The sequence below is a fragment of the Gymnoscopelus braueri genome, assembly GCF_963280865.1.
Source record: "Gymnoscopelus braueri genome assembly, chromosome: 22".
NCBI lineage: Eukaryota > Metazoa > Chordata > Actinopteri > Myctophiformes > Myctophidae > Gymnoscopelus > Gymnoscopelus braueri.
Genome location: NC_137624.1, coordinates 6,411,601 through 6,483,689, shown reverse-complemented (window position 1 = coordinate 6,483,689; position 72,089 = coordinate 6,411,601). Strand labels below are relative to the sequence as shown.

The window sequence follows — 72,089 nt, the reverse complement described above, 5'->3', positions numbered from 1 at the left end:
GTGTGTGTGTGTGTGTGTGTGTGTGTGTGTGTGTGTGTGTGTGATTCAGAGAGTATAGAATTAGACCATTCATTTTGAGAATCGAATGGTTACTTTTTGGACCATCAAGGGTCCAATTGAACACTCTCACAAAGGATTTTGCTGTGAAAACGTGTGTGAACACTCACTGGAAGTAATTAACAAAATCCCTGCAACCAACAAATGCGCCCCCTTGCAGGAATGACAGCATGCCATTCCAACGATGATGCCAAGGAAGCTTATCCCAGTCGACATAACGATGAAGATGGCATCATTGTCTGGATTTGCTGTTGGGGGAGACAGACAGGGGAGAACATGGAACAAATCATCAATGATCATGTGAAATGCGACATTTCATTACTTACTTACTCACTTACTTACTTACTTACTTACTTACTTACTTGCTTACCTGTTTGTTTGCTCTCTGAGCTCAATAAATAATTGAGCTCAGAGAGTTTATTGTCACTTTGTAATATGTACACTCACTGTGAAATCCTTAGAATAGGCGGGCTCCATACAAATAGAAAAATAAATAAGTGAGTATAAAACAACACATACTGTACAAGGCAAAAATCAATAGTCTAGTATTAGTTTAAGCAACAATGTGTAAGTGCCTACTGTATATAAGAGAATAATATTGCACAAGTATTGTAGTTCTTGAATTCTGTGCTTGTTTGTGGGTGTTATTCACTGCATGAAAAGTGACAATTATGGTCATTTATTCAGCATGTATATCCCAGTGTATGTCCTCTCTAGTGGTCAAGGAAAGCATTACCTCCTGACCACAGCATGACCGTAATTATCTCGTTATGATGTTTTCGCCCCTGTCCGTCTGTGTGTGTGTGAGACTGTCAACAACTAATGTTGGACCTTTTTAAGATAGTGGTCCTGCCATTCATTATCTGGCAAGTTGCACTGCAGCAGGTGTCGCGCTGGTCCTTCTTTGGATGATAAAGACCCAAGTCCACTTAAACACCTGCCTTCATTATGGCCTCAGCATCTTCTCCTCAACTGCATGATGGTGCACTTTATGCAGTTCAGTCATGGACTGAAAGACAGGCTCCAGGTAGTGTTTTGATGTTGATGACCAACAGAAGTGGGAGGGCACCCTAGGGAGATCCTGTAGAATATTCCTCACAAACTCAAGAGCCTCACCTCTGTCCTGTGATGCCACATTCGTCTGTGTCTTGCCCCCACTTAAAGGCAGACCATTCCCTTTATCCAAGTGTGGCCAAAAACAAACTCCTTCACACCCTCCTTCTCTGTCCACTAACATTTAAACAGAAAACACGAGTAGATGATCTTCGTGACGTTTCAGACCCCCTTCTCCTCTGTACTGGTGTGACATCTAGCATACCACGCCGTACGTTGTTTCTCTTCCCGGTCCATGTTCTCCCAAAAGCATTTAAAAATCCTTTCCCTCTCAGCATCTCCAATTTCACTGCAGTGATGCTTGGAGGACTTGACAAATGCAGGTGACTGGCATCTTGGCCCCATCACCCGAGGCTTGTTGTTAAGCTATTCTCCCTTGCTCTCTTCTCTTATTCTGCTCTTTATCCATTCCTCCAGTTGTGTCATCCTCAGTCCCATCATGGGAATCTAAAAGAAACAACAACAAAAAAGGAAACATTTTCATGGGTGTGTGTACACACACTCACACACGTATTATACATTGTGATTTCAATTCCTATACAAGTCATCAATCATTATGTTCTGAGTGGATGTCCTCATGTCAATCGCACAAAATAAACACTCCCGGAGTATGATTCAAAAACAATGTGAGTTTACCTCAGACGAAGTCAGACGAAATCAGCTCCTTAATGTTTGTTTATCTTCCGTGCGCCACACAGAGAGGGGGTGTAGGAATGAGGTTTTGGCAGCAGTTTGAGGATCGAATGAAGTGACGAGGTTTCGTCACAAACGCTTTTGTAAAACCCACAGACAGACGTAAAAGGGTGTTCAATAGCATTGGTTTAGAAAAAAATAAAGATTCAAGGTTTCTGCTCAATTTTGCAAATGATGTAATGCATTCCTCCCATCACTGTGTATCCTGAATGAGAGGCACTAGCATCATGTAACTTAATGGTGGGTCTAAACTATGTTGTGTACATGCGTGTGAATTACTTACGGATTCGACTGAAAGCCACGGGGAGAATCAGGATGGCTCCTGTGATGGCACAGAGTAGACCACCCAACATGAGTTTGTACATCTTGGGTTGAGAGAGCACCTGTCACTGCATCCCCATAAGAAGAGGTACAGGAGATAATATTCATATTACAAATATGAGATGAAGTACACACAGTTGTTGAACACATGCAGTCATTGTGATCTATCCAACAGCAACCATTACTTACAAAACAAGACAACCATGTAATGAGGAGCTTAATGTGGCTCTACATGTATGTGCAGTCAATGTCATACACTAGTAAACAAACACAAAACAATTACTTTTCAAGTGTATTTGTATAGTGTTTATACTGTACATAGTATGTCTACTAATCTTGCCATGACATGTTTTGACAGAACACCAAGGTGTCATGATACCAAAGACTAAACACTGACATATTGATTGTATTGTCAACTTTCATAATTGATCTTATCATAAATCTCTGTAAAGATGTTTTTGAATCAAACATACAGAGCCAGCTAATAAGACAACATTAAATATCAAACACATATTAAAAATGGCACCAGAAGCATCACCCGGTATGAACATTCAGCAAAAACACATTCAAGTTAGAATGTTAGTTATTACAGCAGGCTGGCTGCTGTAATACATTTGAACCAAGCAACCAATATAGATAAGGGTAAGTAACTCTATCCAATTACACATTATTACAACTGTACCGTTATAACACAGGAGCCTGGGCCTTGACTTGTTTCTTCTGCACCCTCTTCATCAGGCCCTATTTCTAATGTTCATGGAAAAGATGGATACAAGGGAAACGCAGGGAAAGGGAGAGAGAGAGAGAGAGAGAGAGAGAGAGAGAGAGAGAGAGAGAGAGAGAGAGAGAGAGAGAGAGAGAGAGGGAGAGAGAGAGGGAGAGAGAGAGATCCCTTGTCAAACAAAGCTTCAGTTGTTACAAAAAACAAAAGAGGCTGTCAGGCAGGGACAGACATGACATTATCACTGGAATACACTCTGACGCTGGCTATGTTGTTTACTGTATTTATTTATTTTATCATTTTAGGGTTAGATAAGGTTTAGTGCATTTGTGTTACATTATTTAATGTCAGTTTAGTGCATGTTACAAAACACAGGCTTTATAGTACTTAAATTTGGATTGTTTTTTATTTTATTTTCATTTTACTGTGGCTATTCTGAATACAATTTATTGCAGGACGCATTTCTTAGTCGCACTAAACCATTATAGAATTCTAAGGAATCTGTGCGACGTTGACTCAACTCAACTGTCTTACCCCCCCCCCCCCGTAACACACACACACACACACACACACACACACACACACACACACACACACACACACACACACACACACACACACACACACACACACACACACACAGGACCAACTATATTGTATATACAGTGAGTAACTGACATTATGTCCTTGTGTATGTACAGTGAAAAGTCATGCTTGTCATCCTGCAAGACTTTCTTTCTTTCTTTCTTTCTTTCTTTCTTTCTTTCTTTCTTTCTTTAGAAGCACATTACTTTGAACATTTTCAAATATTGTACTTTTGATTCCACTACTGTACATCTCTAGGAAGGGACTCCTGGGAACCATACTTCAAATAATATATTGTGAATTAACCACAATCTACAACACACTTATTTATTTATAAATATATATGTATTTTTTGTTATGTTGGTGGCATTGAGTATTCAGTGAATACAAAATAATAACATCACAGTAACAGCCTATTTGTAGAGAAACTTTATTGAAAACTGTGCAATATTAACATCATATATTAATTAATATCATAATGTTTTAATTATACAGTCATTTTAAGGTGAACATTAAAGCCTGACCATGTCAGTTTTTCGGGTCTATAAAAAGCAAGTCTCTTGCACATCTAAGGTAGGCTGCACCAACACTCCTGATTTCGTGTATAGAGGGGCGGGTGTATAGAGGCGCAGAGAGACTGCGCCTGATCCCATTGGTTCACCGATCTGTCCGTCAACCCCCGACCCGTTAACACAGCATTACGAGCGACGCCCACTGCACTCTGGTTGGTTGGGGAAATGAAACTTCCTATACCGGGTACACCGACGCGTTCCTCCAGGCTTTTATTTTTTAGCAAAACTAAACAATAAAAGTCTGGAGATCGAGGCTACTACAAAGGTGACAGGTGCGTATAGGAGAAGACCAAACGAGGGCCCAGTGAACTGAACAAGAAAGCCTTTTGGGTCTGACATTGATCCTGATTTTGGAGAGTCCTAGACCACCAATTGCCGATGTTTTGACCAATATTTGATACAAAACATATTCTATAAAACAACTATAAATTGATTGTTTGATTAATTGATTGATTGATTGATTGATTGATTGATTGATTGATTGATTGATTGATTGATTGATTGATTGATTGATTGATTCAAGCTTTTATTTGTGGGGGGCACCCACTAAGTGGTTAGGATACCTAACACATAGGTTCTGAATCAGCGAGTCCCCAGTTTGCTGCATGTCACTCCGTCTCTCCATGTAACTATCAATAAAGGCAGAAAAAGTTCAATATCTACAAAGACAGAGAAGCATTTTAATTTGAAAACATATAACTTATGAGTTTAAGTTCCTGGTGGCAAAACAAAACACAAAACATTTAAAACCGGTTAAAAATGTGTTGACACGTTGGCTGTGTAATTGCTACTATTAAAAAAAGTCATACCACTATGTATGATAAAAAATCTTATTCATCACAAATATGCCTTAATCTTGAGACAGTCCAAGCCAACTAAAAGCCCAAGAAGTCTTTCTGGATCCGTCCCTGGCTTCCATGTCAGTGGAGCGCTGTCCTCTTTAACTTAAGAGAAGAAATTCTTGGGTTGTTATCTCCCTCTAGCGTGGGCCTGTCTTTCTCTTTGTGAAGGCGCAAACGTAAAGGATAGCTGCAACAGACAGAACAGTGTCGTTCAGTCATGGAGTACCCAAAAAGGAGTATTCTATAATGTTATATTTACAGTAGTATACTGTAGAACATGTGGCTTTCACAGTCTATAGCTTTGAGGAAAGTTCTATAGCTGAAGAGAGAACAGGCAGCAAATAGCCTACCATTCTAAAAATATTCTTTCATAGAATGATGTTGCGTCAACTAATATATTTCTTCTTGATTTATAATCACAATATGCTAATCGGTGCTTTACTCTCATAAAGTATAGAGTCAAACTTAAATCAGCAACATAATGTAATTACATTTTAAGAACAACCATGTATACATGCCCAGGTTCAGATTATCATGTTGTGTGTCCATGGGTTTTCTACATCCTTACCTGCAAGCCAGGTTGTGAGCACAGCAAACCAGCCTAGTCCGCAAACTACAGGGAAGTAATTTCCGACATCATAGATGGAATAAATGATCATGGCCACCGCACCAAAGACAGCTGAAAAAGGTGAGAGATCGGGAGTTACAAAATGAGTATTCATAGTGTGCATTCATGCGTGCGTGTGTGTGTGTGCGAGTGTCCATGCGTGTGTCCAAACAAACGTGCGCGTGCGTGTGTTCACGAGAGCGTGCATGTGTGTGTGCGTGCGTGTGTGTGTAACTCAGAGTATAGAATTGTTGGAACGGCCCCTTTTTGGACACTCTCACTGAGGATGTTGCTGTGAATATGTGTGTGTGTGAAGACTCACTGGAAACAATGAACAAAATCCCTGCAGCCAACAAATTGATCCCCTTGCAGGAACGGCAGCACGACACTCCGACGATGATGGCAAACAAGTTTATCCCAGTCGATAATGGGATGATGAAGGTGGCATCGTGCTCTGTCGTTGCTGGTGGAGGAGACAGACGGGGGATAACATGGAACAAACCATCAGTGATCATGTGGAATGAGACCTTCATGGCATCTTTGGTTAAATACTGATCAGGTGTCTGCACAGCAAAATCCTCAGAGAGTGGTGTACAAATGTGGATTTGGTTCCATATACACTCCCAGAGTTACGAATAGATAACTTAATGTAACGCCTGGGTATCGAACCCTGGTCGATACACTCACCCCCCTTTGCCCCCCGTAGGCATTAAGCAGTTCATGACACTGCTTACGGCCTACTATAACAAGCAGGACATTACAATGTACAAGAACGTCTGCAAAGAGGAACTCAATAACTGTGAGATTATTAATTAATACTTAAATGTTTTGTCACATTGATCTTCCACAGATTTTCGAAATATAAATCATTGTTTTCCACAATGATAGCAACAGGGCTACGTTTTGATAAACAGGTATACTGCATCATTTTAACTGACTTGTTAAAAAACATTATGAACAAAATTGATGGCAAAATTGATTCGTTAATGGAGTTATGAGGTTTTGACGACAGTTCGAGGTTTTGTCACAAGTGCTTTTCCCATCACTGCTTATCCTGATAGGAACTAGCAACATGTAACTTAATGGTGGGTCTAAACTATGTTGTGTACAGTACTTACGTATTTGACTGAAAGCCACGGGGAGAATCAGGATTGCTCCGGCAATGGCACAGAGTAGACCACCCACCATGAATTTGTACATCTTGGGTTGAGAGCACCTGTCACTGCTCCTCGACAGGAAGAGCCACTGTACAGAAGATAGGGTGGATTAACAAATATGAAATGCATGAATTTACACACAGTTTTTGAACACATGAAGTCATTGTGATCTATCCAACAGCAACCATTACATACAAAACAAGACTCTAATAAAGAGCTCAACGTGGCTCCACATGACAACTGTACAGTATATGCAGTCAATGTCATACACTAGTAAATTAATCTAGTACTAAGTATACTTGTAGTGTTTATAATATACAGTATATGTATGTTTGCAGCTCTTGCCTCAGAACACAAAGGCACCAAACAATTGTACTACAACTGAACACTGACATATTGATTTTATTGTCAACTTACGTAATTGATCTTCAAATACATCTCTGTAGAGATGTTTTTGAAACCAACATACAGCCAGCCAATAAGACAACATTACATATCAAACACATAAAAAATGGCATCAGTATGGACATTCTGCAAAAACATTCAAGTTAAAGAGACATAGAGGCATGGCTGCTGAAATACATATGAGCGAAGCAACCAATGGGGAAGGGTCAGCAACTCATTGTATCCATTTACACATTATTACAACTGTACCGTCACAACACTGGAGCCTTGCCCTTGCCTTGTTTCTTCTGCACCCTCTGCACTCCCACCGGGCCCTGACGTTCTGACGTTAAAGGAAGAGAGGGACGCAAGATAAAAGGCTGAGAGAGAGAGAGAGAGAGAGAGAGAGAGAGAGAGAGAGAGAGAGAGAGAGAGAGAGAAGCCTCGTCAAACAAAGCTTAAATTGTTGTAACGACAAAAGAGGCAGTCAGGCAGAGACAGACATGTCATTATCTTGGAAAACACCCTGATGCTGGATGGGAGGGAGTGGAGGACAGCGATCCAGGAGTCCCGAGTTGGTGTCGACTAGTCCAGCCCACATCGCATCGGCCATCACTTGTATGTCATCGTCTCTGTCAAATCAGATTCCTCAAAGAGATTTTAAAATGTCCCGCAAAAGGGAGTTGAATCATGATTCCAGACCAACATATTCTCACTCTCAAGTAGTACTATAGAGACTTCATGAGGCAGAGTATGCCGAAAAGTCAAATATTTTACATAATGGGGGTCCCCTGCACGTCATTTGACGCCGTTCCGATCCACATCATTTGACGCTGTTCCGATCATTTCTGTGTTCCTGGAATGTGGCAGTTTTCAAACCCAAGACGTGAAAGGGTGACAGCTCCGCTAAAAGCTGTTAAAACCACAGAGCTGCACTGTCTGAAGAGGACTTGAGGTGCCTCTCAATAGTAGGCTAATAGGCTGCTTATAAATCTATCTAAATGAAATGATCAATAGATCGTTCCCTGCACTTGTGATTTTTGATCCAGCGCGTCCTTTAGTCTTTTGAGTTCAAAACAATAAAATAACCAAATCAAAATATAGGCTACATTTCATATGGCTTTTCCAACAGTCGAAAACTAAAGCCACTGTTCTTGGTCAGGGGTTGTAGGCCATAGTAGGCCTAGGCTATTACTCCTACATGTGTATCTCTTTGTTTACAAATAATCGCGGAGATAGCATCAATCAGTCATATAACATTTTCAGCGTCACATAAGAATATGAACAAATCAAACAGAACCATGATATTCAGCACCATACAGGTTCCGTTAAGCTCAGGATAGACAATTCATATTTTTCCTGTCCTTTATAATTGTGTAGGCTACATGAGAGAACATTAAACGATAACGTAGATAAATACAGTGAGTGGCCTACTACAACATTACAAGGGACATTCAAATATAAAGTTGACATGCAGCGAGGATATCATTAGAGACAGCTGTGCATAATTGATCAAAGAAGCAGCACATTGAACACATTGAAGCTCAGATGAGATGGGAGAGGAGGAGAGAGGAAGTGAGAGACAAAATGTGATGTCAGTTTAATGCAGTATAGTGCAATATACAGGCTTTATCCATGTTAGTAACTGAAGTAGTTTTTGTTGTACTTTGATTTTACTGTGGGAGAGAGAGAGAGAGAGAGAGAGAGAGAGAGAGAGAGAGAGAGAGAGAGAGACCAACTATATTTATACTGTATACAGTGACTAACACAACTACAAAACATAATTGGCTTCTGTAATGTGTAGATGTACAACAAAATAAGTCATGCTTGTATTTTCCCTGTATTTTTGCATTCTACAATACTTATTTGGAGTCAATGACATGAAGTTCACGTTTCAGTGGAAGTTTTCCGTTGTTAAATTGCCGTTCTATATTTTACAGTTGTTGGGCTAAGTGTGCATGTTTGAGGACAGACAAGGAACTGCAGAGCTGATGTCTGATGGGATCAATAAACTAACCCATGGGTCTTTAGCAAGGGGTCCGGGCCCCCTAGGGGGTCCTAAGAGCTACTAAATAGGGACCGACAAATCTTTGTGTGATAGGAACTTTATTATATATATTCTTTTACATTAACCACTTGAACCCTAGCATCTTTATTTGGGGGGGAATATTTGCTGAAAATAGCAGATCTACAATCTCACAACGCGTTACACTGCTACACGTTGTGAGCTTGAGTTTTTGGTGGCAATAAACACACAAACAAGAAAAAAACAAAACAATGTGACACGCCAGCTACATAATTGCCAATACACTGTATATACAGTATATACCTGAATAAAAAGTCATACCACTATGCATGATTAAAATGATCAAATTCATCACAAATATGCCTTGAAATATCCTTGAGAATGCAGTCACAAGACTTCCAAGCCAAGAAGTCTCTCTGGATCCGTCTCTCCATTTCAGTGGAGCGCTGTCCTCTTTGTCCTAAAAGCAGAAAGTCTTGGGTGGTTGTCTCCCTCTAGCGTGGGCTTGTCTTTCTCCTTTTGTAGGCATTCATGTAAAAGATAGCTGCAACAGACAGAAAGAGGTGTCGTTCAGTCATGGATGCACACAGGGACCCAAAAAAGAAAATTATATATGATATCTGTTAATATCATACAGTATATAATTCTATACTCTAGAACATGTGGCTTTTATAGTCTAGCTTCGCCGCAAGTTCTAGCTGAAGAGAAATTTCTACTGCATGAACAGGCAGCATTTGGCTGCAAATAGTAATACCCCACCGTTCTAAAAGGAATCTTTCATAGAATAATATCGATTAAATACTTTAATCATGTCTACAAAATTTTAAAAGCCAACATGTTTCGACCAGCAACTGGTCTTCGTCACGGCAAGTATGAGGATTATGTATAATATTATGTTTTTTTTCCTGAATTCATTATAATCACAATATGCTGATAGATGCTTTACTCTCAGAAATTCAACACAAATCAGCAATGTAATGTAGATAAACTATAAGAACAACCACGTATGTCAGCCCAGGTTCAGATTATCACCAGAGCAGTGTGTCCATGGGTTTTCTCCATCCGTACCTGAAAGCGAGGTTATGAGCACAGACGCCCAGCCTAGTCCGCAAATGAAAGTGAAGTTGTGGCCGACATCTTTGACGTTGTAAATGAGCATGGCCACCACACCAAAGAAAGCTGAGAAAGGTGAGAGATGGGGAGTAATACGATTATTTTTAATAGTATAGGTTCATGAGTATATGAACATGTAGTGTGTGCGTCCGTCTGTCCGTTCGTGTGTGCATGCCAGTGGTGGAAAAAGTACTCAGATATTTTACTTAAGTAAAAGTAGCAATACCACAGAGTAGAAATACAACTAATACAACTAAAAGGCCTGTGTTCAAAATGTTACTTCAGTAAAAGTACAAAAGTATTGGCATCAAAATGTACTTAAAGTACAAAAAGTAGAAGTACTAAAATGTTTCAGAATAGCAGATCTACAAACTCACAACGCGTCGCGATGTGACGGGTTGTGAGCTTGTAGATTGGTTAATGTATGTTTTATAATATAATAATTTATATCTGCAAAGTAACTAGTAAATAAAGTTTTCAAATTATTGTAGTGGAGTAAAAGTACAATATTTGCCTCTGAGATGTAGTGGAGTAGAAGTAAAAGTATTGAAAATTGGAAATACTCCAGTAAAGTAAAAAAATACCTCAACATTTTACTTAAGTACAGTACTTGAGTAAATTAGTTACTTTACACCACTGGTGCATGCACGTGTGTGTGTGTGTGTGTGTGTGTGTGTGTGTGTGTGTGTGTGTGTGTGTGTGTGTGTGTGTGTGTGTGTGTGTGTGTGTGTGTGTGTGTGTGTGTGTGTGAAAGAATTGGACCCTTAAAGGCCTTTGCAGACAGGGTGCGATTTTTCGCACAGAAAAAATTGACAATATAATTTTTAAAATGAACACATGGTTCTCAATGACCTCATGCACACCATCTCCGAATTTACCGTGCGGCGATGTGATGCGGCAATGCGTTTTTTTCCCAATCGAACCCATGCAGTTCGATTCGTACGTCTTTTCGCATGCGGTAAAAACTGATTGACTAATCGCACCCTGTCTGCAAAGGCCTTTAACTCTGAGAGTCTATGGTCCTTTTTTGGGCCATCAAGGTAACGTTTGTACATTCTCAAAGAGGATTTTGCTGTGAATACATTTGATTGATTGATTGAATATTTTATTAGACAGAAATGTAAAAACAGCACGAGTACAGTCAAACACTTTGTCTAAAAGGATAACACCAAAACATTCAATTCATCAACCTACAGGTGGGGGGAAAAAAATGGGGGTCGCCTGTCTAAGGGAGAAGTGATAACTACCTCCCCCTTTGACCTCCTGAAAGGTGAATTTTCAGGGCAGTTTTAAAGGAAGCCAGTGATCGAATTTTTTTTGAGGGATGGGGTCAGGGCATTCCACACCTGGGTGGCAGTGCTGTAGAAGGAGAATTTACCCATGTTTGTTTTATGTGTGTGTATGTGAGAGAGAGAGAGAGAGAGAGAGAGAGAGAGAGAGAGAGAGAGAGAGAGAGAGAGAGAGAGAGAGAGAGAGAGAGAGAGAGAGAGAGAGAGAGTGTGTGTGTGTGTGTGTGTGTGTGTGTGTGTGTGTGTGTGTGTGTGTGTGTGTGTGTGTGTGTGTGTGTGTGTGTGTGTGTGTGTGTGTGTGTGTGCGTGCGTGCGTGCGTGCATGGGGAAGACTCACTGGAAGCAAATGCCAAAATCCCTGCAGCCAGCAAATTCATCCCCTTGCAGGCATGACAGCACGAAACGCCAAAGACGATGGTAAGGATGCTCATCCCTGTCGAAAACACTATGAAGGTGGTATTGCTGTCTGGTGGGGGAGACAGACAGGGGAGAACAAGAAATCATCAGTGATCATGTGGATTGAGACCTTCATGGTGTCTTTGGTTAAATACTGATCAGGTGTCTACGCAGCTAAATCCTCAGTGCTAATTTGGAGACGCCGGAGATTAGGTTTTCACCCCTGTCCGTGTGTGTGTGTGTGTGTGTGTGTGTGTGTGTGTGTGTGTGTGTGTGTGTGTGTGTGTGTGTGTGTGTGTGTGTGTGTGTGTGTGTCACTGGTCGTGTTAGTCCAGTTTCGCCAGTTTTTTTTTTTCTGCCCATTTTTATGCCATTTTTATGGCAAAGACCGAAAAAAAAATATTCCCTCCGGACATCCTGACCAGTTGTGACGTTTTGCAGACAGTTTGAGGATCCAGTTAGGATTCAGTTGGAGTTACGAGGTTTACTCACAAGTTCTTGTTAAAACCTTTCAAGTTGAAAACAAGGTTTATGCCCAACAGCGACAAATTAGGCTATATAATGCATTCCTCCAATCACTGCTCTTCCTGAGAGGAATTCCTTGGTAACATCATGTAACCGAACGGTGGCTCTTAACCACCAACTATGTTGTGTGCACATTGAGTGTAAAGTACTTGCAGTTTTGATTGATAGCCACGGGGAGCATCAGGATGACTCCTGTGATAGCACAGAGTAGACCACACACCATTAATCTGTCCATCTTGCGTTGAGAGCACCTGTCACTGCACCCCAACAGGAAGAGGTAAAGGAGATAAATTATGCATGACAAATATGAAATGCAAGAGCCACACACACAGTTTTTGAACACATTAAGTCATTGGGCCTCATTCACTAACCTGGTCGTAAATTCCAGATTTTATTTGGGCATACATGGGTTGTGTATATTGGATACGTAAAACATCATCACTCTTCAAAATGGACAGATCTACAAGATTGCAACGCGTCTCGATGCACCCACTTGACAATTTGTATAAGCGCAAGCAAGTCCCTCACGCAATGGTGAGAGATACAATAATTTTGTATACGATTTTTTTCTTTATCAGAGCTTTATTGATTCCTTAGGGGAATCGGTCCTTCGGACGAACATACTGTATCCTCCACATTCCTACATCGGAATTGGAAATGGAGTAATGGACACAGCTAGATTTCATCCATACTGTATCCTCATCAGATGGTAAGACTGTGTTCATGTGATTTGGTCAATATTATAGAATAATGCAACATTGGAGTTGGCATGAAAGCCCAATAGGCAAAACTGTGCCAAACTTGCAGAAACGAAAACATGCAGAGTGACCTAATTATTCATCTCTAAATGTGTCAACTGAAAATAAAAATAAATTGGTTGAATTTGCATCATGTCTATAATATGCATGCAAATGCAATAGCTCATTTGACATATTTTGTTGGGCACATAAATATTTTGTAAGCCTGCCTCCGAGCAGATGTGAGTTTGAGCGGACATCCGTCAAAATTCACGGACAAAAAAAGATTGATGAATCAGACTAACGTGGGAAGTTGCATAGATGTGCATACGTACAAAATATGAGCGGAAACAAGCTTAGTGAATGAGGCCCATTGTGATCTATCCAACAGCAACCATTACATACAAAACAAGGCAACCATCTAATGAAGAGCCCAATGTGGTCATGCGCTAGTAAATACAAAACTACTTCAAGTATAGGCTATATAGTACATGTATGTATACTGCTCTTGCCTTGACATGTTATGACAGAACACAAAGCCAAATACTGTACCAAAGAATTGTACTACAACACTAAACACTGATATATTGATTGTATTGTCAACTTACATATTAACAAATATTTATTTTGAAACAAACATACAGAGCCAGCCAATAAGACAACATTAAATATCAAGTTAGACACATAAAGAGGCTGCTGTAATACATTTGAGCCAAGCAACCAATAGATAAGGGTCAGTAACACTTATATCCAATTACACATTATTACAACTGTACCGTTATAACACAGGAGCCTGGGCCTTCACTTGTTTCCTCTGCACCCTCTTCACCATGTTCAAGGAATATATGGATGGATGCTAGGGAAAACACAGGGGGAGAGAGAGAGAGAGAGAGAGAGAGAGGGAGAGAGAGAGAGAGAGAGAGAGAGAGAGAGAGAGAGAGAGAGAGAGAGAGATATCCCTTGTCAAACAAAGCTTTAGTCTCAACAAAAGAGACAGTCAGGCAGAGACAGACGCGTCATTATCACCGGAACACACCCTGATGCTGGGCAGTGGTGGAACGAGTGCTCACATTTTTTTACTTAAGTAAAAGTACTCAATACCGCAATGTAGACATACCCTGTTACAAGTAAAAGTCCGGAATTCAAAATGTACTTCAGTAAAAGTACAAACGTATTGGTATCAAAATGTACTTAAAGTACCAAAAGTAGAAAGCACACATTATGCAGGATGTCTCATTTCAAGTTTTCATATGTATAAAATGTATACAAATATTTAGAAAATAGCAGATCTACAAGCTCATCGCGACGCATTGGAAGCTTTTAGATCGGTTATTTTCAAATGGCCGAAATGTATATTGGGCTGAAGTGGTTAATGTAGTTTTGTAATAATAATCAATGTAACTAGTAACTTTAATTTCAAATAATTATAGTGGAGTAAAAGTATAATATTTGTCTCTGAAACCCAACGTTTCGACCAACCAAGGTCTTCTTCAGGGAATCAATCCCTGTTTAAGACCTTAGAGTTTAGATGAGAATGTTGGGTTGTCAAAAAATGTATTGCATTGTGTCTACGAGTCGTGCGGCCTCTTCCTTCGCCTCCAAGCTGCTACATTACATCATTATAGTGAGCTATATCAGTTCTCTTTGATCTGTTAGACCTATAGGCTATCGTGCTTCTTTATTTTATCCTATTGCCTTGTTAGGCTTGTTTTAAAACTGTAGTCTAGTTCTGTGGTTCTCCGGGGACCCCCAGGAGTCCTTGGGGGGGTTCCAGGGGGTCCCCAGCAAAATGTGTTAATAAAGCATCACACAGATTTTAACCACTTTATCCATTTATACATTGGCTATTCGAAAAAGCAGATCTATGAGCTTGAACATCTGCTATTTTTGAAAAAAAGAAAATAAATATTTTTAACACAAATCTGCTATTTTGGGGGTCCCTGGCACAAAATATTTTCAGACAGGGGTCCGCGTCAAAATCCATATAAATTTGAGGGTCCTTGACATGAAAAAGTTTGAGAACCACTGGTCTAGCCGAGTGGCATATAGTGAATTCATATTCCAATATTAAATATGTCAGTGTCCTGGAGCGCTTCCATATTGGATGCCTACAGCGCATCCTGGGCCTCACCTGGCGTGATCGTGTGCCTCATACTGAGTTACTGGCGAAAACAAACTGCCGAAGTATCGAGGCCACAATTACCCAGCACCAACTGCGCTGGCTTGGACATGTGATACGGATGCCTCAAGACCGACTGCCCCGCAGAGTGCTGTATGGCCAGTTACACCACGGCCGGCGCTTGGCAGGGGGGCCGAAGAAGAGGTATAAGGACCAGCTAAAAACCTCACTGAAGAAGTGCAAGATCAGGCCTGAGGACCTTGAGACTGCAGCTGCTGACCGTGACTCGTGGCGGCAGCGCTGCCACGAAGGAACTCACAGGCTGGAGGAGGACAGGACTGCCAGAAGGCAACAACAGAGACACAGGAGGAACACACCCATGACTGCCATCACCACATACCGCCACTACAACCTACACATGCCCTACCTGCGATAGAACATGTGGTTCCAGGATAGGACTTTTTAGCCACCTGCGAACCCACCGCTAAGGACATAAGTGGTCGTCATCATCGGATTCGATGGACAACCATAAGCAATACTACAATATACAGGCTTTATCCATGTTAATACCTAAAGTTGAATTTTTATATATTTGTTTTACTTTGATTTTACTGTGGCTACTTTGAATTCAATTTATTGCAGGAATTTTTTTTTGGTCACACTAGCCCCTTAAATCATTCTGTTTTCAGGAATCTATGACACATCGACACAACACAACACAACAACAGGTAACAGGCTGCATCTCTATCTCAGTTAAGGGGTACTTGGCCTGAAAACATTTTGAAGACTCCTGTTAAAAAATAACCCGAAAATGTGTCATTGCGTGCTTAATGTCCAAAGTCACGCATCCAACAAGCTTTGAACTGAGCAGATTGGACCTTCTGTTCCAGAGATAATGACCAAAACCTATTGAAAACGGCCACTTTCGCCAGTTTTCTGGGTATTGAAAACCTGAAGGGATGCGTCCGTAACGCGACCACTTAAACTCTGGATCTCCGATGCTAGCGGTTTTGACATACTGATGGAGTATATTATAGTATATTGTGGGTAGTATATCGAGATGAAAGATATGGGACATTAAAAAGGACAAATTAAACAAATGGGACAGATAATTAGAACACAAAAAAAATCGCTACAGCCTCAGTAGTTAACCAGTGAAATGACGGTATTTTACAATGCCTCTCATAGAGAATGCATTGAGAGCTGCAGTTCATCGTTCTAACGGACCCCGAGTGTCAAAAGTGGGCGTGGATTTGTAGGCCTTCCGCTTCCGGCCGTGTGTCTCTATGGAATGCCGTAAATCAGAAATATAGAGTGGTGCCAGCCTGTGTAATGCTTTATTGGTCAGTAGAAGGATTTTTATTTATTCTGTATACAATAGAAAGCCTGGAAAGTGCTGGTGTTATTATGTGACCTACGACCAATGGTGGAAAAAGTACTCAAATGTTTTACTTAAGTAAAAGTATCAATACTGAAATGTACTTAAAGTACCAAAGGTAAAAGTAGGCCTACTAAATTGGCCTATGACCAGGATCTCAGTTTTGTCTGGGTTAACTTTAGCTGATATATCTAAACATCAATCTCATAGGTCTAAACATCAACCCCCCCTCTCCTCTATTTGTCTAAGTTTTGTGGAAAGTTTCTGTTATCTAACTAAGATGCATGATTATAATAACAGGCTGCTGTACTGTACAGGGCTTTACATAACTGCAATAATTACTTTGTCCACTTGAGGGTGACACAGACAGTGGAATAAAAACAGAGGCACCCTGAGGCAAGAATTTCAGCTCGACCTGGACCAATATCTGTCTTTATTCACATTCAGCAGTTTGCAAAATAGTACAGTGGTACAATTATGCAATCATGCTAAAAGGATAACACAAACAAGTCCTAAGGTTATGTTTCCATTGTGGTCCTATGTATTCAGTTCCATGATACTGATACTGACCATGATACTGACCTACTATGATCTGACATGATACTGTCACCCCCCAGTCCTTCAGGTTTACTGAGCAATCAATAATGGATTATCGGTATGTTTTTTGGGGGTCAAGCAGCACCATACCACATAAATTCCCTTTGTCAATCTTTTAGTATCTGTTGAGTACGATGTCGACTTTCTAAAACTTGACTGAAATTTGTACATGAGGTTATTCTAGTTTAAATACTCATTTAGTACTATACTAATTTGAGCGTTATATCTTTTAAAACATATTACATTTGTACCCAGAATAGAAACAGATCCATAGTTACCTGGGTGATTCTCGTTCCCTTGTTTATACAAGAGAATAATTTTAGACCTTTTCATATCGGGAGGAAATATACCGAAATCCACAGAAAGGTCCACAATGTTATTGATGCAAGGGTCCATCTGAGATGCAGCGTCTCTTAAGAGAGGCAATGTTCCAGCTAGGCCAGTGGCCTCAGAGCATTTTTGTACTGTGCATATTTAATTGGATAATTAGCCTATTTGACACATGGGCGGAATACATTTGTGTGGATAATTTGGCAATAGGCAGACAGAATGTTTAGGCCACAGAACATTTACACTTGATCAAAATAATCTTATTTGTATATAAAATGAAGTTTAGATTAGATTTGCAGAGCAAATATGCAAACTAGGCAATGAAGTGTATTATATATTCCGACTTAAAGCAAACACATTTGTGAAAAAATGAAGGAGAAAAAAAACAAAGAAAGCACCAAGAGTTAACATACTGAAACATACTGAAAGAGGAACATACTGAAAGAGGAAAAGCAGACATTTGGCAGTCTAGTGGGCAAATCTACCAGTGCAAGGGAAGCTCAATATGATCACGGAGGCTGGGGCAGTTACTGAACAAGCACCCATCAGGGCAGAGTGGGTAATTGATGGCATGGCTGCTGTTCAGTCCGTTTCCCCAAAGAAGACATGGGGGGAATATGCTGATAGTCTGCTTTGATTTTGCATGCCACCAAAGCTGTTGAATCCAACAAAACTAGTGATAGTCATGGATACTATAAGATAGAGTTCTGGTTCACAGGTTATTTGAACATCAGCAAAGTGTGTAAAGCTTATGGGAAGGAAGTATGTGAGGTATTGCCTGCCTATCATAGTGTTACAGGGTGTGATACAACCTCGTATCCCTACAAAGTAGGAAAAGTCAAACCACTCAAGAAAATGGTGACACAGAGCAAGTTCACCCTGCTGACTTCATTAGGAATTCTTCCGGTCTCATTTCAGGTTGAGAAAATGCTCATCTTCATGCAGATGTATCCAGGAAAAGAGAGTGAAGACTATGTGGAAACACAAGTCAGAATGTATGAGCAACAGAGGATCAAATCAAGTTTGGGTCTTCTTCCTGACAAAAATAGCTCACAGGAACATCTGAAGAGATCTAACTTACAAACATACATCTGGAGACAGTGTACTGAGCAAGATATTGTTTATCCCACACCAGATAACAATGGCTGGCAAGAGACAGACAATGGTCTTGTCCCAGTTTGGTTCACTTGCAAACAGTCTCCACCAAGCCTGAGCAGAAAACCTCCCAGGAAATCAAAGTGCGGAGAGGAAGCTGATGATGAGAGTGATGATGAGAGACCGGAAAGTCAAAGAAAGAAACCAAATTAGAGTCAACCTGCTAAAAAGAGGCGGAAAACGAAAGATGCTACATCCACTGAACATGATCATACATCTGCTTCAGAAATGCCTTCTTCCTCATCAGAGATGACAGTGATTTTGTACCCAGTAGTGATCCAGATACTTCAGACAGAGAGAGTGATACTCAGATGACTTTTAATAAGACGTAACTATTATCTCACAAATGTGTTTGCTTTAAGTCGGAATATATAATACACTTCATTGCCTAGTTTGCATATTTGCTCTGCAAATCTTCATTTTATATACAAATAAGACTATTTTGATCAAGTGTAAATGTTCTGTGGCCTAAAAACATAATTCTGTTTGCCTATTGCCAAATTATCCACACAAATGTATTGTACAACTATATCCGCCCATGTGTCAAATAGGCTAATTATCCAATTAAATATGCACAATACAAAAAATGTATATTGCAGAAATGGATTCTACAGGAAAAATGCATTAGGATCAACCGAGAAAGGTTTGGTAAACCCTTTTATCAAATTGCTATAGGGTTTGCCCTGTTAATTATCCACACAAATGTATTGTACAACTATATCCGCCCATGTGTCAAATATGCTAATTATCTAATTAATTATGCACAATACAAACATGTACATGGCAGAAATGGATTCTACAGGAAAAAAAGTTAACTGTGGAAAAAAAAACATAAAATGAAGAGCCCACGAGTCTTTGAGGGGCGAGTCCGAGTCAAGTCTAGAGTCTCATTTGTGGCGACTCGAGTACGAGTCTCTGACTCGAGTCCCCATCTCTGATATATATATATATATATACACACACACACGCACGCACACACACGCACACGCACACACACACACACACACACACACACACACACACACACACACACAGAAAATGTATTATTATTTATTTCTGCTTCTACATATTGGTGGCACCTCTACCCATGATGGACTTCTTAGTGTTTCTCTCAGGTTTCAAAAGCATTATATAACACTTTGGAACGAACAATGCTACTAAAATGCCAAAACTAGATGCTAAAATAGCAAATACCTCCACTACATCTGCATATTTGCCTGGAGAGCTGATATATGCTGGGATGAAGGCTATCCACACGGCACAGAAGATCAACATGCTGAAAGTGATTAACTTGGCTTCATTGAAGTTATCTGGAAGATTCCTTGCCATGAATGCTAGAACAAAGCTGAGGAGTGCCAGTAAACCAATATAACCTAGTAACACTGCAAAACCAACTATCGATCCAACATCACACTCATAGACTATCTTATCACTGTGGTATTGTGTGTTTTTATAAGGAGTTGGTGAGGCAGACACAAGCCAGGCTGTGCAGATTGTTGCCTGGATTAAAGTAAGAACCAGAACTGTTCCCCTCTGCTGCATGGAACCAAACCACTTCATAATGTCTGCACCCCCAGGCTTGGAGGCCTGGAACACAGCCAACACCACCATAGTCTTTACCAGGATACACGAGACACACAGCACAAAGCTGATCCCAAATACTGCATGCCTCAGCTGACAAGTCCAGAGCCTGGGACGGCCAATGAACAGAAGTGTGCACAAGAAACATAGTATGAGTGACAGCAAAAGTTGGAAGCTGAGTTCTGAGTTGTTGGCGCGCACCATGGGTGTGGCTCGATGATAGATGAAGATTCCCAGGACAATGGCACAGATAATTGTGCCTAGCAGCGAGATTGTTGTCAAGGAGATACCCAGGGCCTCATGGAAGGAGAGGAACTCTATGCTCTTAGAAACGCAGTGGTCACGCCGGGGACTGGACCAGAAGTCCTCTGGACAACTGGTGCACTCTGTGGAGTCTAACAAAGAGGGCAGGAGGGCAAGATTAAAGGGATAGACACGTACATTGTCACCCTAACCTACTGTTTACATTGATACATGATTTAGACCTACAGTACCAGTGTCATTGCTGATCTCTCCCTCCGAACAAGCAATGCAGTCAAAGCAGCAGACTGGTTCTCCTTTCCTTCTGGCCACACGGGTTCCAGGGGAACAGCTCTCACTGCACACTGACCGAGGAGGCTGCCGAGGAAAGTAACAATGATCAATTTCAGTCTGAACTAAATTCCCATTATTTGGTATTTTAGAAAGCCAAAGTCACCTTTGTGGATTCATAGTTCCAGACGATTCGGTCTTCATCCAGACTGAGTTCTTCACCACCGGAGGCAGTTTTCTTGACCACACCTACATTTTGAACCTTTGTGCTTCCATCAGGGAGCCACACCCAGTTCATGACATCATAGATTTGTAAAGAATCACCATTCTCATCAAATGATACATGATCATCAAATGATGTGGTGAAGTTGATCTTTTCCAAGTAGTGTACAAGCTAGAAATAGTGATGAGCAAAATTTTGGAACAGCTAAATACTTTAAAAGGTTTTGGAGAATCAAAGGCATGGACTTGTGCACTAAAATGCAAATATCTCCACATAGTAAGTATTCCCCCAAAGGATCTTAACTGTGTTACTGCTCCAAACACTGTACTGACATACACTTAATATTGCATAACTATAAGAACTTTAATGTTTTATTTTTATTTTTTACTCATTATTATTATAAATTTGAATCCAATTTATTTAACATGTAAAATGTGGCCCTGGCCTCCCTAGGTTGGCAGAGGGAAGGTAGTGCCCAGGATTACATAGACAATTGGCATTGGGTGTAAAAAATAGGGTTACAAAATCGTGGGATTTTTTTTTGAAAAAACATGTAAAATGTGAATTAATACTTTACCTGCCATGGCTGTATGGTCTGCAAACTGGCACAGCTGTGCCCAATGAAATGCCCTCTTCCTGGCACACATTGCAACATGTCATGGAGGGCATGGGCCAGAGCATACACGGCCTTATACACATTATAATCAACCCTGAGGTCAGACACATCCAAAAGTGCATTTTCTGATGTTCCTAGGTCCTCTTGTCCAGTACACACCCTTCCACCAGCATCCACCCACTCTGACGGAAGGGGTGCAAATTTACACTGAAATGTGTGCTCCCAAAACTGCTTAACCTGAAGAAACACAATAAAGACTTAAGCATAAATACAATAACTGTCTGTTTGAAATTGCAGCTTAAATGTGTAGTCTTAACATTTAACACTTTAAAAAATGGCGTCTATTTGAAAGTCCCCCATACCCCGCGACACTGCCGGGCTTCCTCCCAACTGTACCGATCACCTCTGAGTATAATCTATGATGACCATGTGTATTGTGTAGATGTAGTCAGCAATGTAGTTGTAATTGTGAAAAGCAGAAGTTAGATCATTTATTTTGTCACACACTCCCTGGATGCCTGAGCAGAACCTCATCCCCGAAATGTTCAGATCGGCCTGTTATAGAGCCACCAGGAGGCAGATCCAGTTGAAAGTGAAGCAAGGCATTGTTTTCATGGTTTGATGCTGCTGCCAGCAACATAATAGGATATTAAGATTGGTGTGTGCCCCTATTACACTAGTTGATGTTTTATGCTGTAGTTACATTATAACTGATGGATTATTATAGAATAGTTAATACAATATTACGCTGCCCCTAGTGTAGCGGTTGGAGCATATGCATTTGATGCAGAAGGTTGTGGGTGCGAACCCTACTCGAGGTCGATGTCAGCATGGGGCATGTGGTCACAACATGTCAAATGTGTTCAGAAGTCTCCTGCAGGAGGCGCGTCTGAAGCCTGTCGTGGACGGGAGTCTCCAGACGTAAAAACAAATAAGCTGATATTATATTACACATAATTATGGATTTAGATTGATTGTCAATTATAATGTAATAGCTTCTCGGGGCACTTTAGAAAAAACTAAACTGACACAGTTGTGTGTGTCATTACAAGTTTAAATTTAAGTAGTTTGATATTTAAACAAAGCACTTTGTAACTTTGTTCAAAAAAGTGCTATACAAATAAAGTTTTATTATTATTATTATTATTATTATTATTATTATTATTATTATTATTATTATTATTATTATTATTATTGTATGTAGTTCATGTACTTTAGTACCATTTAGCTGTTTATGTATAGTAACATTTTAAGTACTTTTATTTTCATGAGCTTAATTATTTTGAACAAACTGTAATCTATTACATCAGGGTGCAATCTTTGCACCCTGATGGTGTACACGTACAGCTTTCATGTCTCACTCTTTCAAAGCACTCTTTGAAAAGTCATCATAATCAAGTAAAAAAGAAAAAAGAAAAGAAAAAAAATCATTTAGTGGGTTTCTCTGCTAAACTCTGTTGAACATTACTGGCGGGCTATGTTTGATCCGAAGACAACGCAAATGTTAAACACAATACTCACTATGGTATCTCCATGGCGATTGTCAGGATCATTATCAGGATGTATTTTTAACAAGAAGTCCTTCAGACCTGGTATCTCTCCACGACGGATGGAAACACCCAGGGTGCCTCTCAGGAACGGCATGAAGTGAGGAGTCTGGAGATTAGTATCTATTATCCAACTCAACCCTGTTATCCATTGCAGACCTGTCACATTCTGCCTTACCACCTGTTGTTGGACAAAACATAATATGAGTGTGTGTGTGTGTGTGTGTGTGTGTGTGTGTGTGTGTGTGTGTGTGTGTGTGTGTGTGTGTGTGTGTGTGTGTGTGTCAGTAGAGATGTCCGATAATATCGATATAGATATTATGGGCCCATCGGCCCATAATATCTATATCGATATTATGGACCGATATTAACATACAAATAAAAAATTGGGAAAATATCTGTATTTATACAGAAAATGTTTACATTTGGAAAGCCTTGTTGCATTAATGAATGCATTCAGTGGGGCATCACAATAAAATTTGGCATAATGTGATGTTTTTAACTGACATTTAGTTTTGGTGAAAAAAAAAGCCTGCATATATCGGTATCAAAATCGGATATCAATAGCGGACATCACTAATTTTAAGATAACACAAGTCAGATTCTTTATAATTATGAAATCCTGAATTAGCGTGCATCATAACTCCAAACCTCATCCATTAGATTAAGCACACGGATCCCATATACGAATACAATGGCCACACGAGCTGTGGATGTCTTCATCACAGTGACAATCCTCTGAAGTTCAGCTGGGTCCTTGTCCCAGGGCAGAACCTCAAAATAAGCCAGACAGCCCAAACCAGAGTGGGCCAGTTCAGATTGTATGATTCGGGCAGCATCGTGGCCATAGGCATCATCATCTATCAGCAGTCCTACCCAAGTCCACTGGAACCGCCTCAAAATCTGGAGCATAGCTCGAACCTGATTGCATAAAGAATGGAGGGATAAGCGCTTAGGTTAGATTTGGCTAGACATAGTGGTAAATCCATGAATTCTCATTTGAGGCTGTCCACAAAGACCTTCAGCTCCAGCAGTAATACACACAATCAAATGAGAGGTGATATGCAATATCAATTACACTCACAAGAAAGCATTTTTGTCAAGGGTGTGAAACATGAACTACTTGATACCAACAGATCTATTGATGTACCTCAAAGGCATTACTTGGGACAGTTCTAAAGAAGGACGGGAACTGACTCCGGTCACTCAGACAGGAGCAGGTGGAATAGTAGCTTACCTGAAAAAGGCACAAAATATAAATTCTGAAGTTTTATACTATTTTTATTACACTATTTATATTTTTATATATTATACTTTTATTTTTTGACTTTGCATATTTTTAAGCAGAGCATGTGAGCGGAGCAGAATGTGGAGAAACCCAATCCTACTCCCCACTCACAAAGCAATTTTCACACTCAGGTCTAATGCTCAAAATCTTTCACGGATCATTGAGGAAAAATAAAAGTAGTAGAGGGGAAACAAGCTATATTGTAAATAAGTTGCACTTCATAGGTCTAATATTGTAGCCTAATCATACAAGCGCACTCTGATTTGTATTCTTGAAAATCACATCATGATCATGCAGTGCTTGTTCTGTGGAAAGGTCTTTAAAAAGGAGTAGAACATTTGATTTTTGTCTTGCAATGACCATATAGGCTACATTATAGAAGGTATATTATAGGTATATCGTGTTTCATATATCATTTATTTATTTAAAAACTTACCAGGGGCACTCTGTACAAACCTAATATTCTAGAGATAGCGATAGAATGTCTCGAGGATGAATCGCCCACAATTCCGAGCACTGGAGGGGACCCAACACAGCTCTCATCCAAATGAATCTGCTCCTCTCTGCCACTGATCAATGACAATGCTGCACGGAATCCAATTCCAAGCGAGTAACAGGTATCATAGAGACTATATCCTAGAGTCACATTGGGTAGTAGGCTGGGGTTTCTGTTGATCTCAGTAATGGCAAAAGCTGTGGTCTGGGCCCATCTGAACGCTTCAATGTTAAAGCTAAAACAACAAATGCCACTGTAACCTTGAATGTATATCAACTAATAATATGGTACTATCTATCAAAGAAAGTTCCCTGTTCTCTTGTTTGCTATAGTAGTTTTGATACTCACCCATAGCAAGTGGGATCCATTTGCTTGGAGGTGAAAGACAGCTCACGGAAGTCAGAGGAGAGATGGATCTCAAACAAGCCACCGAGCACAATGTCCCCTGCCTTGTAAACTCTGTTGAGATTAAACTGTGCCTGTAACTCACAAGAAGAGGAAGGTGAGGAAGACAAAACAGAGAATGAAGAGAACAATATCAAGGTCAAGTACAGGTATGAAAGCAGGTGTATGTGAAGAGAAGCCCTCATGACTGTCCTCCTCTGTCTAACCCCTTTCCCAAATCCTTTGTCCATTTGCTACATTTTATGCACAGTGCTATGCCATCCCTTGTGCCACCTTATGCCACTACGTAATCTTTAACAACACCCATCCGGGCAGAGGCAATAGTAGAGACAGTTTTCTGCAATGTGTCAATGATATTATCTCACCTGCCAACTATTTACCCACTATACATCATGAATGACATTATATGTTAAAAAAAGATTAATACATGAATGTTTGTGTGTGTGTGTGTGTGTGTGTGTGTGTGTGTGTGTGTGTGTGTGTGTGTGTGTGTGTGTGTGCGAGTGCGTGCGTGTGTGCGTGCGTGCGTGCGTGTGTGTGTACTATTAGATATGTGGCTTAAATTAGAAGTTGCTTTGCTGAAACAAGGAAGTGCGAGAAACAATATGTGCTTGCAACGTACCTGTTGATTAATTGTATCAACCCCAGTTGATAGCATCATGTAATAAACTATGAATATTATCCATAACACCTGAACAAGTCCCTCAGAAGGGCCACTGAATAAGAACCTAATGTAGTGTATTTTGTCATATGAAGAAAACCAAAACACTTGACAATGCAAATATGGTTATATCAGTTTTATTATATAGAGTTAAAGAAACTATGAGTCAAAGATAACTAGAACGTATGCATGGGACTCTATCCACAACAATATGTAAACATATTGTTATTGTAATGATTTATATTAACTCCTTGTCCATTCTTGAATCATAATTAGCATAACTCAAAATGTAAACTATATAGGCTAAATAAATAAATGCTTTCATACAGTTGACTAGGAACATGTCAGCACCACTGGTGTTCCTTGAAATTAAACTATTCCGCTTTTAATAGAGATACAGTTTGACATTAATTAAAACAAAAAACAACAACAAAAAACATTAATTTGTCACATTGCCCCTCGAAGTGCAACAGGGAAGATGTCAGTGCAAATCTTAATCCAAATATTATTTAAAACCAGATGTAGTAGTCATGAGTTTTGCTTTTTTTGTGGCAAATCTCATGTTGAATAATGTTATGCCTAATTGGATGTCTTTTGAAAAACCCAATGTGGGAGCTTGACACTTGAACCACGGATAGATAAATAATTCATAGAAATTAGAAAGACAGTGAGTTAAAGAAGTCATGGAATTTGTAGAATATGCCTCGAGCTTGTCCTGAACCCCTAAGGAACACGAGCGTTACAATAGGTCACTAGCCTCGATCTCCAGGCTTTTTTTTTTTAGTTTTGCTAAAAAATAAAAGCCTAGACCAGCCTGTTGACGTTCCTGGTATAGGAAGTGGGTGATTTCCCCGACCAACCAGAGTGCAGTGGGCGTCGCTCCAAATGTTGTGACGTCAGGGCTCTCAATGCTGCACATTGGGGAGGAGGAGGGGCGCGGGGGTGACGGACAGATGGGTGAACCAATGGGAGCCCCCGGTTGTTTTCACCAGAGATTTAGAACCCGCCCCTCTAGACAAGATATCAGACACGCTGGGGCAGCCTAATAGGTCACTGACTGAAGAGTCAATATGTATTTCTCTTTCTCATCTAGGCCTACTGGTGCAAGTTTTATTTTGTGGTGATTAAATTAAGAGGATTATTATTTTTTTGTTTTGTTTTTATTCATATTGTAATACTGTTGCTAAGTTTTAGGGGTGCCTCGACCCATGATGGACTTCTTAGTGTTTCTCTCAGGTCTCAGCAGGATGGTATAACACTTTGGGCCAAATAGTGACACCAAAAGACCAAAACTAGATGCTAAAATAGCAAATACCTCCACTACATCTGCATATTTGCCTGGAGAACTGATATATGCTGGGATGAAGGCTATCCACACGGCACAGAAGATCAACATGCTGAATGTGATTAACTTGGCTTCATTGAAGTTATCTGGCAGATTCCTTGCCATGAATGCTAGGAGGAAGCTGAGGAGTGCCAGTAAACCAATATAACCTAACAACACTGCAAAACCAACTGTTGAACCCACTGCACACTCATATACTATCTTATTGTGGTGGTATTGTGTGTTTTTATGAGGAGTTGGTGAGGCAGACACAAGCCAGGCTGTGCAGATTGTTGCCTGGAAGAAAGTAAGAACCAGAACGGTTCCTCTCTGCTGCATGGCACCAAAAAACCTCAGAATGTCTGCAGCCCCAGGCTTGGAGGCTCTGAACACAGCCAACACCACCATAGTCTTTACCAGGATACACGAGACACACAGCACAAAGCTGATCCCAAATGCTGCATGCCTCAGCTGACAAGTCCAGAGCATGGGACGGCCAATGAACAGAAGTGAACACAAAAAACACAGTTTGAGTGACAGCAAGAGAAAGTAGCTGAGTTCTGAGTTGTTGGCACGCACCATGGGTGTTTCTCGATGATAGATGAAAATTCCCAGGACAATGGCACAGATAAGTGTGCCTAGCAATGAAAGGGTTGTCAAGGAGATACCCAGGGCCTCATGGAAGGAGAGGAACTCCTTGCTCTTAGGGACACAGTTGTCACGCTGGGGATTGGACCAGAAGTCCTCTGGACAACTGGTGCACTCTGTAGAGTCTAACAAAGAAGAGAAGATTAAATGGACATCCAAGTACAGTATCATTCTAAATATAGCCTACTATACCTAGCTACATTTAAACCTACCAGTGTCATTGCTGATCTCTCCCTCAGAACAAGCAATGCAGTCAAAGCAGCAGACAGGTTCTCCTTTCCTTCTGGCCACACGGGTTCCAGGGGGACAGCTCTCACTGCACACTGACCGAGGAGGCTAAGAAATTAACAGTGATCAATCTCAGGCTAAACTAAATTACATTCACATCATGATCTTTACATCAGGTCTTTTAGAAAGCCCACTGATAGCTTTATTTTTCTCTAGTAAATACCGGTCCATAACTATCTGTCAGATATGTATTAATTACATCAATAAACAGAGAAAACTTCTTATTAAAATTTATATTTGGGTTTAATCCAGAGAAGAGATCTAAGTGCTTAGAGCAAGGATCCAGATATATTCTTCTGATGTTTAAACAGAGATACAGAGTTTTATACACATGGCATGGGTTTACGCCTTGCATTATCACGCCAGCCGTCAGCTTTGGCTCCATCTTGCTCTGTTTCCTTGGCAACCAGGTTCACGCCGACCTCAATACTGTAACAATTCCGAGGTTAACCTACCTAATATTGTTGACATACTAGGAGGCCACCTACACATAATAATCAGACACAGGCACCGTCTGAGAGGCACAAGCACTTTTGACCAGATCGACACATAAGGGGCATGTGAATACATACAACTGAAAAATTGTACAACATCAGATCTTTCACCCACCTTTTTGTATTCAAAATTCCAGAAGATCTTTTCTTCCTCAAGGATGAGTTCTTCACCTGCAGAGGCAGATTTCTTGACCACACCTACATTGCGAACCTTTGTGCTTCCATCAGGGAGCCACAACCAGTTCATGACATCACAGATTGGTAGAGGATCCCCATTATCATCAAATGATACATGGTCACCAAATGCCGTAGTGAAGTTGACCTTTTCCAGGTAGTACACAAGCTAGAAATGGTGAGTAAAATTATGAAGATCAACCTACTTCATACAATATGTACAAATAGTTACATTCCTATGACTAAGAATGGTTGAAGAAGACCCCATGGAAGATCGATGCAGAAGAAACATGACCCGGCCCAGAGAAAGTCCGTGCCCCCTTCTGGAGCCAGGCCCAAAGGAAGGGCTTCTTAGCAAACCGTCTGGTGGTCGTGCTAACCACAGAACCCAGTCGGGCTTAGCAAAAAAAAAAACGTTGTGGACACTATGTTTCGGTGTATGTTATCCCGGGTGACTCCTGAGGCATTTGAAGGTACCAAAGGGTCCAAAAGGCAGCAGCTGCAGCCGTGACAGAGGCAAAACAGAGGGTGTAGGAGAAGTTTGGAGACACCATGAAAAAATATTTCAAGCGGCACCAAGGTGCTTCTGGAAAACCATTCTGCAACCAGAGCCGCCACAACGGCGGTGCGAACGATGCGGTCGCACAGGGCCTCACAAATCGATCATGTGTGCATTGGGAAAAAGTTCAGAAGATCTCTTCAAGATGTGCGCGTCAGAAGAGGAGCAGATGTTGCTTCGGACCACCATCTCCTGGTCGCACGCATAAAAATAAAACTTATGAGAAATTGGACTGGGGAAACCAATAAACACCAGAGGTACAACACCATTCCTCTGAAAGAAACAGCCGGGCTAGAAGTGTCTAAGGGCGCTTTCACACTATGGTCCCGGGTGCGCACCCCGGACCACATGGCAGATGTTGTGTAGTGTGAACGTAGCGAACCGTTCCCTGTAACGCATCACCGTACCGTACCCGAAACCACCTTGGGAGGTAGTCTCGGGTCCGATTGCTGCGGAGTCGGGAACGGAACGCGGCAGTGTGAATCCCTCCGTACCAAGAGAAGGAAGTGGACTGCTAATCATATATCATTTATATATTTTTTATAATGACGCATTATTTTAGCTGGGTTATACCTTCTCATAGTTCTACTTGAATGTTGACAAGAAATAATAATCCCGCTAGTGTTTGAGTAGCGCGAGCTGTGAAAAATAATAAACAAAAAACACATGTGTGGCGAACGTATTTATAAGGATAAATACACCAAGGATTAGTCCGTGACGTCATACCAAGGATGCGTCCGTGACGAAGACCAGTTCACACACTGCTTTGGTTGTGTATTGTTGATCTGTTGTTATTATAACTCAAGACAACGTCAGGAACACAGTCAAACTTTATTATTCACTCTAGAGTGACTTTTCTTCTGTGAATGACATTCTATCTCCCAAAGCCCCATAGTCCACAGCGCCCCCATGAGGCACATATTTACCATTACTGTTAAATGAAATGGTCTCGAGTCTTGGCCAGTGTGAATGCTGGCCAGCCAAGCGTACTCGGAAACGGTTTGATTCAAACGGATCCAGTGTGAAGCCGCCCTAAGATCACACTCAAAAACAAGTTCCAGGTCCTACAAGAGCAGAGAGAGGTAGAGACCATTGAAGAGAAGTGGCAGAGTATAAAAATAGCAGCACGGGGGAAAAAAACGCTTCACGGGTACGTTTCACCGTTTTAGCGCTCCTTCAGCAGCTGCTGCTTCTAAATGTTGGCGCTTTTCGGCAATAGTTTTGTCCTCTTTCACTTTCTCCACTCCGTTTGGTGCCCCCCCAAGGTTGTTGCCCTGTGCTTCAGCACCTAAAGCCCTTCCGTTAAGCTGGCACTGGAGACAAGGCTGCTTATTGTCACCTTTTTTGTTCCTGTTGGCCATCGATTGGGTCATGAAGACAACTACAACACAGAAAATAAATGGCATCCAGTGGACTGATGACCTGGCCCTTCTTTCCCACACTCAACAACAAATGCAAGAGAAAACCTACACAGTTTCACCAAACTCAACACGCCTTGGCCTCACCATTCACAGAGGAAAGAGCAAGGTCCTCCAAATAAACGCAGACAGCGTTAACCCCATCACACTAGAAGGTGAAGCACTAGAGGAGGTGGAGAGCTTCACCTATCTAGGCAGTATTGTTGATAAGCTGGGCGGGGCAGATGCCGATGCAAAAGTTCGGATTGGCAAGGCAAGAGCAGCTTTCCATCAGCTGAAAAATCTCGGAGGATCCTCAGATCTGCCCATAAACACCAAGATCAGAATATTTAATTCCATGGTGAAGCCTGTTCTGCTGTAGGCCTATGTAGCGGAAACCTGGAGATCAACTGTTAACACTATGAAAATAATCCAGGCATTCAACAACACCTGCCTTAGAAGAATCCTCCGAATTTGCTGGCCAAACACAATCAGTGACCTGGAACTGTGGCTGCGAACAGGACAGCACCCTGTAGAGGAAGAAATCCTCCAAAGACGCTGGCGATGGATTGGCCACAATCTTCGCGAACCTGCATCTAATATCGCGAGATATGCCCTGTTCTGGAACCCGAAGGGGAGAAGGAAGAGGGGCAGACCTGGCGGCATGACCTGGATGCAGATGTGAAGAGATCTGGCCACACATTGGGACAGCTTGAGAAATTGGCCCAGGACCGGGATGCCTGGAGAGCTCTTGTTCGTGGCCTATGCCCAAAGTTGGGCTATAGGCATAAGTAAGTAAGTAAGCAAGTAAGTACTGGCCTCTAGGATAGGAGCAGATCCAGATGATGATGGGGGAATAACGTCATTTTCCTGGGAGGAAGTCACTAAGGTAGTCAAACAACTCCACAGTGGCAAAGCCCCGGGGATTGATGAGATTTGTCCCGAAATGCTGAAGGCTTGTGGTGTTGAGCACTGTATGGAAGTCGGGGACAGTACCAAAGGAGTGGCATACCAGGGTTATAGTGCCCCCTTTCAAAAAGGAGGGACTATAGTTTGTTTTTTGCCAATTATAGAGGTGTCACACTCCTCAGCCTCCCTGGGAATGTCTGCGTGAACGTGCTGGAAAGGACGATCCGGCCGATAGTTGAACGTCAGCTCCAGGAAGAACAATGTGTATCCCATCCTGGTTGTAAAACAACGGACCAACTCTTCTTTACATTTGCATTAATCCTGGAGAGGGCCTGGGATATGGCTATCCGGTCTACATGTGTCTACATGTGTTTTGTGGATTTGGAGAAGGTATATGACCAGGTCCTCCTGGAGATACTGTGGGAGGTGCTGCGAGAGCATGGTGAGGGGAACACTGTTTGAGGGCCATCCGATCCTTGTACTCCCAAAGTGAGAGCTGTGTCCGGGCCCTCCGGGTAAGTTGGACATTCTCGGTGGGGGTTGGCCTGAGCCGGGGCTGTCCATTGTCACTTATCTTGTTTGTGATATTCATGAACAGGATCACAGGACCGAGTCATGGAGGACACAGTATCTAGACAGACATGGCAAACCCAAGCATGTCGTTTGGGTGAACTGGGAACGCCTCTGGGAGGCCTCTGTCCGGAAGCAGACTAATTGAGTTTTCTCAGACCGGTGGCTGCTGGGATTCTTCTTGTAATTTCGTAGAAAATAGAAACATTAACTCATTCATATCCCACCTGCCATGGCTGTATTGTCTGCAAACTGGCACAGCTGTGCCCAATGAAAGGCCCTCTTCCTGGCACACATTGCAACATGTCATGGAGGGCATGGGCCAGAGCATACACAGCCTTGTATATATTATACTCTGGCCTGAGGTCAGACACATCCAGAAGTGTAGTTTCTGATATTCCTAGGTCCTCTTGTCCAGTACACACCCTTCCACCAGCATCCACCCACTCTGACGGAAGGGGTGAAAATTTACACTGAAACGTGTGCTCCCAAAACTGTCTCACCTAAGAAACACAATGAAGACTTCAGCATAAATGAAACAACTTTATAAAAAATAATTTACAAATGGCAACTTAAATACTAAATTAACGATAACACTCACTAAGTTATTTTCATGGCTGTTGTCAGGATCATTGTCAGGGTGTATTTTTAACAAGAAGTCCTTCAGACCTGATATCTCTCCACGACGGATGGCAACACCCAGGGTGCCTCTCAGGTATGGCATGAAGTGAGGAGTCTGAGGATTAGAATCTATTGTCCAGCCCGCACTGGCTATCCATTGCAGACCTGTCACCCTCTGCTTTACTACCTGTTGAGATATATATATATATATATATATATATATATATATATATATATATATATATATATATATATTGGACCCGATCAGACAGGCACCACCACCGAGGTGAGCAGCATCAAGGACAGTGCTTGGTTCAGTTGGTTGAAGGGATGTATGTGCCTCTTCACATTGGCAGTGGAAGACACTCAATCGGGTAGGAAGCGATACACACTACAACTTTATTGTTAAATAGCTTGTTACTGTGATTTTCTTTATTTATTTATTGTCTCCGCCAGGCCGAAAGGCATGGCGAGAGAGTATGTTTTACCCCCTGTCTGTCTGTCCGTCCGTCCGTCCGTGTGTGTGTCCGTTCGTCCGTCCGTCCGTCTGTGACCAGCTAATCTCCGCCACCGTTGCCTTAATAGCAGCGAAACTGTGCACACACACTCCCTGGATGCCAATTCCGAACTTCTGCCCCAAGTGTTTCATATATAACATAATAGCGCCACCAGGAGGCCAATTTGTGCAAAACATATTTTTTTAGAGTACTCCTACAGATTTTGTCCAAAAATCCCGCAAATCGGTACACATTATCAATAGTCATTAAACAAAACTGGTCTTTCAGATTTTTCATATTCCATCCTGATTGGCTCATTTTCAAATCAGCCTCATGGTGGCGCTAGAACAGGCCGATTCATGTTTGTACCTACAACTGCACCGATCTGTGTAAAACTTTGTATGCGCACTCCCTAGAGGTCAAGGAAAAAACCTTTGCCCTGCATTTTTCACATCTGCCTTTTATAGCGCCACCAGGAGGCTGACTTACTGTACGTAAAACACATTTCTTTATATTACTACTTCCGATTTTATCCAAATTTCACACAAATCGGTACACAGTATCTCTATAGTCATTAAACAAAACGGGTCTTTCAGATTTTTCATATTCCATCCTGATTGGCTCATAATGTATTCCAAAGTTTGCAGGAGTACTCCGTTATGAACAAAATGCCTCAAATCATGAACACAGCATGCAATTTCCGTGAAATTTTGCTCGCATATTTCCACTATGCCGAGGAAGAAATGGCACTTGAACATGTTCAAATCAGCCTCATGGTGGCGCTATAACAGGCCGATTCATGTTTGTAACTATAACTGCACCGATCTGTGTAAAACTTTGTATGCGCACTCCCTAGAGGTCAAGGAAAAACCTTTGCCCTGAATTTTTAACATCTGCCTTTTATAGCGCCACCAGGAGGCCGACTTACTGTACGTAAAACAATTTTCTTTATATATTACTCCTTCCGATTTTATCCAAATTTCACGCAAATTGGTACACATGATCTCCATAGTCATGTGATCAAGACGGATGTGTTTGATTTTTCATATTCCATTCTCATTGGCTAAGATTGACATCTAAAGTTTGCAGTAGTGGCTTGTTATGAACAAAATGCCTCAAATCATGAACACAGCATGCAATTTCCGCGAAATTTTGCTCGCATATTTCCACTATGCCGAGGAAGAAATGGCACTTGAACATTTTCAAATCAGCCTCATGGTGGCGCTATAACAGGCCGATTCATGTTTGTAACTATAACTGCGCCGATCTGTGTAAAACTTTGTATGCTCACTCCCTAGAGGTCAAGGAAAAACCTTTGCCCTGCATTTTTAACATCTGCCTTTTATAGCGCCACCAGGAGGCTGACTTACTGTACGTAAAACACTATATTACTCCTTCCGATTTTATCCAAATTTCACGCAAATTGGTACACATGATCTCCATAGTCATGTGATCAAGACGGATGTGTTTGATCATATTCCATTCTCATTGGCTAAGATTGACATCTAAAGTTTGCAGTAGTGGCTTGTTCGATTGCGGTCAAACTGTGCACACACCTTCACACTATGTTGAGGAACAAATGCCACCCTTTTAACATTGGCCTGTTATAGCACCACCAGAAGGTCTAATTTGCACAAAATGCCCCAAGCCATGAATGCAGTGTCCGATTGCCGTGCAAGGCCTAATAAGAAATGGCACCCTTTTCACATTGGCCTATTATAGCGCCACCAGTAGGCCACAATAACTTACCTGACCTGGCGGAGACCTGTGCTGTGTGCTCCGAGGAGCACTTTTTCTAGTTGTTGCTCTTTTGTAGGCAAAGAGGCTTGTGCTGAACTGAAATAATATGTTGGAAATATCCAAGATCGTGATTTTTTTTTTTTGTGACTGTTTAAACTGCCTTCCCCTCCCTGTTTTTGTTACCTTTCCCCAATTAACTTTGCTTGTTCTTGAAACAAAAAAACCTGCCTCTGCACGCACGCACTCATGCACATACAGTATAGCATTCCAGAATTGCGTGTACATTTCTCCAAGATAAATCAATTTGTATTTAAAAAAATATAAATAAATTACGTAATAATACTATTTATGTTGAAATTTCAATAATAATTAAGCTTGGTGTATATTTTAAGCAAATATATGTTATTATGTTATGTTATGTTATGTTATATATTATGTTATATGTTAATTAGTTTTCTTTCGATCCTCAAAATGTACCCGTAATTGACTTTGGCATTGACAATGAATACAAATACATAGGAGATATGAAGGATGTCTTCACTCCAATATAACTAATTCCAGATTCCTTATACTTGAATCTCTGAATTAACATGTATCATCATAACACAAACCTCCTCCATGAGCTTAACCATGTAGCTTCCATTGGTAAATACAATGACCACACGAGCTGTGGATTTCTTCATCCCAGAGACAATCCTCTGAAGTTCAGCTGTGTCATGGTCCCAGGGCAGAGCCTCTAGATAAGCCAGACAACCCAAACCAGACTGATCCAGGTCAGACTGGAAGATTCGAGCAGCATCGTGGCCATAGTCATCATCAATAAACAGCACTCCAACCCAAGTCCACTCAAACCGCCTCATAATCTGGAGCATAGCTCGAACCTGATTGCATAAAGCATGGATAAGTGCTTAGGTTAGATCAGTGGTGGAAAAAGTACTCGGTTGCTTTACTTAAAGTTGTACAATGCAGAATCACAAATAACGATTTTTAGCAACCTCTGCTGGTCACTACCGTCACTGCATACAATTTCCCTAGTCCTCGATTACCCAGAATTCCATTCGTTTTCACCGGAAGCCGGAAGCGTTTCAAAAAGCGATCTTTTAATTGTTTTATACTATCTACGGATCGTTTCTCTTAGCCAGTGGAGCATTAGTTACCATGAGCTGTGCTTTCTTTTTCTGTTCTTTTTCGATCTTCCAATCCTACATTATCTTAAAATCAGCGTGAGGTTCCTTTTTGTTAATAGCGCGGTAGTTCCTGGCCAAACAGGAAACCGTTGCGGTAGTTCCTGAGGACGTCGGCCACGACGTCATGACGTTGGCCAGGAACGTCATTTTCCCGGGAAAGTCCCCCCCGTACACGTTCAATAGAAAATATATAAATAAAAGGCTTCCGGGGGTGAAATTCACGGAGTGGGTGTTGTGAAACTTTTGCCACTCGCAAAAGATATACAATTTAACTTTAGTTTTGTTGAAAACGTTACCTAGTATTACTTTAAGTAAAAGTATCAATACTGCAAAGTAGAAATACTCTGTTACAAGTAAAAGTCCGGAATTTTAAATTTACTTGAGTACAAAAGTATTGGCATCAAAATGTACTTGAAGTACCAAAAGTAAAAGCACTCATTATGCAGAATGTCCCAAGTTTTCAAATGTATAAAACTCGAAATGTATACAGAGCTGAAGTGGTTAATGTAGGTTTTGTAATAACAATCAATATATACAAAGTAACTAGTAACTAAAGGTTTTGAAATAAATGTAGAGGAGTAAAAGTACAATATATGCTGTCAATAAAGACCTTCAGCTCCAGCAGTTCTACAAGCAAATGAGAGGTGATATACAATATATAACCATATTACACTCACTAGAGGACGTTTTTGTAAAGTCTGTGGAACATACAGTATATTACTTAATACCAACAGATCTACTGTATAGCATGTAGAAGTTCACCTGGAAGGCACTACTTGGGATTGTTCTAAAGAAGGATGGGAACTGATTCCGGTCACTCAGATAGGAGTACATGGCATAGTAAGCTACCTGAAAAAGGCACAAAACATAATGTTGTAATGTACTTATTTTGTTCTTCTTTATTTTTTTACAAATTTCCTCTGCAAGCAGAGCATGTGAGCCGAGCGAGAGGACCAAAAAGAATGAAATACAGGAGAAAGAAAGAAAGAAAGAAAGAAACAAACAAACAAACAAACAAACAAACAAACAAACAAAGTCACAATGTAGACTGAATACCTTTGCATCATTAAGGACCATGGACACAGCAGAGCATGTGAGCCGAGCGAGAGGACCAAAAAGAATGAAATACAGGAGAAAGAAAGAAAGAAAGAAACAAACAAACAAACAAACAAACAAACAAACAAAGTCACAATGTAGACTGAATACCTTTGCATCATTAAGGACCATGGACAGCGACACTGCCCCAAAACATCATGTTTTGAACATAACAGATACCATTACATAACAGACACATTACCAATCACTCCTTAAGGGAGAAATTAAAATGAAATAAATCTTCTCAGAAAGATGTGCAGTAGTATACTAGACTGGGGACATGTGTCATGCCCACATGTATTTGTTACATACATTTTACATTCTGAATATCACAGTATGTTTTTTACTCACAAAAAAAAAAAAAAAAAGTCTTTACATCTGACCATGAGACCGCCCGACTAGAGGGCATAAGATTCCTGCTCTCAGGTCAGATAATCTCATTTCTAGTACAGATGCATTAAAATCGTGCTTCATCACCCTACATTCACAATCTGCCCTCTCTGCCCACACGCTCTGCCTGCAAGTAAATATGTTTGATGTCTCTCAAGTGGTAAAAAGACCAAATTCATTATTCATCATGTTATATTTGCAAATAACTTACTTACCCAAACTAAGTCAATATAAAATATGTCATGGTAAAATGGTATTCAAGTAGTAAACTTACCAGGGGCACTCTGTACAACCCTAATATTCTAGAGATAGCGATAGAATTTGTTGAGGTAGTAGGACCCACGATTCCTAGCACTGGAGGGGACCCAACACAGCTCTCATCCAACTGAAACTGCTCCTCTCTGCCACTGACCAATGACAATGCTGCACGGAATCCAACTCCAAGCATGATACAGGTATCATAGAGACTATATCCTAGAGTCACATTGGGTAGTAGGCTGGGGTTTCTGTTGATCTCAGTAACGGCAAAAGCCATGGTGTGGGCCCATCTGAACCCTTCAATGTGAAAACTAACACACAAAATGACACTGTAACCAATGCATATTTATCTTAGTAAAAATATACAACATCAACTAATCCTGTGGTCTAATATCAAAACCCGATCCCTATTCTCTTGCTTACTTTTGTATTTGTGATACTCACCCATAGCAAGTGGGATCCCGTGGCTTGGAGGTGAAGGACAGCTCAGAGTGGACAGGATACAGGTTAATATAAAACAAGCCACCCAGAATAAAGTCCCCAGCCTGGTACATTCTGTTAAGATGAAATGGTGCCTGTAACTCACAAGAAGAGGAAGGTGAGGAAGACAAAACAGAGAATGAGGAGAACAATATCAAGGTCAAGTACAGGTATGAAAGCAGGTGTATGTGTAGAGAAGCCCTCATGACTGTCCTCCTCTGTTTAACTCCTTTCCCAAACCCTTTGTGCAGTTGCTACATTATATACACAGTGTTATGCCATCCCCTGTGACACCCTATGCCACTACGTAATCTTTAACGACACCCATCTGGGCAGAGCCATAAGTAGGGGCAGGGCTAAATGTATCATTAGCAATCCTGTCATATTAAAAAAATAACGTCCTGTAATGTGTCAATCTTACCAGGGCTACACTGACAACTATTCGCCCACTTGTCATGTGTCCTTTCTACGCATTCAGCTACAACAGCCCTGTCTATCAGAAAAGCATAAAGTTTCCCCCTGTATCGCAAGGACATACGTCACACAATTGAAAATTGCTATAGCGCCCCCCCCCCCTTGGCCAATTGGAGTAAGATGTGTTTCATTTGGCGTGACCGTCTACCATACTGCAAAGTTTCGTAAAAATGTGACTCTGCATTTACAGTAGTTAGGGGAGAGCCTCAGGGCGCATGCGCACGCAGCGACCAGCAGCGCGAGTGTAGTTTGGTTTGTTATTGTGTGTTTTTCTGTCGTTCTACGTCTTTTTTGTCCAGGCTGACAACGGAGCCTGTGGTGCATCATTAAGTGCATCATTGAGTCAACATTCTTACAAACTTCCCCCCAGTGTGGCTCGTATTTAGCCTAGATCTGGGGGACACGGTCGCCGACAGGAGATACAGAGACCTGCTAACGGCTAACGGCTAGTTAGCTAGGCTAACAGAGGGAACTTTCTTCTCACAGAGCCTGAACTCTCTAGCCCTAGAGCAGGAACACTCTGTCGGATCGGACCTGGCCTGGATAGAGCCATGGATCTACTCGCCCTGCTTTCGGCGTTACTGGTGTTTCAGCTTACATGGAGCCTGGGACACTCACTGCTGTCTCCCAATCGGCCAGCTCGAACCCAATACACCACAGAACAGCTACTTCGCTGGAGCAACATTCAGGAGTCACCCGTGGACCTGATCCGGCCGAACCCTGCGGAACTACTGACACCCTGCGACCCTTCCGGAGCCCGTTGGACGGGAAAACGGGTCAGAAAGCGTGGGAGAAGAGGAGGCACTCGCCTGAGGAAGACACAGCCCCTTTCACGCATTCCGCTACCTTCCATCATCCTCTCCAACGCGCAGTTCCTCCGGAATAAAACCGATGAACTGCACGCCCTAACCCCCTGCAACCACGACTTCAGGGATTCCTGCATTCTAGCCTTCACGGAATCTTGGCTATCCGAACGTGACTTGGCCACCGATCTGGAGATCGATGGCTTCGGAACACCCTTTCGTACAGACCGGGACGCCTCAGTTACGGGCAAGTCAACTGGTGGGGGGGTATGTTTGTATGTTAATGAGCGTTGGTGCAATGTTAAATCTGTCATTGTTAGAGAGAGTTTGTGTACCCCTGACGTTGAACTGCTCTCTGTCTCTCTGCGGCCAGTGTATCTGCCGAGGGAGTTCCCACAGATATTTATAACAGTCGTTTATATACATCCAAAAGCTAATGAGGCTAGCGCCTGTGAGCAGATTCTCAGGGTTGTACAGAAACTACAACTAATCTCCCCTGACGCACCAAATCTCATCCTTGGTGACATGAACCATGTGTCCCTGAAAAAGACTCTCAGAGACTTCCATCAATATGTAACATGTCCGACTAGGTCCAACAAAACCTTAGACATGTGTTTTGGTAATGTCAAGGACACATAAAAATCTGTACCCCTCCCGCCCCTGGGGGCTTCCGATCATAACTGTGTGCACCTTTTTCCCGTTTACCGCACTGCTCTAAAACGTGGTAAAGTGCAGAGCATCCGCATTAAGAACTGGAATGATAACAACGCCTGTGAGACCCTCCGGGGCCTCTTTGAGAGCACAGACTGGGACATGTTCTCTGAGTCCTCTGCCGACATCAATGAACTGACGGATGTTGTTACTAGCTGGTCTTTGTATTGTGAGAACATTGTTATTCCTGAGAAAACCATCAAAGTGTACCCAAACTCTAAACCATGGGTATCTAACTCCCTTGGATCTCTTTTGCAGGAGAAGAATAAGGCCTTTAAGGAGGGAAACACAGTAGAACTGAGAAGTATACAAAAATAAATTAAAAGAGAGGTATGGGCTAGTAAAAAGATCTACAAGGAAAAAATCGAGAGCCAACTTAGAGCAAATAACCTGGGCTCTGCCTGGGTTGGTATGAAAACCATAATAGGGCTGAAAGAAAATGGCAGGAAAAAGGTCATATTAGCCAATTACAACTGTGACCAGCAACTGGCTCAGAGCCTCAATGATTTCTATGTTAGATTCGACACCTATGATTTCAGCGGAAATCACTCTGAGATCAGGAATAGACTTCTGTCTGCCCCCCCCCCTCAAGATCTTTCTTTGACGAGCAGGATGTGATCAACTGCTTCAAAAAATGCAACCCTCGTAAAAGTTCAGGCCCGGACCACATCGGTGGCCGCTTACTAAATACCTGTGCTGAACAATTAGGTCCCATTTTTTATTATATTTTTAAACTATCTCTTAGCCAGCAGAGAGTACCCTCCCTTTGGAAACGGTCCACTGTTGTACCCGTAGCCAAGAACAGCAAACCTAAAACACTTAACGATTTCAGACCCGTGGCTCTTACTTCCCTGGTCATGAAACAGTTCGAGAGGCTCATCAAGTCAGAGCTTGTGGCTAAAACTGAGAGCCTTCTAGACCCTTTTCAGTTTGCTTTTAGGGAAAGCCAGGACGCAACTGCCACTCTTCTCAACCTAGTTCTTAAGCATCTCGAGGGCAGTAAAAAGCATGCCAGGTTGCTTTTTGTTGATTTCTCTTCAGCGTTCAATACGATCCAGCCCCATGTTCTGGCTGAGAAATTAATGAACACCTTCAGGGTAGACCCATGCCTGGTGGGCTGGATCCTTGACTTCCTAACTAACAGATCCCAATGTGTAAGAGTGAATGAGACAATGTCTAGCCTTTTGTCCACTTCCACTGGTTCGCCACACACTGTGTTCTTTCCGCTTTCTTGTTTATTTTGTACACGGATGACTGTCGCAGTAATCACGACAACCGTTTTATCATAAAATACGCGGATGACTCAGTCATTGTCAGCCTTCTAGACAATGACGAGGTCGGACATGGTCAGGTCACAAAGGACTTCTTGTCCTGCTGTAGTGACGCGTTCCTTGAATTGAACATCTCAAAAACAAAAGAGCTCTGTATTGACTTCAGACGTGGTCCCCATCCCACCCAGAACACTGATATCTGTGGCCAGCCGGTGGAAATCGTACCCAGTTACAAATACCTGGGCACGATTATTGACAGCAAACTGAAATTTGATGTAAACACTGACATGCTGTGTAAGAAGGGACAGCAACGCCCTTTCTGCCTAAGGAAATTAGCCAGATTTAATGTTAACAGAAACTTGATGAAACTGTTTTACAGTGCCTATGTACACTCTGTTATCTCCTTCTCTATCATCTGTTGGTATGGTAACCTCGCCATTAAGGATAAAAATTCTTTAGGAAGGATAGTGAAAACTGCCTCCAAAATCACTGGCATCCAACTGGAGAGCCTCGACCCCTTCTATAGCAGACAACTGCTCTTGAAGACCATGTCCATTCGACAAGATAGTGCACACCCACTCGAGCCAGAGTATAGGCTGTTGCCATCTGGCCGTCGTCTGAGTGCCCCTGGTGTCAAAAACAATAGATACAAGCACTCATTTGTTCCTGCCTCAATTCGGGCAATCAATGTTGCCAGGGACCGATAGAGGATAATGTTACTGATGGTGATGGTGATGATGAAACAAGCACTTTATGCAGGCACCTTGTATTTCTGAATGTAGCCCTTTATTTATCTTATCTCTTGCACTTTACTGTGATGATGATGATGATGATGATGATGATGAAACAAGCACTTTATCTCTTTATCTCTGGCACTTTACTGTGATGATGATGATGATGATGAAACAAGCACTTTATGCCGGCACTTTATAATTCCTTTTTTATCTCTTGTGATGATGATGATGATGATGATGAAACAAGCACTTTATCTCTTTATCTCTTGCACTTTACTGTGATGATGATGATGATGATGATGATGAAACAAGCACTTTATGCCGGCACTTTATAATTCCTTTTTTATCTCTTGCACTAGATGCGCCCAGACCTATGTTTTTATGCTATGGTGTTTCATGTCTGCTGTTGTCCTGTACTGTCTGAATGTTTTAAACCCAATTGCCCTTCTGGGACATTAATAAACTTGAACCTTGAAGAATAATTTTCATAAAACTGAAATATTAATTGGCTCATGGAGGCTTATTTTTTCACGTACAAACTTCTCTCCAAAATGGATTTTAGATATTGGTCCATGCGTAAAACGTTTTGTGCAGATTGCTCAAAAACAAATTGGAGGAGTTTGAATAGAACAGTTTTTTATATAATTAAAAATGGCAGAAGATCTAAGGGTCAGAGGTCATAGATTACAGTGGCAAATGTGTTCCTCATAAGGAGACGCATACATGTAATGAGGTTTCATGGCTGTATGTCAACATAACACTTCACGAGCTATGCCTGTTCAAAGTTTGTGTTTTTCAATTGATTGCTATAGAGCCACTCTTTGGCCAATGGTTGTGAGTGTCATGTTTTCGGCGTTTGGCATAGCCCTCTACCATATTGACAAGTTTCGTAAAAACCTACTGCACTTTAAAACCAGAACAGCAAAAAACGGCAGAAGAAAAACAAAACAAAAGGATGCCTACGCTCTGCTTGCTTGGCCCTCTAATAATAAAATAAGAATAAATAGCAACAAAAAATATAATAATAATGGCCATAGCTGAGTCTGACGCTCCTTTTGTCTTCTGGCTAACAGTTTCACCAAATGTCCAACCCCACTGTAAGGAGGACTAGAGAATAAGTCTCTGAAAAGTGAGTAGGGAGAACAAAGAAGGACACCGAGGGGAGAGGTGTGAGGCCTGCTAGGCCGACCTGCTAGACCGGCATGTTGGTATGCTCTAATCTTATAATAAGACCCTTGCACTGGCGCACAGATTCAGTAGTGAAAATAGCTGTATATCTATAAACTCACGTGTCGCAATGCGCCGCGTTGTGAGCTTGTAGATCTGCTACTTTCACTATTTCTTAGTTTGTCCCTTTATTATTGTTATAATTATAATTATTTTTTTTTGCATTTAAAAAATATATATATATTTCTAAATATTAATATTAATGTCTTAAGAGAATTATAATGCAACATACCTAAAAGTCAGGTTCAGAACCGAGACAGAAAACATTGAAGTGTGGAGGATTAGGATTGTTGTTAGCTCGTTAAAGTGGCTGAGGTGTGAGGGAAAAAAAGAGTGAAGCCTAAGGCATCTTCATCTCAACAGATGTGTTTCTGCAGCGAGCTTCGCTCCCAAATGACCAAATGTGGCAGCTCCACAAACTTACAAACTAAACCAATTACCCCAGGCATAAGATACTTATCAACAGGCCATTTAAGCCACAAGGTTTATGAATTACGCTATACAATAACACAAACGAAATCACATCACTTATTCAGCCATTCTGTTTTGGTCCAGACAGATGCTCATTTCCCCTACAATGATGTGACATGTACAGTAAAATAATACATACTGGATAGAGCATTTGATGACTATTGAATTGAATAGTTTATTGCACAGCTTTATTGATAGAATCTGTCAATTCAAATGGTAAACATGTGCCATGTACAGCTCAGACAAACATGAACTGGCCTTTTGCATGGGAGTCATCCAACATCACATCATATTCTGTGCAAATACATCATGCTTTAATATCACAGGCCTGTGGGCCGTGAGAGATGACAGAATGAGCTTCATGGAATAGTGTATAGATGGAGATGAATGAGATTTGATAAAACAGGTCAAAATAGATCCACCAGTATGTATAAGAGCAGAGAAACCCCCAAATAATCTTTTTTTTAAAGTTTTTTTTTAAACTTATATAAGATGACTTTTCGTCAAGTGAGATTATCTTAGGGTCATTTTTTGACCTGGTAGTTATGTAAATCACAGTCACAGAGTCAGTTACACACGTACAAAAAACATGCATGCACGCACACGCACAAATGTATAAATATTGAATCAAACAACTTGTTACATTTCTGGGGGTGTACACAAAAGTCAATGTAGATGTGAAATTGACCCCAGAAGTGTTTTATAGTGCAATTGCCCTTTAATGAGAGTCAATTCATGTGAAACTGCTGCCCCTTAACTGCATAGGGTCCAGTCACAGACCCCCTGCTACTGTCATTTGTTCGTGGAGACAAAGCAACAGCTGATTCTATGCAACAATGGTTCTTCAAAGTGGGGTCCGGGGGTTCTTATGGGTGTTCCAGGGGGTCGCGGGCAAAATGTGTTAATATAGCATAAAAATCTGTTTGACCACTTTATGGGTGTTTGAAAACAACTGATCTACAAGCTTTGCGTGTTGTGAGCTTGTAGATCGGCTATGTTTAGAGAATCTTGAAAGGATGAGAGAAATGTTGAATATTGTAAACATTTTAACAACAAAAATATTGTAAGGGTCTTACTGGCACATGTGGGTCAGCGGTCAAATACATTTTAATTTGGGGGTCCTTGACATGAAAATGTTTGAGAACCACTTCTGTACAAGGACTACAGTCCAAACCTCTGCCTAATAGTGTATAATGTGCTTGAGGTTATGAGTATAAATGTTTAAATTTGATGTTTGGTTTCATACAAAAATGGTTCTTAATATTGGAATCAAGTAGGTCTAACTCTGTTCTGTTCTGTTCTTGCCCTGCCTTCCTCCAAAGCATTGTCATTGTCCCAGACGGACAAGAAGGAAACCGGTTTATTCAGTTTACCTAACCCTGTCATCTCCAGGGGCTGCCCAATGCGACAGCCTATTATTCTGAGGTTCCGATAATCCGTTTTTTTTAAAAGGTTTGTGTGAGGTTAGGGTTGGGTTGGGTTGGGCTCAGTTACAATGCACACTGTAGGACCAATGGCGCTTCGGAACAATGGCTGTCGGAGTAATGGCATGGGAACTCCTCCCCTCCTCCCTCTCCTGTGAGAGGAAGACAAAACACATACTCTTTATTTTAAAGAGTATGTCTAGGGGGGGCATGTGCAACATGGATGGTCGGCATGTGCACATATCAGCTAGTAGTGTTTTGAAAGGGTAGGTTTGTCAATTTCAACCATACAATCAGGGCGTACCCATTTGTCTGACAGCCCATTTTTCTGAGACTCCTATAGTCCGAAAAATGAGTGTAAGGTTAGAGTTAGGGTTGGGGTTATAGGCTTACAGTAGTAATAATGTGTGCGGTCCAACCAGTGGTGGTTTGGAATAAAGAGCTGCCGGTCATATAGGTCGCCTATTACTGTACATGCCTGTAGTACTTAACTTAACTTAAGGGAAGGTAAGCAACTTTTTGCTATATGATAGATATAGATAATACACATTTACATCTCTGACTAGATTATTGCTTTTAGTTTAAGCTGGTAGAAAACAAAATCTACTTCTAGCAAGGTTATCAACAAAATAACAAATTGTATACTTATTGTTGTAAAATACTCAGAAACTGTTCTGTCACTGGATTTATGTTTCTATGACTTGGTGGTGTTTCTACCCATGATGGACTTCTTTGTGTTTTTCTCAGGCTTCAAAAGGATTATATAACACTTTGGTCCAAACAATGCCACCAAAATGCCAAAACTAGACGCTAAGATAGCAAATATCTCCACTGCATCTGCATATTTTCCTGGAGAGCTGATATATGCTGGGATGAAGGCTATCCACACGGCACAGAAGATCAACATGCTGAAAGTGATTAACTTTGCTTCATTGAAGTTGTCAGGAAGATTCCTAGCCATGAATGCTAGGAGGAAGCTAAGGAGTGCGAGTAAACCAATATAACCTAACAACACTGCAAAACCAACTGTTGATCCCACTTCACATTCATATACTATCTTATCACTGTGGTATTGTGTGTTTTTATGAGGAGTTGGTGAGGCAGACAGGAGCCAGGCTGCGCAGATAATTGCCTGGATGAAAGTAAGAACCAGAACTGTTCCTCTCTGCTGCATGGAACCAAACCACTTCAGAATGTCTGCACCTCCAGGCTTGGATGCCCTGAACACAGCCAACACCACCATAGTCTTTACCAGGATACACGAGATACACAGCACAAAGCTGATCCCAAATGCTGCATGCCTCAGCTGACAAGTCCAGAGCCTGGGACGGCCAATGAACAGAAGTGAACACAAAAAACATAGTTTGAGTGATAACAAGAGAAGGAAACTGAGTTCTGAATTGTTGGCGCGTACCATGGGTGTGCTTTGATGATAGATGAAGATTCCCAGGGCAATGGCACAGATAAGTGTGCCTAACAATGAGATGGTTGTCAAGGAGATACCCAGGGCCTCATGATACGAGAGGAACTCCATGATCTTGGGGACACAGTTGTCACGCCGGGGATTGGACCAGAAGTCCTCTGGACAACTGGTGCACTCTGTAGAGTCTAACAAAAAGGGCAAGATTAAAAGGACAGATAAGCACAGTATCATTCTAAAGACAACCTACTGTACGTATAGCTACATTGTGTCAATCTACCAGTCTTATTGCTGATCTCTCCCTCAGAACAAGCAATGCAGTCAAAGCAGCAGACAGGTTCCCCTTTCCTTCTGGACGCACGGGTTCCAGGGGAACAGCTCTCACTGCACACTGACCTAGGAGGCTATATGGAGGAAAGTAACTATATGATCAAACTCAGCATAAACTAAATTACAGTCACATCATGAGCTCGACATTAGTTAGAAAGCTGTGACCTTTTTGGATTCAAAGTTCCAGATGATTCTGTCTTCATCAAGGATGAGTTCTTCACCTGCAGAAGCTGACTTCTTGAACACACCTACTGCGAGAACCTCTGTGCTTCCATCGGGGAGCCACACCCAGTTTATGACATCAAAGATTGGTAAGGGATCGCCATTCTCATCAAAAGATACTTCATCGCCAAATTCCATAGTGAAGTTAATCTTGTCCAGGTAATGCACAAGCTAGAGCAAAATTATGAAGAGCAAGATACTTTTACTTACTGTACATATGTAGCCTGTAATGTAATCAAATGACAGGGACCTTTGTTGTATTAACTTCAACAAATCAGTATATTTATGATTATATTGATTCCAATTCTGATTCTGGTTCTGAATTTGATTCCTCGTTTCCCTGTTTCCTTTCCAAAATGGTAAAAAATTAAAAAGAGTAAAAAAGTTAACCCTTAAAAATGTATGAACTGAAGTAAATACCTGTGCATGTTAGTAGTACCGAGATAGAGCCAATGCCAAAACCTGATGTCCTTATACTGGTGCTTAAATTAATCAAATGAACCTCTACGTCCTCCCAGTGGGGGCTCCTCAGTGGCAGGTGAGTCAGTACGACACAACAGAAGTGACAACAAACAGCAATGTGTGTGGGGAGGAGAGTTAAGAGTAAGGTTGGGTTTAGGCATTGTTTTTGTGAGGTTAAGGTTCTGTTTAGGCATAGTATTTGTGAGGTTAAGGACCCTTAAAGTAACCGCACGTTCATTTACAGCACCTCGTGACCTGCACCTGTCAACACCATGGATTGTGATTAGAATAATGAGTGGACATGACATCGAGCTGAAAGAGAGTCATTTGCTGTGCGGCGTTCTCTCAAGCCTAGTTCAGACCAATGATTTGTGAAGCGGCAAACCGGTTTTCGGAACGTTGCAGGCAAAAATGAAAATGCAGTGTGGTTTGTATCACCGTATTGCAGGTTAGGATGCCGGGTGATTGAGTTGCAAGAGATATAACTTGTGGAATAGCAAGCTGCAACACATTCCTGATCACACAAACACGTTGCTCACCCTAATCTGTCCATCACTGTATGTTCTCTCTCTCTCCCTGGCTGTAAGAAGGTAGGGGGAGAGAGAGAGAGAGAGAGAGAGAGAGAGAGAGAGAGAGAGAGAGAGAGAGAAAGGTAATGGAGTGCATATTTATTTAATATTTCTATATAGGAGTATACAATTGATGTGCTATGGAAAAGATACGCTCAATCTCCACTCTTCCCCTGAATGCGGACTGTCCATTTTAGAATGTTCCAAACAACATTCTATTGCAAGTTTAAATACAGCATGTTGCACCACATCAAGAATCATTGTCCTGAACTAGGCTTTAGTGTGTGACACACATCAGCCAGTGCTAGCAATGTGGTACAAAGGACCACAATGGAAATAATCTTCCAAGCTTTTTTTCACCTTTTATCCTTTTGACAGTTATGTGCAAATATGTTCACACACACATATATCATACAGAAAACAAACTGAAGAGTGACTCTGTTGTGTTGATGTGTGTCAGTAGCACTGACAGTTCCTGAGAGATAGCTATACGAGCGTGTAATCTAATAATGAATGGTTGTTTGCTGTGTTTTAGATTTGGCTTCTACTTGGAACTGCATTTCGGTACGGGACCCTAATAACTACACTCTTGCAGTATTGACAACACAATTCACAGGCATTTACAATAACATTCACCTTCTGGCCATTAGAAAAGCAGGGCATCATGTTTTCTTTTTCAGCATGAAAGAAACAGCCTTCTGTGTCCCAACGTGCATCCACCACAACATAATAAGGTAGATGCCCCCTCCCCCCAAAGGCTTCTTTCTAACTGTGTTACTGCTTAAAGGCATACTAGGTAACGTTTTCAACAAAACTAAAGTTAAATTGTATATCTTTTGTGAGTGGCAAAAGTTTCACAACACCCACTCCATGAATTTCACCCCCGGAAGCCTTTTATTTATATATTTTCTATTGAACGTGGACTGGGGGGACTTTCCCGGGGAAATGACGTCATCTGGCCGGAAAACGGAGGTGGAAATGCACTGGTTTCCTGTTTGGCCAGGAACTACCGCAACGGTTTCCTGTTTGGCCAGGAACTATCGCGCTAATAACAATAAGGAACCTCACGCTGATTTTAAGAGAATGTAGGATTGGAAGATCGAAAAAGAACAGAAAAAGAAAGCACAGCTCATGGTAACTAATGCTCCACTGGCTAAGAGAAACGATCCGTAGATAGTATAAAACAATTAAAAGATCGCTTTTTGAAACGCTTCCGGTGAAAAACGAATGGAATTCTGGGTAATCGAGGACCACGGAAATTGTATGCAGTGACGGTAGTGACCAGCAGAGGTTGCTAAAAATCGTTAGTTGTGAATTTGCATTGTACAACTTTAACCCAATAAAACCAGGAAAGCATCTGTGTCATTTTAGATTTTAGCTATATATTATATATATATATTTTTTAATAAAAAAAAATCTGAAAACGTGTACGTTTTTTTTTGTAAATTAATGCCCTACTACATCATACTGCAGCGTCACATAATGCATCAAAAGTACACTGTGCATTAATGTCACACCTGCCACGGCTTTAATGTCTGAAAAGTGGCACAGCTGTGCCCAATCAAAGGCCCTCTTCCTGGCACACATTGCAACATGTCATGGAGGGCATGGGCCAGAGCATACACAGCCTTGTATACATTATATTCTGGTCTGAGGTCAGACACGTCCAAAAGTGTAGTTTCTGCTGTTGCCAGGTCCTCTTGTCCAGTACACACCCTTCCACCAGCATCCACCCACTCTAACGGAAGGGGTGCAAATTTACACTGAAATGTTTGCTCCCAAAACTGCCTCACCTGAAGAAATACAATGAAGACTTGAGTCTTTATTGATTTATTTTACTTTCACACTTCTGTGTGAATGTACGCATGAAACAAACATCATTTTGACAAAATAAATAACTAAATAATAATAATAATAATAATTTCAGCTGAAATGATGTAAAAGAAAATTAGATGTCAGTTTGACATTGCAGCTTAAATACTAAATTAAACAAAAGACTCACTAAGGTATTTTCATGGCTGCTGTCAGGATCGTTTTCAGGATGCACTTTTGACAAGAAGTCCTTGAGACCTGGTATCTCTCCACGATGGATGGCAAGACCCAGGGTGCCTCCTAGTGACGGGGTGAAGTGAGGATTCTGGAGTCCGATGTAAGCTGTCCAAGGCTCATTTGTTATCCACTGCAGACCTGTTAGATTCTGCTTTACCACCTGTCGATTGCGTTTGAAAGGAAATTTAAAGGCAAACGAGAACAGCTATATCCACTGTCCTATACTGTAGTTAATATCAAGACAATCATATCTTTTTAACAATATAACAATTTATCATACCAGTGATATGGTGTGATTAATTGTTTTCTTTTTTTGCAGTTAAGTATTGAGATAAAAAGGCATGAATTGCATTGCAATGAAAAACAAAGTACTTGCACTTAAATGTCAGCCTATTTTTTAATTCAAGCATGCCTTAAAAAATCAAGAATCATTTCAGAATCCACATTAATCCTTAAATTAACATGAAACAATTAAAACCCTAACCTCCTTCATGAGATTAACCAAATAGCTCCCATATACAATTAGAATGACCACACGAGCTGTGGATGTCTTCATCACAGAGACAATCCTCTGAAGTTCCGATTGCTCGTGGTCCCAGGGCAGCACCTCCAAATAAGCCAGACAACCCAAACCGGACTGGGCCAGGTCTGTCTGGAAGATCCGGGCATAATCGTGGCCATAGTCGTTATCCATAAACAGAAATCCTACCCAAGTCCACTCAAATCGCCTCATAATCTGGAGTATAGCTCGCGCCTGATTGGATCAAGAATGGAGGGATATGTGATTTGGTTAGATTATTCACAATCCATGAATCTCCTACACATTATTACACAATGAAAAGGTCTAATAATTCTCTTCTGACACTGTCCACAAAGACCTTCAGCTCCAGCAGTAATACACAAGCAAATAAGAGGTGATATACAATATTGCACAATTGCACTCATTAGCAGTGGTGTAAAGTAAATAAGTACATTTACTCAAGTACTGTAGGCCTACTTAAGTACAATTTTGAGGTATTTTTACTTTATTGGAGTATTTCTGTATTTTCTGTACTTTTACTTCTACTCCATTACATCTCAGAGGCAAATATTGTACTTTCACTCCCCTATTATTATTTGAAAACTTTAGTTACTAGTACTTTGTAGATTTTGATACTAACTACTTCAGCCCGATATACATTTCGGCCATTTGAAAATAGCCGATCTACAAGCTCACAATGCGTCGCATCGCAACGCATTGTGAGCTTGTAGATCTGCTAGTTTCAAAATATTTGTATACATTTGAAAACTTGAAATGGGACATTTTGCATAATGAGTACTTTTACTTTTGGTACTTTAAGTACATTTTGATGCCAATACTTTTATACTTTTACTCAGGTACATTTTGAATTGCAGACTTTTACTTGTATTTCTACATTGCAGTATTGATACTTTTCTTAAGTAAAAAAAAAAAAAAAACGTTTTCCACCACTGCTCACTAGACAATGTTTTTGTAAAGTGTGTGGAACATGAACTACTTGATACCAACGTATCCATTGTCTGTAGAAGTTCACCTGGACGGTGTTACTTGGGGTTGTTCTATAGAAGGAAGGGAACTTTTTCCGGTCACTCAGGCAGGAGCACATGGCATAGTAGCTTATCTGAAAAAGGCACAACACGTTTGCTCTGTAATAATCTTGTTATGACACATTTGCCCAGCAAACAGGGCATGTGAGCGAGGCAGAGCAGGGAGAAATCCCTTCCTATTGTGCTCACTGCTCCAAATGAAATACAATTTAATTTGTATTTAAGTAGGTCGGATATATACATATTGTCGGTACCAGCCAGAGTGCGGGAGTCTATCCCCTTTTTCATTGGATAAAAACATACAGGAATAAACAATCCAACTTTGTGGATTACAGAGAAATTAGAAAATCCACTATATTATAATGCAAGTAATATTCTGATAACGCCCCGTTATATAAAAAGAGACGTTACAATAGACCACGAGGCCAGCCTGACTCGGGGCCGTAGGATTCCTTCTCTCGGGTCCAGATAATCAAATAATCAATGTTTAACAGATGCATTGCGCTCCAACCTTTTGAGCACCTGCACCCTATACATTCAATGTCTGTCCTCTCCACTACGCTCAAATGCGCTGCCTGAAAGTAAATATAGTCTGTCTTTCAAGCTGTAAAAAGAGTACAGTGCATTGTTTATTGCATTTTAGATTTGCAAATAATCAAATAAACTAAAATAAACATAGATTACAGTATATAAAACGGTGATGGTAAAAGTGGGTTCAGATAGGAAACTTACCAGGGGCACTCTGTACAAACCTAATATTTTAGAGATAGCAATAGCATTTGTTGAGGAATCAGGACCCACAACTCCAAGCACTGGAGGGGACCCAACACAGCCCTCATTCAATTGAAACTGCTCTTCTTTCCCACTGATCATTGACATTGCTGCACGGAATGAAACTCCAAGCGAGTAACAGGTATCATAGAGACTATATCCTAGAGTCACATTGGGTAGTAGGCTGGGGTTTCTGTTGATCTCAGTAATGGCAAAAGCCATGGTCTGGGCCCACCTGAAACCTTCAATGTTAAAACTAACAAACAAAATGACACTGTAACCATGAATATTCATCTTTGCAGAAATATACACCATCAATTAATCCTATGGTACTATCTATCAAAACAGGTTCCCTGTTCTCTTGCTTGCTGTTGTATTTGTGATACTCACCCATAGCACGTGGGGTCCTGTGGCTTGGAGGTGAAAGACATCTCAGGGTAGACAGGGTACAGGTTGATATAAAACAGGCCACCCAGAATAAAGTCACCAGCCTTGTACATTCTGTTGAGATTATTAAACTGTGCCTGTAACTCACAAGAAGAGGAAGGTGAGGAAGACAAAGGAGAGACTGAAGAGAACAATATCAAGGTCAAGCACAGGTATGAAAGCAGGTGTCTGTCTAGAGAAGCCCTCATGACTGTCCTCCTCCGTCTAACCCAAATCCTTTGTCCATTTGCTACATTTTATAGACAGTGCTATGCCATCCCCTTTCACAACATACACGTACATCTAGGCAGTGCCAGAAGTAGGGGCAGGGCTAAACATACATTAGCAATGTCAATGACACTATCTCACCAGGGCTACACTGCAACTATTCACCCACTCTAGGTAAACCAAAAAAAGAAATAAAAATAAATAGCTGAGTGGGGAGGTCGCATGTTCGCCCCCGGCTCACCCAGTATGTGTGTAAGGTTTGTTACAATGTTATAATACATTTCGCAATCTGAATATCATACCAAATATTTGAATACCCACTCCTTTAACTTAACTTGATAAAAAAATATGTATATATATATATACATTTTATATAAAATTACATCTGACCAGGCCCAAGATTCCATGCAAAGAATCTAACTTCTAACGCAGATGCATTGCACTTCAACCTTTTGAAAACCTGCTTCACCCAATCACCCTACATTCACAATCTGCCCTCAGTGCATATGTTCAATGGGCCCGATTCACTAAGCTGTTTACACTCATATTTTGAGTGTAAACAGCTTTATGGTCTTAAATGTGGGCGTGGAGCAATGCAAAGGATCTTCCATATGAACGCGTCTCTGACCTTCAGGCAAAAATGAGGAACAACTGTGATCCGCACATTTGAGGGATTTACAAACCCCTTTGTGAATTGCTCGTCGGTTTTTGCTTAGAGAAAATACACAGCTTAGTGAATCTTTCAAGCTGTAAAAAGACTACATTATTCATCATATTTTAGATGCAGTTCTAAAGGCCTGGAAGGTGGCACGATCTCCCCTGCTGGCTGCAGAATCATTATCACGCCATTTATTACAATGGGGATTTGATTGGACTTCTAACAGTCTCTTTGGGGTTTTGGGTGGATGCTGTTCTGGTGGAAGCATAGAGAAGCGTGTACGGCCGCAAGTCTGCCTCTTGGTCCCAACTGTAGACGGTCATGATGAGCATGATTTGCCAATAAACTCATCCATAGAAATGAGCCTCACACAGGGGGGTGGAGTTAGCTGGTTTAGCTGACTCCAGGCTCCACCCCCTTTTGACCTCCAACCTCATTGTGAGCTTGGAGGTCCATCTATCAATGATGAAAAAACCTCCTAACTCCACTTTTTGTTTTGTTTTTTTTTATTTCATGAAAAATTGAGCTGGCTTCTGCCTGACAGCAGAGATATGTACACACGACTCAACAATAATCTGAGTGACCTCCGACCTCACAATGAGACAAAAAGACATAGGCGCACAGGTGATGTCTGACCATAAACTGTGTAAGTTGTTTGGGCGCAGGGTGGGCACTACGCCCTAGTGGCCAAGCTCTGAAGCAAAATCTGACCTAGCCTGTGCAAAGGCCAGACCTGACTCGTATGTGTGCCCAGGTTAGAGGAAACCATACTGGTCAAACAATTAATATGTTGCTGATTCTAAGTATAGGATTTTATCATATATTCTGCAAAGAGCTGCCATATTGTTATTGTGTATATTATATTGTGTATTTTCGTTCTGACTTTCAGAACAAAAACATCTTTATTGTCGCAGTTTCACAGGTGTAAATTGTATAAACATGCTTTAATGGCGCTCCTTTTGTCTTGCCTAAACTGTCATGTTTGTTCCAAATTATATTTATATAAGGACAGAGAGGGACACTGTAGCTGCTGGCATTATCATTTATTGTTGTAATTGTTTGTCGTTTTCTTTATTTGTTAATGTTTAGTTTTATGCTGAAATTGTTGTACCGGAAGTGGCTTTTCTATGTATTCCGGACATTTGGCCATATATGGTGTCCCAGTCAAATGGCTCCCTAGCAGCAGTGTGTGCCACACGCCCGTGTGAACGGGTGTGGGTATGTTTGTAAGCAGCGTGGCGCTGATAACTTTGAGTACCCTGGATTGCACCTCATTCCCTTTACAAGCACTATGCAGCCAGAGAGGTAATTTCATGTCTATTTCAAGTGTATTTTCTTTTGTTATGCTACATGTTTATTGGTTATTTTCCTGATCGTTATTTACTTTCTATCAACAGTTTAACGTTGGTTTATATGGAGCCGAAAGAGTGCTTAAATAAACTACCAGTGAACAAACCCAACTGACTCATCTGTGAAGGGAGTGACAGTCAAACTCTCGCATAACAACCACTGCAGTCCAAGGCCACTCTGCGCCGCTGAGAGGTCTACCGTCTATCAGACGACAGCAGTCCAGCAGAACCGCGACCAAGCGGGCCGATGCGACTCCCCTACCGTTCCACGGTGTTGCGCGCCCGCTCCGTTCTACCACAGCCGGAGCTGCTCGGTGGAAGCGCAGCCGCAGGGATCCCTTGAACGCCCCCCCCCCCCAAACAAACATTAACAATCTCACAACGTTGCTCGTTCGCCAACAAAGACACGCTGGTTTCGTTGGACAAGAAGTACAGCAGGTTAGTGCACAACGACAGTCGTAAAGGAACTGACTGTGGTGCTACTATGTGCTTTCAAGAGACATTAAGAGACATTCGTTCAAAAGGAAGAAAGATAAAATCGCATTGTTATGCAAATGAGTCCCGAATGGACTAAGAGCATTTATTAATGGTGGCTTTTGTTTTGATGGTCTTAAAGTGTTGCATAATGTTTAAAGGTGTTAATTAAATGCAAGATTAATTTAACACATTCATTGGATTTGGTTTAGTGTATGGTTATGTAAAGTGTGTAGGTTAAAGTTAAGTTAAGATGTCACAAGCAACAACTCAAACAAGTGAGTTGGGCATTTAAAGAACCTGCACAAAAAAGGCACCTGCACAAGGTTAAAAACCAATCCAAAAGATGGAACCAATTAAAGAGGTTCAAGAGAGTTTACAAACCAAACGTTTAAAGGGTTTGTTATACAAGTTTGATTGTGTATATGCACACTGGAAAGTCCAAAGTAAGAAAGCCAAAACAGTTGTCATCAACAAGGCCCCACTAAGTATTTTGCTAGAATATGTCCATACTATTTGGAAAGATCTAGAAGAATTGAATGCCCTTTACAATGAATATTGGGAAATTGAAATGCCAAACAGTCACCTGCGTCGCAGGCTGTACAAATGCATTCTAGTCACACAAAGTGATGTCTATAAAGCTCACATGCTAGGAACAGAGGAAGCATTAAAGGGTTCTGATAATGGAGAAGCCACAGCTGAGCTAGCAGTCATTCGGGCAGTTCTAAGGCTCGTGGAAGAGCAGGACCAGAAGCAAGTGAAGCTGGATGTACTGCGATATGACGCCCTCATACAGAAGCAGAATCGTGAGCAGATCAGACAAGAACTTGAGCACTTGGAGGCGCTTGAAAATCTAGCCGCACAAGCTCTGCCAGAAATGAGCTTGGTTGCTGAAGGCCCCGGTGCTTCCGGCTCTTTCATGACTGCAGAAGTGCTAATGGTAAAGAAGTCTGTTACAGAGGAGGCAGTTAAAGTGAAGAAGCCCGTTACTACGAAAGCGGTTAAAGTGAAGAAGCCTGTTGCAGCCAGGAAACCGGCAGTGACTAAGAAGCCCAAGAAGGTGGCGGCAAAGAAGCCTGCAACCACAAATAAATCACAGAAAACCAAGCCTGCTGGCAAGAAAGTAGCAGCTAAACGCCTGAAGAAGGCTACCAAGAGCTCCAAAAAGGATCCAGGGCATAACATGAACTGGAGAGGAAAAAGGAAGAAAAGGATGAACTTTAAGGAGCACAGGAAAAAAGGGCTCATAAGATGTGCTAATGTGGGAGGCAAAAACAGTCGACCACCTGACTAAAGCTAACTTTTGCTCATCCTTGTTCACAGGTCTCAAACCAGGTCAAAAGGTTGGACAGTCACAATGTTGGCATATTTGAAGTTTATTTGAATTGTTATATTGAAGAGTTTTATGATTTGAGGGTTGTACAAAGGAGAAGCAGAAGTTTGGAAAGAAGATGAATTATTTCAATTTAAAAGTATTATGATGAAATCAAGGTTCATGAGGCTTTCCAAATATTGTGTTCTAATATATTTATGTTAAAGGAGTTTAAAGGTCATTTGAAATCCCAGAAGTGATTTGGTGGGGAGTGTAGCTGCTGGCATTATCATTTATTGTTGTAATTGTTTGTCGTTTTCTTTATTTGTTAATGTTTAGTTTTATGCTGAAATTGTTGTACCGGAAGTGGCTTTTCTATGTATTCCGGACATTTGGCCATATATGGTGTCCCAGTCAAATGGCTCCCTAGCAGCAGTGTGTGCCACACGCCCGTGTGAACGGGTGTGGGTATGTTTGTAAGCAGCGTGGCGCTGATAACTTTGAGTACCCTGGATTGCACCTCATTCCCTTTACAAGCACTATGCAGCCAGAGAGGTAATTTCATGTCTATTTCAAGTGTATTTTCTTTTGTTATGCTACATGTTTATTGGTTATTTTCCTGATCGTTATTTACTTTCTATCAACAGTTTGACGTTGGTTTATATGGAGCCGAAAGAGTGCTTAAATAAACTACCAGTGAACAAACCCAACTGACTCATCTGTGAAGGGAGTGACAGACACTGAGGGAGAGAAGAGACTGGAGGTGTGAGACCTGCTAGGCCGGCCGGCCTAAGCCCTGCTGCTGCTTGTTGTTATGTTCTAATCTTATAATAAGACCCTTGCACAGATACACACACACACACACACACACACACACACACACACACACACACACACACACACACACACACACACACACACACACACACACACACACACACACACACACACACAATCAAGGCAGGTTCCTCTCTTATAGTATTGGGTTCCTCACACAGCCACTTGCTTAAGAGTTTCCACATGGTTATAATTATGTCGGTAATAGCTCAAACAGCTGTTTAAATTCAGCCGAATTAATCAAATGAAACAAACCCTTGGTGTTTGACAAAAATAAAAAACCTGTATGAATGAGACATTACCGAAATAAAAGTTTGATGTGAAATAATTGAAATAACACATGTTTGTATTGTTTTTTTGGCCGTTCCTGTGTGTAACGACCTTAAGGCATCTTCATCTCACCAGATGTGTTCCTGCAGCGAGCTCTGCTCCCAAATGAATACATGACAGTCCCTTAACTTAACTGAGTGTTGTAGTCATACAGGCAGCTCCACAAACACACACTAACTAAATTAATTAACTCAGGCATAAGATACTGTAAATATGAACATGCCATTTAAGCCACAAAGTTTAAAAATAACACTATACAAATAACAGAAATTACATGGGTCATTACTAAAACAGCCATTCTTAATTTATGTCTTGTTTGTTTTTGGTCCAGATTGCCAAAAGTGTGAGTTTAACCCTTACAGATGCCCGTTTCCTCTACAATGATGTAACATGCAGAGTAAAATGTAGATGTATAAGTTGCTCTGGATAGAGCATCTGATGAATGCTAACATTGAATATGTTATTGAATAGTTAATTCAACAGCTTTATTGATAGAAACTGTCAATTTAAATGGTAAACATGTGCCATGTACAGCTCAGACAAACATTAACTGGCTTTTTCTATGAGAGTCATCCAACATCCCATAGCTCAACAGCTCACAGCTTACAGCACAATCTTTGGCTAGATTGGCTATTGATTCTGCCTAGGTTATATGTAGGCTATAAATGTTTAAAATTGATGTTCGGTTTCATTACAATGGTCCTAATATTGGAATCAAGTAGGTCTGACTGTGTTCTGTTCTTGCCTTCCTTTCCCCCAAACATTGTCATCACATGTCCCAGACAGAAAGGGCTTTGAAACCGGTTTACCCAGTTTACATGATGCTTTCATCTCCAGAGGCTGCCCAATGCGACAGCGTATTATTCCGAAGTCCCTATAATCAGAAACATTATAGGTTTGTGTGAGGTTAGGATTCCATTGGCACTTCGGAACAATAGGCTGTCGGACTAATGGCATGGCAAGTCCTCTCCTCCCCCCTCTCCTGTGAGGAAGACCAAAGACATACTCTTAATTTTTACATAATCCAGTCCCATTCAGCCTTTCAGAAACTGCACTATATCAGCAAATATATTCTTAATCTGTAAGTATATTGTCAGATCATGGTGCGACGTAGGTGTTAGGGCCACTATGCGGCCCGAACCACTATATGTGTGTGTGTGTGTGTGTGTGTGTGTGTGTGTGTGTGTGTGTGTGTGTATGTGTATGTGTATGTGTATGTGTGTTTGTGTTTGTGTGTGTGTGTGTGTGTGTGTGTGTGTGTGTGTGTGTGTGTGTGTGTGTGTGTGTGTGTGTGTGTGTGTGTGTGTATATATATATTTTTTTTTCTATGTCCTGCTAGTGCCTCTACCCATAATGGACTTCTTAGTGTTTCTCTCAGGTTTCAAAAGGATTATATAACACTTTGGTCCAAACAATGCCACCAAAATGCCAAAACTAGATGCTAAAATAGCAAATACCTCCACTACATCTGCATATTTGCCTGGAGAGCTGATATATGCTGGGATGAAGGCTATCCACACGGCACAGAAGATCAACATGCTGAATGTGATTAACTTGGCTTCATTGAAGTTGTCTGGAAGATTCCTTGCCATGAATGCTAGGAGGAAGCTGAGGAGTGCCAGTAAACCAATATAACCTAGTAACACTGCAAAACCAACTGTTGACCCAACATCACACTCATAGACTATCTTATCACTGTGGTATTGTGTGTTTTTATGAGGAGTTGGTGAGGCAGACACAAGCCAGGCTGTGCAGATTGTTGCTTGGATGAAAGTAAGAAACAGAACTGTTCCTCTCTGTTGCATGGCACCGAACCACTTCATAATGTCTGCAGCCCCAGGCTTGGAGGCCCTGAACACAGCCAACACCACCATAGTCTTTACCAGGATACACGAGACACACAGCACAAAGCTGATCCCAAATGCTGCATGCCTCAGCTGACAAGTCCAAAGCCTGGGATGGCCAATGAACAGAATTGAGCACAAGAAACACAGTTTGAGTGACAGCAAAAGTTGGAAGCTGAGTTCTGAGTTGTTGGCGCGTACCATGGGTGTGTCTCGATGATATATGAAGATTCCCAGGACAATGGCACAGATAAGTGTGCCTATCAATGAGATGGTTATCAAGGAGATACCTAGGGCCTCTTGGAAGGAGAGGAACTCCACACTCTTAGGGACACAGTTGTCACGCCGGGGATTGGACCAAAAGTCCTCTAGACAACTGGTGCACTCTGTAGAGTCTAACAAATGGCCCAAGATTAAAGGGACAGACAAAGTACAGTATCAGATAACCTACTGTACATAGCTAAACCTACCAGTCTTATTGCTGATCTCTCCCTCAGAACAAGCAATGCAGTCAAAGCAGCAGACAGGTTCTCCTTTCCTTCTGGCCACACGGGTTCCAGGAGAACAGCTCTCACTGCAAACTGACAGAGGAGGCTACAGAGAATTAACAATGATCAATTTCAGTCTACTGTAAACTAAATAACATCCACATCATTATTTATTTTAGAAAGCCAAAGCCACCTCTGTGGATTCCAAGTTCCAAAATATTTTGTCTTCATCAAGGATTACTTCTACTTCTCCGACGGCAGTTTCCTTGACCACACCTACATTGTGAACCTTTGTGCTTCCATCAGGGAGCCACACCCAGTTCAAGACATCACAGATTTGTAAAGAATCACCATTCTCATCAAATGATACATGATCACCAAATGATGTGGTGAAGTTGATCTTTTCCAGGTAGTATAAAAGCTAGAAATAGTGATGAGCAAAATTTGGTAGAGCAAAATACTACTGTATACAATACAATCATTTTAAACTTTGTTACCGCTCCAAACACTGAGAAACATGTACTGCCATGCAATTAATATGACCAATTGACCATACATTACTACAAGACCTTACATATTAACTCATTGAGTGCCAGCATTATTTCTGGCTACGTATGTGGTCCCAGTGCCAGAGATTGCCTTAGATTTTCAAGTAGTCACAGAATTTTTATCTCCAGTATAATCGATCCCCTGATGGGTGCTAATCACTGAGGGTTGCACGCCAAACACGTCATTGGCACGTTGCGCCATTGCGGTAAAACACGTCAATCGCGTTTTGAATCCAATTTGAAATATTTACATGCAGCGGCGCAAATGAGGCTCGAGGGTGCCGAAATCGTGCAAAATGTTGAGTTCTCTTTTCTCTAATCTAGCTAATTTGACACTGTGTTATGTTAATTCTTCATTATTAATTACTTACGATGCATAAGTCGGTTCAGGTTCTATTAAATAAGAATTTTTAATCATTTTAACATTTATTTTTATTATCCTAAAATGGACTTGGGCGGGTCCAATCTGAAGCTAGGGGAAGAAAAATCCCCCCCTCCCCCGGGATTTGCGCGCCTGTTCACATGTAAATTGTGAATTAATATTATACCTGCCATGGCTGTATTGTCTCCAAACTGGCACAGCTGTGCCCAATGAAAGGCCCTCTTCCTGGCACACATTGCAACATGTCATGGAGGGCATGGGCCAGAGCATACACAGCCTTGTACACACTATACTCAACCCTCAGTTCAGACACATCCAAAAGTGTAGTTTCTGCTGTTCCTAGGTCCTCTTGTCCAGTACACACCCTTCCACCATCATCCACCCACTCTGATGGAAGGGGTGCAAATTTACACTGAAATGTGTGCTCCCAAAACTGCACCACCTGAAGAAACACAACCAAGAAAAACGCGCCCTTCGGGTGTGGTGTATATATTTTCAACACGGATGTATATATTATTGACTCTTTAACATCAAAGTAAGATTACAAAGTAACGCTTCTCACGCTCAACGGCCGCTTTGATCAAGCAGGCCTGCACATTTTACCACATGAGAATCAGTGCAAAAAAACTCTCAACTGGTTATGTTTCTACTTTTTAAAGTCCATGTCGTCTTGGAACGTTTTCTCTACTGTGTGGCAGAGAGCCTGTCTGCCTCGGACTCCCAGCCGCTCCCTCTCCTGCTAAACTCACTGTGTCAAGTTTGTTATAGAATGGAAGACAAAACAGTGATACACTAAACAATGACTATTGTGTTCATGGTAAGTTTACACACCATGTGCACATCTGTAAGTTTCACCAGCAAAAATGAAATTAATAGAATAAATGGTAGCAATTGAACTCAATATATATATGTAATAATATAAATATGTAATATATTGGCCAATTTCACCATGCATTTAAAATAATTGAACAATCCTAATCCCTATATATATATATATATATATATATATATATATATATATATATATATATATATATATATATATATATATATATATATATAAATATATATAAAAAAAAGTCATCATCAAATTGAAAAAAACAAAAGCAAAGAAATACCCTGGTCTGGTGTTTCTCTGCTAAACTCTGTTAAACATAGCTTGAGGATCATGTTAGACCCAAAGACAACACGAGGGTTAAAAACAATACTCACTATGTTATTTCCATGGCTGTTGTCAGGATCACTATCAGGATGTAATTTTAATAAGAAGTCCTTCAGACCTGGTATCTCTCCACGGCGGATGGCAACACCCAGGGTGCCCTTCAGGTACGGCATGAAGTGAGGAGACTGGAGATTAGAATCTGTTGCCCAACCCGCATCAGATATCCATTGCAGACCTGTCACATTCAGCTTTACCACCTGTTGATTGTGTTGGACAAAGCATAGTTTGAATACTGTACTGTGTGTGTGTGTGTGTGTGTGTGTGTGTGTGTGTGTGTGTGTGTGTGTGTGTGTGTGTGTGTGTGTGTGTGTGTGTGTGTGTGTGTGTGTGCGGGTGTCCATATATATATATATATATATATATATATATATATATATATATATATATATAGATATAGATATAGATATAGATATAGATATAGATATATAGATATATATATATTTTTTTTTTTAAATAAAATAATAATTATTATTTATTTATTTTAAACTCAACCTCCTCCATTAGATTAACTGCATGGATCCCGTATATAAATGCAATGACCACATGAGCTGTGGATGTCTTCATCACAGTGACAATCCTCTGAAGTTCAACTGGGTCATTGTCCCAGGGAAGAACCTCCATATACGCCATACAAGCCAAATGAGCCTGGGCCAGCTCAAATTGGAATACTCGAGCAGCATCCTGGCCAAAGTCATCATCACTCACCAGTAGTCCTACCCATGTCCACTCGAACCGCCTCATAATCTGGAGTATAGCTCGAACCTGATTGGATAAAGAATGGGGAGGGATAAATGCGTAGATTGGATTACTTACAAATTGGTTAATCCAAGAATCTCCTACACCATACATGGGCAACTGGCGGCCTGGGGGTCACATGCTGCGGCCCCCACCTTCACTTAATGCGGCCCGCAGGTTAATATCGGAATACTGATATATTATTGATTTCAGCTGTTACAATTCCAAACATGCAAACATGACCTGCTTTAATTACTTAAGTCTATATTAGTAGCTTAATGACTGTATTAAAATTCTATTGTCTTTTTTATATCAAATGTATTTGTATTTAAGTTCATAAAGTTAACATAAGTATAACTAAATGCATTTGAAATTAAATTAAAGTGTTACTTTTCAGGATTCCAATAAAGAATAGCAAAACAAAAATCTGGATTCCACTTCAAAAATAGCAAAAATAGCAGATCTACAAGCTTTTGTGTGACATAGACTGGCGAAAAAAAGTTAAAAAACTGAGAGACAGTATTATGCAATGTGGCCCTCTGGAGTGAGTGTGGAAATATAGTGGCCCTCTCCATAAAGTTGCCCACCCCTGTCCTACACCGATTCAACTAGAAAAAGTGCTCTTCGGAGCACAGGTCTCCGCCAGGTCAGGTAGGTTATTGTGGGGGAGCAATGTTCAGGAAGGAATATGAAAAATTGGACGGAACCATCTTGATCACTTGACTATAGAGACAATGGGTATCGATCTGCATGATGTTTGAATTTGTAGGAGTAATATAAAAAAGAAGTGTTGCAAAATTGGCCTCCTGATGGCGCTATAATAGGGCATTGTTAAAAGGGTGGCATTTGTTCTCCAATGTAGTGCAAATGTGCATGCAAAGTGTCACCGCAATCGGACGCTGAATTCATGATTTGTGGCATTTTGTTCAAAACGGGCCACTACGGCAAACTTTAGATGTCAATGTTAGCCAATCAGGATGGAATATGAAAAATGTAAAAGATACATCGTGATCACATGACTATAGAGATCATGTGTACCGATTTGCGTGAAATTTGGATACATTCTGAAGGCTTAATATAAAAAAAAATGTTTTACATAAGTCGGCCTCCTGGTGGCGCTATGCAGGGCAGTTATTTTTCCTTGGCCTCTAGGGAGTGTGCGTGCAAAGTTTCATGCAGATCGGTGCAGTTATAGTTAAAAATATAAATCGGCCTTTTATAGCGCCACCATGAGGCGGATTTGAACATTTTCAAGTGGCATTTCTTCCTCGGCCTAGTGGGAATGTGCGTGTGAAATCTCACGGAAATCGCAAGCTGCGTTCATGATTTGAGGCATTTTGTTGAAAACTGAGCAATCCTGCAAACTTTGGAAGCCAACCTTAGCCAATCAAGATGAAATATGGAAAATTGGACAGATCCGTGTTGATCACATGACTATAGAGATACTGTGTACTGATTTGCGTGATGTTTGGATAAAATCTGTAGGAGTATTGTCAAAAAAAATGTTTTGCAAAAAGCGGCCTCCTGGTGGCGCTATAAAAGGCTCATTTGAAAAATTTGGGGCAGAGGTTCTGCTCTGGCATCCAGGTAGTGTGTGTGCACAGTTTCGCTGCGATCAAGCCAACGGTGCCAGAGATTGTACACAAAATGACAGAATGACGGACACACGGACACACACACGGACGGACGGACAGGGGGTAAAACATACTCTCTCGCCATGCCTTTCGGCCTGGCGGAGACAACAATGAAAAGGTCTAATCATTCTCTTTTGATGCTGTCAACAAAGACCTTCAGCTCCAGCAGTAATACACACAAGCAAATGAGAGGTGATATACAATATCAATTACACTCACTCGAGGACATTGTTTGTTAACTCTTTGACTGCCAGAGTATTTTCATAAAGTACTCCCCCAGTGCCAGCAATTTTCGTGTTTTTTTATTTTTATATTTTGAATTTTTCTCATGAAAATAATTTAAGGACACATAATTTAAAGACCCAGCACAAATCCGCCACTAGAGAGCAGCACATGACAGCTTGATCATGTCGTTGGGTCTCTCTCACCCTTCTTGATAGATTAGACAAGGAAAAACATGAAAACGGATGTGACGTCGTCCCAGATTGTTTTGATCGGCGAAAATTACGATGTGATACACGACGGCGATGACTGATCGTCACCCAGACCATAGATTATAGAAGAGAACCTGTCCGTTTGTCCGTTATACCGTGTGAAAACCCGTTTATTTACCTATTTTGGACGAAAATGACTGGGGAAAAAAATCAAAAACCGGAAACGGAATCCAGGCCATGAAACCGGATGCAGATGTCCGTGAGGTAAGTGGAACTCGACCAACTGGACAAAGTAGCACTTGACGCGTTATCGCGTCGTCCGCAGTCAAAGAGTTAAGTGTGTGTAACATGTACTACTTACGATACCAACAGATCCATTGTCTGTAGAAATTTACCTCAAAGGCTCCATCGGGCCTTGTTCTAAAGAAGGATGGAAATTGACTCCGGTCACTCAGACAGGAGCAGCCAGCATAATAACTTACCTGGAAACGGCACAAAACAAATTCTGGAATATTATGCAATTTTTATCTATTGCCCTGTAGTGCAGAGTATGTGAATGGAGAGGAATGGGGAGAAATTCTACTCTACACTCACACGGCTATTCTCACGCTCAGGTCTAATGTTCGAAGAGACTCAAGGGTAATCGAAGAAAAAAAAAGTAGAGGAAGAAAAAAAAAGTGCCATTGTAAATTTACACGTTACAAACACACTGTGGCAGCCTTTGCCATTTGGAATCCCATTTCATAAACCAATTGTGCTCTTTTAACACTACATATATAAACCCTATAGAATGCTCCTGTGCACCCTTAATCACCATGGACAGTACACGGTAACAAAAATATGAACAATGAGATTGTGCTATTGCTATTGCACACACACACACACACACACACACACACACACACACACACACACACACACACACACACACACACACACACACACACACACACACACACACACAAGGCAAGGCAAGGCAACTTTATTTATATAGCACTTTTCATACACAGGGCAATTCAAAGTGCTTTACAGAATACAAAATCATAATACAAAGTGCAACAATGCGCTTTAAAAATAAATGGAGAATATAATAGATACAATTAAAATAAGATAAAGGAATAAAATAAATACTCCCACCTTTTATACAAAACATGATAATAACTAGAAAAAGTGCTCCTCGGAGCACAGGTCTCCGCCAGGTCAAGTAGGTTATTGTGGGGCAGCAATGTTCGGAATTAGCCAATCAGGATGGAATATGAAAAATTGGACGGAACCATCTTGATCACTTGACTATATGTGTACCGATTTGCATGATGTTTGAATTTGTAGGAGTAATATAAAAAAGAAAAGTGTTGCAAAATTGGCCTCCTGGTGGCGCTATAATAGGGCAATGTTAAAAGGGTGGCATTTGTTCTTCAATGTAGTGCGAATGTGCGTGCAAAGTGTCACCACAATCGGACGCTGCATTCATGATTTGTGGCATTTTGTTCAAAACGGGCCACTCCTGCAAACTTTAGATGTCAATGTTAGCTAATCAGGATGGAATATGAACATTTTTAAAGATCCATCGTGATCACATGACTATAGAGATCAAGTGTACCGATGTGCGTGAAATTTGGATAAATTCTGAAGGCTTAATATCAAAAAAATTGTTTTACATAAGTCGGCCTCCTGGTGGCGCTATGAAAGGCAAATGTGAAAAATGCAGGTCAGTTGTTTTTCCTTGGCCTCTAGGGAGTGTGCGTGCAAAGTTTCATGCAGATCGGTGCAGTTATAGTTAAAAACACAAATCGTCCATTTATAGCGCCACCATGAGGCTGATTTGAACATTTTCAAGTGGCATTTCTTCCTCGGCCTAGTGGGAATGTGCGCGTGAAATCTCACGGGAATCGCAAGCTGCGTTCATGATTTGAGGCATTTTGTTGAAAACGGAGCAATCCTGCAAACTTTGGAAGCCAACCTTAGCCAATCAGGATGAAATATGGAAAATTGGACAGATCTGTGTTGATCACATGACTATAGAGATACTGTGTACTGATTTGCGTGATGTTTGGATAAAATCTGTAGGAGTACTGTCAAGAAATGTGTTTTTCAAAAAGCGGCCTCCTGGTGGCGCTATAAAAGGCTAATTTGAAAAATGTGGGGCAGAGGTTCTGCTGTGGCATCCAGGGAGTGTGTGTGCACAGTTTCGCTGCGATCAAGCTAACGGTGCCGGAGATTAGCTGTACACAAAATGACAGAATGACGGACACACGGACGGACGGACACACGGACGGACGGACACACGGACGGACGGACAGGGGGCAAAACATACTCTCTCGCCATGCCTTTCGGCCTGGCGGAGACAATAAAAAGTGACATTGTCATTTAAAGACCAGGCAAGACCTAGCTGTTCTTAGCCATCATTGGGTAGGGTAAGCAATGTTAAATAAATATGTTTTAACTTGGACTTAAAAACAGCTATGGTTGGGGATTGTCTAATGTAAGCTGGAATATTGTTCCAGGTTTGTGGTGCATAGTAGTGAAATGCTGCTTCACCATGTTTTGTTTCAACAAATGGAACAATTAATAGGCCAGCCCCAGATGACCTAAGGGTTCTAGGAGGTTCATATGGCTCCAGCATGTCTAAGATGTAGCTGGGCCCAGAGCCACAGAGACATTTATAGACAAGTAACAACATTTTAAAATCAATTCTCTGGGGGACTGGTAGCCAATGTAAAGATTTTAGGACTGGTGTAATATGGTCATATTTTCTAGTTTTCGTCAGGACTCTAGCAGCAGCATTCTGAATCAGTTGGAGTTGTCTAAGCGCTTTGCTTGAGAGTCCTGTGAGCACACCATTACAGTAATCCAGTCTACTGGAAACAAAAGCATGTATAAGTGTTTCTAGGTCTTGCTTGGACATAATTCCCCTGACTCTTGCAATATTTTTAAGGTGATAATAGGCAGATGAAATTACAGATTTTATATGACTGTTAAAATTTAAATCTGAATCTAGGACAACACCAAGATCTCTGACCTGACTCTTAGGTATAAGAGACCGGGATTTAAGGTGAGAGATTACTCTCTGTCTCTGGTTCTGTGGTCCAAAAACAATTATCTCAGTCTTATCTTGATTTAATTGAAGAAAATTAATCTCACACACACACACACACACACACACACACACACACACACACACACACACACACACACACACACACACACACGATGATCCTTAAAGGAGAATTTTGGACTAAAGTTTTCTTACCTTTTCTATGACGTTATGATATCTTAGGATGAATGGTACAGTAGAAAAATTTCATAACTCCACCCCTGAGCCGCCACAGCTTAAAAGGTGCGCGGATAGGCCTTAGGTTAGATCACATATTTTAATAGCTTTAAAAAAAAAAAAAAGAGAGAGATCTGACGTTCATCGTGACAGAACAACCAAAAAAAAAAAAAAAAAAAAAACAGAAGTCTCGCTAGACGGGATTGAAATCTCGAGATTTCAATCTCGTCTACTGAGACTTCTGTTTTTTTTTTTTTTTTTTTTTTTTTTTTTTGGACAGTGTTCTGTCACTATGAACGTCAGATCTCACCACAAAAACAAACAAAAAAAGCTATTAAAATATGTGATCTAACCTAAGGCCTATCCGCGCACCTTTTAAGCTGTGGCGGCTCAGGGGTGGAGTTATGAAATTTTTCTACTGTACCATTCATCCTAAGATATCATAACGTCATAGAAAAGGTAAGAAAACTTTAGTCCAAAATTCTCCTTTAACCGACTCGCCGCTGTACACTTCTTACTCTCTTGTCTGGGAACAAAACGTCTAGCCTTCTTCACCCTTCATTCACAAACTGCCCTCTCTGCTCACATGCTCTGCCTGCAAGTACAGTTCTATGTGTCTTTCAAGCTGAAAAAAATCCATATACATTATTACTTATATTTCAGATTTGTAAATAACAAAATTAAACATGTACAAAACTGGTGATAGTAAAAGAGGGTTCAAGTAAGAAACTTACCAGGGGCACTCTGTACAAACCTAATATTCTAGAGAGAGCAATTGAATGCATTGAGGAAGAATCGCCCACAATTCCTAGCACTGGAGGGGACCAAACACAGCCCTCATTCAACCGAATCTGCTCCTCTCTCCCACTGATCAATGACAGAGCTGCACGGAATCCAATTCCAAGAGAGTAACAAGTATCATAGAGGCTATATCCTAGAGTCACATTGGGTAGTAGGCTTGGGTTTCTGTTGATCTCAGTAATTGCAAAAGCCATGGTCTGGGCCCATCTGAACGCTTCAATGTTAAAACTAAAACAACAAACGCCACTGTAAGCTTGAATATTGATCTACTGTATGTAGCAATATTCAACATAAACTAGTCCTATTGCACTATCTATAAAGATAACTTCCCTGTTCTCTTGCTTGCTATTGTATTTGTGAAACTCACCCATAGCAAGTGAGGTCCAGTAGCTTGGAGGTGAAAGACAGCTCAGGGTAGAGAGAGGAGAGATGAATCTCAAACACGCCACCGAGCACAAAGTCCCCTGCCTTATAAATTCTGTTGAGATCAAACTGTGCCTGTAACTCACAAGAAGAGGAAGGTGAGGAAGATGAAACAGAGAATGAAGAAAACAATATCAAGGTCAAGTACAGGTAGGAAAGCAGGTGTATGTGTAGAGAAGCCCTCATGACTGTCCTCCTCTGTTTAACCCCTTTCCCAAATCCTTTGTCCGGTTGCTACACTTTATACACAGTGTTATTCCATCCCCTGTGTCACCTTATGCCACTACGTAATCTTTCACAACACCCATGTGGGCAGAGGCAGTAGTAGTGGCAGGGCATAACATACATTATTACACAGCTTGGTTGAATCCTTTATTCTGATTGGTTATTCTCTGTTTTCATCTGTCTGTTATTTTTGAATAATGAATGCTGAACTCAGTAACAAACTGCTAATCAAAGACTCAGAGCACCTGGCTCATATCAATCTGTGTTGCTTCATTTTTGCCGTAGCCCACATTGCTGCCATGTAAACAAACACACAATACCCGGGTTTCCCAAAGCGATTTCAGGTCGTGCGTAAGAGCCTCCTAGGTAGTGTGTAGCAGCAAACCCGTTTCCCGAAAGCCTTCTGAGCTACGCAGTACCTTCATTAGTAGCAGCTGGTTATGTGTTACGTGCTACCTAACTGGCTTTGGGAAACACTACTTCAGATGGTTCTCAAGAGAGGTTTGGGTTATGTAGTTATCTTGCCTTGATGTAACTCCAAAGGTGGAACAAAAATAATTTCTCCATTGATTAGAAATTGATCATTCAAAATATGCTCCTCGTTGACTTACATTGTACGCTGAAACAGCTCTCAAAATCACTCTTTTAGGCCGTAAATGAACACAAACTAAGCTGATTTAGCTATTTTTATTAAGAAGAAAACCTGGACCCGCGGCTCCGGATCTTCAAATAGTAAGCAGGAGGTTGGCAGTTTTATAAAAAAAAAAAAACAGTACTGGGTTTGGTGATGTTCTATATTGTCTGAATCAGCTTTGATTGTGTTTGTTTATGTGCTAAAAGAGTGACTTTGACAGCTGTTTTACCGTACAATAATATTAAGGATAAAGGATAAGGATAAGGATAATTCCTTTTAACAGGTCGTTCATGAAAGTCCTTGCGGTCTTGTTTCCAATGAGAACCTGTGAGCAATTGGGGTTAAGAGTCTTGCTCAGGGACAAATTTCATATCATCGGCGCATATGCTGGGATAGCCTGGAATCGAACTTGGGGCAACCAGGGCCTCTGGTTCCCTAGGCGGGCTCACTAACCACTCAGCTATGGCCGCCCCCTGAATCCCTGACAATCAAAGTCAATGAGGAGCATATTTTGAATGATCAATTTCTAATCAATGAGCAATTATTTTTGATTTCTTGTCCACCTTTGGAGTTACATCATGGCAAGGTAACTACACAACCCAAACCTCTACCAAAGTGGTATTGCCCTTTAACT

At 41.1% G+C, this 72,089-nt stretch overlaps 5 protein-coding genes across 5 annotated transcripts in view; all 5 read right to left on the bottom strand.

Moving 5' to 3' along the window:
* Positions 1–2,927, bottom strand: part of LOC308077698 (uncharacterized protein) — a 3,858-nt gene extending 931 nt beyond the window's left edge. Inside the window, exons 1-3 of the mRNA XM_080418560.1 lie at positions 2,867–2,927; positions 2,147–2,252; positions 168–305 (exon numbers count right to left, since the gene is read on the bottom strand). Of these exons, the coding sequence (XP_080274686.1) occupies positions 168–305; positions 2,147–2,228 (220 nt within the window). The 5' untranslated portion in view covers positions 2,229–2,252; positions 2,867–2,927. The remainder of the gene's footprint in view (positions 1–167; positions 306–2,146; positions 2,253–2,866) is intronic.
* Positions 2,928–3,919: 992 nt separating this feature from the next.
* Positions 3,920–15,291, bottom strand: LOC308078784 (uncharacterized protein; the record flags this gene model as incomplete). The annotated part of the gene is made up of 8 exons (XM_080420136.1): positions 3,920–5,091; positions 5,473–5,583; positions 5,834–5,974; positions 6,630–6,756; positions 7,323–7,387; positions 10,147–10,257; positions 11,818–11,946; positions 15,270–15,291. 8 exons carry the CDS (start codon positions 15,289–15,291, stop codon positions 5,042–5,044), a joined length of 756 nt encoding a protein of 251 aa, XP_080276262.1. The 3' UTR covers positions 3,920–5,041.
* Positions 15,292–19,779: 4,488 nt separating this feature from the next.
* LOC308078783 (extracellular calcium-sensing receptor-like) lies at positions 19,780–32,131 on the bottom strand (the record flags this gene model as incomplete). The annotated part of the gene is made up of 13 exons (XM_080420135.1): positions 19,780–20,693; positions 20,793–20,916; positions 20,996–21,223; positions 21,630–21,905; positions 23,190–23,396; positions 23,867–24,136; positions 24,366–24,452; positions 24,940–25,234; positions 25,348–25,510; positions 28,058–28,112; positions 28,935–29,162; positions 31,449–31,618; positions 32,032–32,131. 13 exons carry the CDS (start codon positions 32,129–32,131, stop codon positions 19,780–19,782), a joined length of 3,117 nt encoding a protein of 1,038 aa, XP_080276261.1.
* A 14,374-nt stretch (positions 32,132–46,505) lies between these two features.
* Positions 46,506–51,557, bottom strand: LOC308078782 (extracellular calcium-sensing receptor-like; the record flags this gene model as incomplete). Its single annotated transcript, XM_080420134.1, has 5 exons — positions 46,506–47,419; positions 47,512–47,635; positions 47,727–47,954; positions 50,817–51,023; positions 51,348–51,557. The coding sequence occupies 5 exons, from the start codon at positions 51,555–51,557 to the stop codon at positions 46,506–46,508; spliced, it is 1,683 nt and encodes a 560-aa protein (XP_080276260.1).
* Positions 51,558–60,139: 8,582 nt separating this feature from the next.
* Positions 60,140–63,411, bottom strand: LOC308078781 (extracellular calcium-sensing receptor-like; the record flags this gene model as incomplete). Its single annotated transcript, XM_080420133.1, has 3 exons — positions 60,140–61,053; positions 61,129–61,252; positions 63,289–63,411. The coding sequence occupies 3 exons, from the start codon at positions 63,409–63,411 to the stop codon at positions 60,140–60,142; spliced, it is 1,161 nt and encodes a 386-aa protein (XP_080276259.1).
* Between the last annotated feature and the right edge of the window lie 8,678 nt (positions 63,412–72,089).